Source organism: Gavia stellata, chromosome 2 (genome assembly GCF_030936135.1).
Source record: "Gavia stellata isolate bGavSte3 chromosome 2, bGavSte3.hap2, whole genome shotgun sequence".
In the NCBI taxonomy this organism is placed as follows: Eukaryota; Metazoa; Chordata; class Aves; order Gaviiformes; family Gaviidae; genus Gavia; species Gavia stellata.
The window spans coordinates 55563224-55635312 of NC_082595.1; the positions used below are offsets into that span (position 1 = coordinate 55563224).

At 41.4% G+C, this 72089-nt stretch overlaps 3 protein-coding genes across 3 annotated transcripts; all 3 read right to left on the reverse strand.

Annotated features, from left to right (window-relative positions):
- Positions 1-2808: 2808 nt before the first annotated feature.
- On the reverse strand, positions 2809-17724 carry SMPDL3A (sphingomyelin phosphodiesterase acid like 3A). Its single transcript, XM_059832948.1, has 8 exons — positions 17619-17724; positions 15796-16009; positions 14155-14299; positions 11062-11158; positions 9618-9796; positions 8205-8385; positions 6132-6256; positions 2809-4975 (listed from the first exon to the last, which is right to left on the reverse strand). Exons 1-8 carry the CDS (start codon positions 17722-17724, stop codon positions 4664-4666), a joined length of 1359 nt encoding a protein of 452 aa, XP_059688931.1. The 3' UTR covers positions 2809-4663.
- Positions 17725-20809: 3085 nt separating this feature from the next.
- On the reverse strand, positions 20810-24319 carry FABP7 (fatty acid binding protein 7). Its single transcript, XM_059831355.1, has 4 exons — positions 24230-24319; positions 23407-23579; positions 22668-22769; positions 20810-21159 (listed from the first exon to the last, which is right to left on the reverse strand). The coding sequence occupies exons 1-4, from the start codon at positions 24300-24302 to the stop codon at positions 21109-21111; spliced, it is 399 nt and encodes a 132-aa protein (XP_059687338.1). The 5' UTR covers positions 24303-24319; the 3' UTR covers positions 20810-21108.
- Positions 24320-38768: 14449 nt separating this feature from the next.
- On the reverse strand, positions 38769-43806 carry PKIB (cAMP-dependent protein kinase inhibitor beta). The gene is made up of 2 exons (XM_009818067.2): positions 43659-43806; positions 38769-39060 (listed from the first exon to the last, which is right to left on the reverse strand). The coding sequence occupies exons 1-2, from the start codon at positions 43804-43806 to the stop codon at positions 38975-38977; spliced, it is 234 nt and encodes a 77-aa protein (XP_009816369.1). The 3' UTR covers positions 38769-38974.
- Positions 43807-72089: the final 28283 nt, after the last annotated feature.

Consider the following 72089-nt stretch of genomic DNA (forward strand, 5'->3'; position numbering starts at 1 on the left):
TTATAGGGTATGAGAACAGTGTCCAATTCTCTTACCCAGTGCTAGCTGGAAGACATGATGGAGGAACATTTCAGTAATTAGCTGTAACACATTTGACAGGTAGATTCAGATCACAACTCAATAGAAATGCAAATAGAAGGAATTTTCCAGATAGCCTTTCAACATAGCTCTACCACTGAAGGCAACGTAAGTTGCACTTGAAAAGCTATAATTTGGCAGCATCTGTAAACGCATCAGTGTTCTTTCCACTGCTTCACTAAGTGCTTGGGGCTGGGGTTTGCCACATTTGCAGAAGTTTTGCTTTCAACATTTTTGGTTTTAAGCAATTCCCTTGTTATGACTTCAGTCATCCACCTACTGCATGTTCCGTCCTACTTGTGACCACTCTCCTGATACCTACTTTCACAGGAACTGATGTATGGCGTTCACTAGCACACTGGCAATGTTCATTCAGTATAGTGCCTTTGCCATTCCCACAACCATCAGAAACTAATTAAGCATACATATGATGGTTAACAGTTTTGGTAATTTTTTTCCTCTATGTGTTTTCTTTGAATTTCTACAGTTGTGGTATTTCACACACAGTATGAAAACAACACTCATTTTACACTAGGCTTCTTTGCAGACCAGCAAATAACAAAACTGGTAGAATTCCCAGGTAGGATGTCTTTCCAGCAGAACAAGAAAGCTGGGGCTGACAGATGACAAGTGAATGATCTAAAGCAATATTTTCTTGTTGAAAGCTGTAGTGGTAAGCAGATAAAAGCCAGTCTTCAGCTTTTGAAAAATACGGAAGAAAAGCAACTAATCTTGTTTAGACAGTTACAGTTCCTTTCTTCATTGACATTGTCATAGGTTCCTCTTGACTGGGCATGAGAGGGACTTCCAAGAGGTTTTATTCTTAGACCGATGTGACAACTCAGCTTCTTGAGATTGCTGTTTCCAGAAGGAACTTACATGACAGTTTTAAACTACATACTTATCCTTGGCTACGTGCTCATCATTTGTCCACACAGGAAATGGACCACAAGGGACTACATGTACTTTCATAACTATTTCTGTCTTTAGAATACTTATGTTCATCACTTCAATTTTACGAACAGTATCTTCACTCACTGCCCATCTCCTCCAGTCATTTCTTCAGGCTGGCAAGTGAAAAACAATAGAAATTATGATATCACATCCAGACACTACTGTGTGCCCCAATCTATAGCAATTAACGTTGGCCTCTGGGTGCACCTTCACTTTAGTTTGGATCAGGAGCACATCTTTGAACACAGTTTACTGATCATCCCCACTTACTGTGCTTTTATTCATGCTGCAGAGTGCTCTTGGAGAGTGCTCTTTCAGATGCAATGCAGTTGGCAGCTGCACTTCAAGGGTACATCAAAGGTCCTCCAACTGCTAATGAAATGTGCAGCAGTCACATTAGCTCCTCAACACCAACTCTCCTGTTAAAGCAGGCACTCCTCTTAGGCTGCAGTACCTGTTAATGTAGACATAAGCTCAGACAGTTAACTCCAGGAGAGAATTAAAGCACAGAAACTAATTGGAAACTAACTAACTAACTAACTAACCAGCCTGCTTAGGGACAGATCTTTGGTTTCTGTGGCATCCCTGTTCTGCTGGCTAGCTGAGCTGGACTCTGAGGATCCCTTCTGTAGGCTCCATTTCTTCCCTGGATGTGGGCTGAGACCTGCACCTATGGCAGGGTTCAGGATCCATCAAGTGACATGGCCTCTAGGAGCCAGCAACCATTTAATACCCAGAGAAAGTGAGCTACAAAGAAGTAGCAGTACTTCCTTCAAAAACTACTTACCTTCAAAAACGAGAAGTTAAATCCTAGAATATCTGAGAAATTACTCTCCTTGTTTATATGCCTCAAGTTTAATTGTAGATAAATGAAAAGCTTTTTACTCCACTAGGTGGTGTAATTTGTCCTTCTGTCAAATGTGGCCTTACAAATATTCCCCCTAATCCTTCATTCCAGATGGGGCCACAAAATATCATATGAAAAGTGAAACGGGAATCTGGTCTGCAGGAGTCAGCAACTTTATCAGGTCATGCTTCTTTCGCATTTTCTATGATTCCTTAAAAAAAGCTTCTGTCAGGAAAGGATAACTTACCTTTAGAACATTCCTAGATCCATGAGGAATAAAGTAGAAACCCGAAACAAAAATATCATTGTTGCCCTCTATTTCCCCTTACACCCAGGTGCCATCTAAGCTGCTCATGTGATTTATCTCATGTTTTTACAGTGTAACGTTCCTAGAAGCTCTCTCCTTGGTTTATGTCTGAGTTACAAGATGATGCATTCAGACATACTCTTGGATCTTTCTTGGCCAGTTATGCTTGCACTTCTGCGAGTATAGCTACATACAGGAGAAGCAGAGAATGCTAGCCTGCATAACAGGGAGTATCTTGGAGGATATACCCTGGCTAAATGTAACCCTGGTGGATATATCACTCTGGCTGAAACAAAAACAACCTCCTTGGCTGATGCCATCCAACTCTTGGCTTCAACTGAAGTCCAGATTAAAAAAAAGTTATGTCTGGATCATAGCTTGCTATTTAGACATTGCAGGCATTTATTTGTTCATGCTCACTAAATAACATCTACTGACACGCATCAAAAAAAAAAAAAGAAATCTAGGAAGCAAGATGCCCAACAGCCCATCAGCAGCATACCACTCTTCCTAGAGTTCTGTAGCTACTAATCTGCCATGGGATTCAGCTCTCCCTGAAGTTCAGCAATAAAGAAGTCCTTAATGGAATAACACAACTAGATAATTTTTATAGTGTTTCCAGGATGTCTTGTAGGTATTAAGCTTAAACAGAGGTCGCAGAACTCACAGAAACAAACCAGTATGAGAAAACAGATAGTTGTTCAAAGCACAAAGACTGAACTGAACAAAACCCATCTGGCAAAGTGGAGGAAGCTCAGCTATCCCATCAGTTGCAACTGCCCTTATGCTATCCGCCCACAACTTTGCTTGCTTGCCCTTGGAGAACAGATAGTGGTAACAGGCATTTTTTAATGAACAAACCCACGAGAAATGCAACCAAGAAACACATCCAACACAGAGGGAATCGTCAGCTTTCAGCGCTGAAACTTTCTGGTACTTCCTCACAGTCACAGTCTGTACAGAACCCACATTAATTCAGGCTATTTACATATCCAGATACATTCGAGATCGGCCAGAGCAGATAGCTCTAAAGAGTTTTCAGGCCCACCATACCCTCTCCAAACACAATATTTAACATACAGGACTGCCTACTGTGCATTATTAATGGCATTTCTAAACATTAGTGCCACCGGAGGATTTGTTTCCGAATGCAAATTTAACAAACCAACTATTTCCATTGTGGATGATTGATGCATGACAAATCTGAGGTATCTGCATCTACAGTTGTGAATACTACAGACTTAGAAAATTTGTCCGGAAACATTCTGCTAAATATTTCAAGCTTGAGTGGAAACAAAACCAGGAAGTTCCTCAACAGCTACAGTAAAGGCTTTGATCTCATGAAAACAAATAGTTAGCAATTGGATTTGTCTCATAACCACTTCTGCATCTCCAGTTACTCTGGAATAAAATTATCTAGAGTAGGGTCTGTACGGTATTATATTGACCAAATGTTCCAAAAGTATAGCTCTTGATGTGACAGAAAAATGGGTAAAGGTCCTTCTTGGTTATACACCCTAGATAAACGGCCTTCTTAATACTATCACCTTGTGCACACATTTAATCACAAGAGGAAGAAGTGGTCTATGCAATTGTAAATTCATACATGTAATAATCTTCACATTAAGTACTAGACTGCTCTATGAAACAAAGAAACCTGAGAAAAACCATGGCAACTGCATGTTTACCTGTGCTGCACAAAGAATGTATATGCTAATGTCTAATTAGTGATGCTGATCAATTTAAACCTGATTTATGGCCTACTGCAAAATCTCATACCAGTAGACTGCTTGATAGCAGTACCAATGTACATAGCTCTATCATAAGAAAAAAGCAGTTTGTGCTGGGCAAACACACACATTCTGAAAAAATGCATTAAGTATTCACAGGACGGAGGTTTGTGTTCCATTAAGTCACCTTCGTGCTGTTGTTAGAATATGCCCCTAAACAGAGGTAGGTTTAAGGGGTTAAGAAGGAAAAGGAAACTTGGCACAGGGAGATCCCTACTACTGGCATCGCAGCAACATAACTGCACTCCAGTCTCAGCAAATGCGGGTTTTGCAGACTTCAGTTTGCAAATTGTGACAGCAGATGGTTGAAACCTGCCCCCATACAAATCCCATGCCTGAAATGGCATTGCCTACGTTTACACGCCCTGAGAAAAGAGACTTGGATTTCCAAAGAACTGAGTGAGTAACTTCTGTTCCCACATACTGGGATGCCTGTTACAGAGGGTACAGGACACTTGAAACAACAGCAAAGTATCTGGCCACTATTACGTAGCCAATCAACTTTTACTTAGACATGGAAGGAAAACATGTTTACCAGAAGAAAGATCTAGGGAGATTTATTACTCCCCTGAAATTCAAAGAAGTCCCAGAGGCTCCCTGTCAGCATGTCAGTGCTTGAGCAAAAGGATGAGCAGGTTCTTTAAATCACAGGCTAAAGTAAGTATCAGCATAAATTGCACGGAGACTTCATCTCCATGTTGCTTCCCGATTGATACAATCTGTATATGAGGAGTAATCCAAATATTGGATTGCACATATTTGGCAGGTCTTGCACCCCTCTTCACAGACCATGGTTTTGTCATAACTCACAATAAAGTTACTGTAATATCGCTCAAACAGTGTGCTGTGTGGCACAGACAACTGCTTGGCCATTTCATATAGGTTTTCTGGCTTCAAGTCTTCAATGCCGTAAGCTTTAGTCAGGATGTATTCTAATTTCCAGTTCGATTCATTTTTCTTGTTGGCATCTCTGAGGTCCAAGTAAAACTGCCAAAGATCCTACAGTTAAAAAAAAAAGAAAGAAAAAATAGACACGCCTGTATTGCTTTCTTCGCTGCTTCATTAAGTCTCTACAGTGATATATTGATTAGGAAGCTGTCACTCCTCATTACTCACAACTGAATAGAAGGTCACGTCCCACCCCAAGAGCTGGGCTTACTCCCAAAGCTGGTACTTGCAGTGCAGTAATGGTGGGGGGATGGGGAGGAGAAGAAAAAGGAGCCACAAAAGGCAGCAGTGGCAGTGTTAGAGGTCTTTCCTGTTCAAACTGTAAACCAAACTCCACTATGCTCATGTCTGCTTTAGGAGCGGGGCAAAAGGGTGAGAACCAGCAGCTTCTTTTCTGCAAGCACTGCTTGATGGGCAGAATGGACAGAAAAAGAACAGCCCAGGGAGAATTTAAGGGAAAGGGAGAGATGGAGATGCAGGAGTGAAATCTGCACAAGAAAGGAGCAGCCTGTATTAGCATAGGTCTCCAGAGAGAAACCCCAGTCCCAGTCAAGCTGCAGGACTGCATTGTCACTGAACTCAGCAAGGTCAAGATTTTACCCTGAATTACAGAGAGAATATCTGATTCATTCAGAGCCAGAATAATTATACAGGATTCACTTTATCTCAAAAAATCACGAGACTACAGAATAGAAGTATTCTACTTTTTTCTTTCTAAATGTATCTATAATTTCCTATAAAAAGCATGAACTCTGTATAGGAAGGTGCATGACTACAAAAGACATCACATGGTTAAAAATGCTTTTCTTCCTCTGCTCTTCTACACCCTTTAGAAGCATTTCATGGACTGCACCCCAAAGCTCAGGCTATCATGGGCAAACAACATTGGTATGTAAACAAGCCCAGGATTTACTGAACCTTTTTCACCGTTGCAAATAGTTTTAGGATTCTGCCCAGAAAATTTGTCTTTGATTCTACATCGTAAGAATATTCCATGGAGAACAGGAAGTACTGGTTAGTCCTGCAGGCACAGAAAGACCGACCAAGTTCTCTTTCAGATTTCCTTTCCTTTGCCCAGGAAGAAAAATAAAGAGTAAGCACTAAAGTTCCACCAATAGCCATAACAGTACAAAGGCTGACATCTCGCTGTAATTTTTAATGACACTATATTTAAAGTCTTAAACAACGCTTTAAAATCTTTACTTACCAGCAAGCTATAGTCAAGAAGATCATATTGATACAATCTGACACCAGGGTTATTGGACTCCATTTGCCATACATTCTTCACTGGGGTTACAGCAGGTGCCACAAACAAGGAATTTACTGGCTTTTCTGCAGGAAGAGGGAAAGTGAGGAACAGTTTCCTTTCAATCATTTATTTCTCAAACAAATGTTTTTGTAGAGAACCAACATAGCAAGAACCAGCATGACTGGCTTAGGTACATTAGCATTTTTTTTCCCCTGGATTAGCTCTATCACTGTGAACTCCTTCTACACTTCCACTGGATAGACCAAAATCTGTGTAAAATACCACAGTACACATTCGTGTGTACCAGTTAAGTTTGTCTGTAGTAGAGGCTTCCCACCAGTTCAACTACCTGTGCAAAATGGTCTTGCCTATATGTAAGGTCTCTGTATTTTGCATTATTTCTACTGCAGAAATATTCAAAACTTTTAGTTGCTGTCTCCATGCTATATTTTACATGTTGCTTTATGTATTTTTCACTTTATGTATTTATGATGTTATTAGAAATACCAGGGTATCATCACCTGACCCTGACTTCACTCATCTAGACTAGCCCAGCACCTAGTATGTTAACACCGATCTTTACAGCAACTGAAACATGAGGATGTACATAGGTTTAATTAGAATATGCAGGTAAGTATTTTGAGAAGTTCTCTGTGGAACAAAAAAGAAGACCTAACTATTCCTTTCTCTGACAACATCACAGCAGTGAAATCACAAGGTCAGTCTCCACGTATGAGCAGAAGCTTTGAAAGCTTGGAAATCAGTAGATTCTTCTGGAGGAGATAAAACTGAGCTCTGTATCTCAGTACACTGATGTTGGCTACAATATTGCATTTATCTTGAATTGTCTGGAATTTTGTGAAGAGGAAAATGGCAGGAATAGAAGACAGCCTAAAACTGTACAGATAAGCACAAACTGTATTTAGCTACATGCAATTTCACTGTTTAAATTTTGTCAAAAGATGCAAAATTATTAAAATAATTTGGAAGCAGTTACTTGCACATGCAAACTGTAATGACAAGGCACCAAGATCAGTCTGTCCTCAGTGAAATTTGCAGTAGAGGTGATGATTTCATGCACAAATGGGACAAGGTACAAAAATATGTAGGTATAAGACTGCCTTGAATACCATTTAAAAATATAAAAAGCCAGTTCTTTCACTAGGGCTGTATTCCTTTTTACTGGAGATTAATTCCATGACAATGCCATGTAAAAACATAAATGATATAGAATACTGTTGTTACCCCGGTCAGCATTTTAGGCATTGCTTTTATGAGTTCATATAAAACACAGATAAAGAGCCAATTAATATTTGGGTATTTTACATAAACCAAAGCAATGGACCTCTCACTGTTCTATGGTACAGACACAAATATTTAAACAGTTACTTGCTAGAGATCTTCTCTTAGAGATGTTAGAGTGCTCCATATAGCCATACTCATGCTTAAAACTAAGGGATTTCAAAGCAATAAACAAAATTTTCAAACCTGGGTGCTTTTCTTGAAGGGAAATTAGCTGATCTAAGAGATGCAACAGGCAGACTTTCTTTCCCCTGCCTCCTGCTTACCCTTATCTTAATTAACTTTGAAGCAGCAGGGAACTCAGCAGAGAGGCACAGTAATGATGCAGGAAACATAAGAACATAGAGCATGTCTAGCTGGCCTGAGAACATTCCCTTTGACACATTACACAATAGCAACTGGCTAGTATAATTTGCCTGTGTCACTGAGAGAGCGGATAGGAAAGACTAGAAATTCTTGTCTAGGCATAAGCATTCATTAAAAAAAAATAGGAAGCTTGGGGAGTCTCTTCTGACTTCAACAAAAAAAAGACAGTGTGCCCTGCAAGGTTCTCTTTGGAAAAAAATTGGGAGTGTGTGAAGCTTGAACTCTTGCAGATCAATAGCAGTATTTCCCAATTTCCTTTTTCAATTATTTATAAGAGAGACTGACTAGTAAAAACATGCAAGAAAGTATTAATTTGCTTTTAATCAAGAAGAAAAAGATGAAGGATTCAACAAGCGTCTTTACCTTCTTCATCCAGGAGGACCATGATACTATCTCTATGTGTATGTCCAAAAAACTGCCCCGCAATAACACTACTGTATCTGCGAAAAATCTTTACCAGTCTCTCATTGTAATACTCTCTGATAGCTGTAGTGTTCCTTGCATATGGTAAGTATCCTATTGGTACATGTCCTATTATATATACCTAAGGAATTAGATACAGAAAGCACAATTAGCACCTTCATTTGAAACTTATACTTTCAGCTGTAACTTGGAAATGGTTACCACAATTTCAAAATGCTATCTTAGAAATGGCATTCTGAAAGCTATAAATCACGACAGTGTTGTTGTACGAAGTACAAACAGTAAGAATGTTTAAATTCACACAACAGTTTTGTTATACAAAATACAAACAGTAAGAATGTTTAAATTAATACCAAAAAAATTTTTTTTTTTTTTGTGAATTCATTATATACTTGGGAAAAAAGTTCCGATAAATCTATGTGTGATTTTAGGCCAAAGGAAAATTTGATCAATTATTTCAAATGAAATAACAAGTTACTAGGGCAAGACTTAGGATTTGGCATCTCAAGGGGATTCTAAGAAAAACTTATGTTAGAATATTACAGAGCCTGAATGGTCAGAGTCACCAGAAACACAGAAGAACTGGTTAAAACCTCTCTGTCTCAGGTCAAGACTTGATTCCAAATGCACACACCAACTAATATGCTGCAGGGTTTTATGAGGAAGGGAAATCTCTCCTTTCTCCCGACTGTAACATAATATTTTTAAAATTACAACATTGTAGCAAAATGTAAGCATGTTTCAAATTAAACACTTTTTCTAGTCAGATGATGATCCAATCCCCACACCAATCAATCAAACACAAGCCAACAATCTATAACCTCACTTCAAAATCTCAGTATTATAGAACAATTTATTACAACATGCAAATCATAGCAATCGCTGCAGCTTGGCTGAGTTTTGTGGTGGACAAACTTCTTTCTATTTTCTATTTTTAATATTTGTAATTACATAAAAATGTAAAGGAAATATGCTAGCTTTTGTCTCAGGCCAAGGGTGCACATTTTAAAAATAAAAGGCTGTAAGTAAAAAGAATCAGGAACAAAAGTGAAAGTATCAAGTATTCTCATCCTGGCTTCTACAGTATTTTACATAGTAGGAAAGAAAAGGTATTTTACTGTATAATTTGGGAAACTGCATTCAACTATTTTATTAATTGTTGTAGTATAATGTGCATAATTCATGGAATAATTACTAAAAAAAAGAAATTTTGATTTTGCAGTATCTTTGGCAACATTAATATTCTTCTAGAATCATGTTTATATTTTCATTGTCTCCACTTCTTTCTTCTTTTTTTTTTTCTTTTCAATGTTTAAACAAATAATGCTGATGGGTTCTGTTCACAGCCCCTACCTTTTCCTTCTTTTGTAAAGAGGTTTCTAGTATTCCCTCCAGCCAGGCAAACTGGTTGGCTGGGTCAGTGATATTCACAGTTACACTGTTGGGGCTGTAATATAAATTTGTGTTCAGACTGATTATCCTGAGTGGTTGAGAGCTATTGCTGGATTCAAACAGCTGTGTGTAGAAGCCACCTGTGAAAATAAGACCAACATCATCTGAAAAATTAAAGGCTTCAAAGCACAACTTTAGAATGAAAGTACAGCACTGACAAAATACCCAGCCTTACTCTTTCTAATAAAATAAAATACGGCGTGTTTATTCAAGCCATGCATCACCTTATCACAACAGAACATCTTAAGAATCTGATTTTAGCAACATTTTAGTAGAAGTTGACACTGAATTTTTTATTAATTCTTGCCTGTAATTGCTTTTGTGTTTATTTGACAGTTTTCAGATGCAATTATCCAACTGACACACAAGAAGTGCCCTGTAACATTTCTTCCACACTAAGAGATGCAGTAATTGTTAAAAAGTCCGTATTTCTTGAAATACTGCAAACATATAGGTTCCTCCAGGAAAAACTGTTTGAGTTTAGTAGCCTTGTACTTTGAAAGTCATTTAACTTCAAACTGGAATATGATGAAAAGTAAAGATCATGTTTTTCAATCCACACTCCTAAAACTCTCCATGACATACAGAGCTTCTTCAGTGAGTGCAATTTCACAGTTCATGGAGTTCAGTGGAGCCATGGCAACAGAGATATAACAATACACCTTAACTTAAGGTCTGCCCCTTTGAGTTTTATTTTTCCTAGCAGAGTTTCTACTTCCACTCTTACCCAGAGTTCCTTCTCATTCAGGACACAAAAACACATATTAAACTTCCAAATCCCTAATGTTTGAGTGGATTGGAAATTGGGTTGAACTTTTCAGTCCTTTGCTAAAAAGAAAAATCATAATTAGGATATCAATATTCTCCCAGTTTAGTAAGTTGGACACAAATATGATGCAATTAACAATATAATCACCAAGACTATGTGCTATAATAACTTAAACAAATATATGCCTTTCACTATGCTCTGAAATACATACAGTATCAAAACAGAAACAACATTTTATCTCTTTTTTTACAACCAAATTTAAGTCTTCTTGTGCATCATACGCCTTTATCTAAAGAGGTCTTGAAGGCAGTAAGATATTTCACATGCATTGGTACAAAGCAAATAATACTGTACATGTTACAAGCAGCAATAATTATTGCATCAGAAGAGAATAAATGTACCGTGAAGATAAGCATTGCTATTCAAAAAGACAAGTAACTTCTTCCAGCAGAAGCATTACAGATAATCCATTGTGCCGATTCATCCTATGAGACTTAGCTAAACAAACAGGACAAATCTATAGAAACATTAGTTCCCTAAGCCCTAGCTTTACAATGCATTACTGGCATATTTTACCTTTTCTGAAGGTACCAACTGCTTCATCAGTTAGCCAAGGTTTCCAGAAATCTGCTACAGCATTGTAAACTTCACTGGTAGTTACAGGAAGCTGATCCTGTGAGAGAGCAAAACCTGCCTAAGTCTTAGCATTCAGACACATAGACACAAGGGAAAAAAAAAAAAAAAAATCACTAAATTATCCCACCTGACCTCTCTCATAGCACTTAAGTGTATCCAGTCATCACCAGGAGGAGCTCAAGAAAGGAAAAAAAAGCCTTCTGAACATCCAGTATTGCTGATCAAGAACAAATGTCTGAACTTAATCAGAACTGACTGCATGGCCTTGTTAATGCATTGATAAACTAATGCTGGAAATATTTCAAGCCTTAGGAGCACAGCAGAATGGAAAACCATACATTCTGCAAAATTAATAAATACATAAACTGAAGATTCAAAGTCTAAAAATAAAGTCTCTTGGAGCAAAAGCTTGAACATAAGCTTCTTTTACAGGTGAATTTTTCAAGCAACTTGGGGTTCATAGCAGCTCCCCAAAACTCCACTATGGCCCTCAGAAACATTCTGGTGAAACTCACAAATTTTTCCATTATATCCTACAGTTCTAGTAACAAAGCATTTAAAACATAAAAGAAAAGTTTTGTCAATCCTTTCTCCCACCAGCTCTAATTAGGACTATAGCACTCTTCAGTCTGAGCCAAGCAATGCCCAAGCGCCACAGCCTGTTAAGAGCCATGCTCTCATCTAACCCTGATACGAAGATCCCAGCCTGTCCTTGCCTATCCTAAAATATCTGCTTGGATTCTTGGTGCTATTAAAAAAAAAAACAGAGGCCAAAAAATAGGAACAGTATTACAGCACATGTTTTCTTAAACATAAAATTTGACCTTTCTAAGATCTCTGAAACTAAACCTACGTTGTTAGAGGCTTAGGCACTAAGTCTCTGTCTAGGAGTAGTGCAATCAGAAGTCTGTTCAGACATTTGTTGCTTGCAGTGCACAGATACCAGTTATTAAGAAAGCTTTGAGCCATACCAGTCAAACCAGAGCTAGCAGTCACTAACAGAGCAAAACCTGATCTCAGATAAGAGGCCATTTTATGGACTGAAGGCGGTTTGGACCCAGGCAATTCAGTGCTCTGTGAACTTGTGGATTAGACAGCAGTTCAGGAATTTGTTTTAAGCAGGGACAAGGATGTGAAACAAGAAAGACTATGCACAAAACTGAGGTCACAATATACGATCTGAAAGGTACCCCAATGCTTGATTAACCTGAGTAGTATTTTTAATAGGCTCTGCAAGAAACATCACCCAAGACTGTTTAATTGTTAAGACAGACAGGTCAGAACACAATAGAGAGCAATAAAATTCGTTGGTGCGTGGTGAGCACGCGGCTTTCACGCTTGCTCTGGAACAGCCTACAGTGTGTGGCTTGCTCCACATCGCTTCCAGTCTACAGGACATTTGCCAAGCATGTCCACATGAAAAACAGAAATGTCATCAACAGCAAAAAAAAAAAAAAAAAAAAAAAAAAAAAAAAATCCAACAACCTGAAATGACCCCACAGCAGGGAATTTCTGATCCCATGGTCTTTTTTCAAACAGTAACAGAAAAGTATGTCAGTTCTGCACTTCTGTGTGGCTTTGTGCAAGGAGAACTACAACAGTTATTCCAATCAACAGCCTGCTTCAAAATACTATTTGCTGCCCGTCTGCCCCTCCTGACTATCTTTTTTCCTATGTTCAGAATGAATTTCACAAACAAAACTCGTATTTGTTGGAAAAGTCACTACATTCTCTGTCTACAAGGTTATTGTATACATTTTTCTTTTGTATCAAAGGAGACTGCTGAATGACAACTATTCTCTCTTAAGACTTCTTAAAAAACAAAACAAAATGAAACAAAACACTGAGTGAGATGTCAGTTAAAGTGTTATTTATCAAAATACTTTACCAGTGGTTTCTGGTGAACCAACCTGGCCCCCTGTCAGTGCATATGACAAGCTGAAGCTATGCTACCAGAGTAAGAACACAAGAGACTGAAGTCCCAGCTTGGTTTGTGCACTTGCATTTCCAAGATATGTTTAGCTCTTATTTTGTCTCTCACATTTCCCCTTCCCCTCTCTGAGGACCTCTGTTACTCCCTGATTTGGGAATCACTAACTCCAGCAATGATACAGGCAATGATACAATCATCTACTACACCAAGATATACCCTGATAGGCCTAATGAATAACAGAGAAAGCTGGAATAAAAGTCTTTGGGGGTGTGAAGGGGTGTTACTGAATTCCCATTAGGCATTTCAAATGAAATATTTCAGCTGACCTGCTCCACATCCCTTCCGATCCCCTCAGATCCAATGACAGAATTTGCTGCTCAGTCCTGTGTGCTGCCAGATCAACCCGCAATATGTTTTAAAGGACACATGAAGCAACTGTTTACTTTTGAGCTATGCCAAGAACAATATTCACAGAACACTGAAAGTAAAAAAGCACTGTCCTCAGCTGCAGTGGCACACATGTCCAGTAAATCATCAATGTGAATATTTATAAGTGTCCAATACGGAAAGAAAAAAGACATATTTTTAATAATAGTGCCAAAACTACGGGAACATTACAAAAATTCTGCCATGAGTCTGAAAAATACCCAGTGATGCCAGCAGACAGATTTCTAGTAGGCCTTTCAGAAGGCCTTGAATCTTACCACAGGCTCACAGAGCCATTAAGGATGTAATTTCTGTTAGATTAAGTTATTGTACACACACGCATGACTTACACAGCAAGAAAAAAATAAGTGTATTAACTATGATGACAGCTGGTGGTTCTAAGCCATGAGGAATGATTAGCAGTAAATTTGCATGGCAATGTACAGATTTTACCTGGCATCAACGTTTGCTTGGGTAAATTAACACACACGGAGAAATGTACTTTCTGTTCTTGATTGGAACTATTTATAATTTTAAATGCTAACTGGAGAACTGTAGAATGCTGTTTCCAGAATAATAGTTACACAAATTTACTCTTATTTTTCACACCTGCTTTCTGAGGGATTAGGAATACACTCAATAAGATACATAAACAAATTTCTAACTTGTTTTACCTGTGGCCAGTAGTCATGATTGCCCAAGGCCGGGAAAACCTGAAGATCTGGAAAGAAATTACGAATTGTAGAACTCATATTGCCAATGATGCTAATAACCAACTTTGTGGAGAGTTCTTTTACAGGAACATGAGGAGGGCTATCTCTAAAAAAGAAAAAGGCTTTATTAACAAAGGTTTATTAGCAACATAAGGAAAGGCGAAAAATTCTGCAAACACATCTACATTCTAGCATGTAATACTACTATTGGCTCTTTAATTAAAATCATAGAATTGCCTGAAAGGCTTTCTGCAAAGGCTTCTTTTAAAAAAAACCCAAACAAGTAGACTAATGTTTATCCTATGATTCACATTTATCGTAACTAAGATTTCTCAGAAATTAAATTAATTCATCTGTATCATTTTGAGCTACTGTGCAGTTTGGGTTATATATCTACCGCCATCTACACAACCTTGTAAGTTTATTTTTCCCATTTTAACAACATCCTGTTGAAGTACAATAAAGTAAGTGAAATAAATTAACCGCTTGTCTTTACATATTCGTATTTCTTAACACCGTTCCCCCAGCAAAATTAAGTGACATAACATATATAAGCTTTCCAGCAAAAAAGACCCCATTGATAAACAAACTAGTTCTCACAAATGGTCAAAGATACTAATCTCTTTGATAAATTATCCACTGATGTATACCATAAAAATTATGTAATGGTAGAATGGAGAATTTTGCTATGGCAGAGAGGTAAATTAATGCTATCTTTTATGAATACCTAGAAAGTAACAGGGCACAGTACTATTGAGCTACTCATATGCCTCCTTTTCACACTTCTTTCTCCAGTCTCACTGCTAAGGCACACAAAGCCTCACAGATAACACCTCTGTGAGAGAGAATTATTATGCCCATTCTCTAATAAGGAAGATCAGCACAGAAAAGGCAAGCGTTTTACTCAACAGGGGATTGCACACATCCAAAATATCGCAATGAGGGACTGTGAAACCACACTTTCTTTAGAAGCACATGCAGCTATGAGGGATAGTAATGGAGAGAGAGACAGCATCTACGACACTGTTACCCTCCCCCCTGCTAGCCCCGATCTAGAATTCATACAGGCACCGAACCTGAATGGTAACTTTATACACTTTAAAAAAAAAAACAAAACCACATAAGCTATAGTATTGCTTGATTCTAGTCACCTGTTACAGAACCAGATAACATACAGTTAAAGGGTATCTTCTAAAAAGGGATGCACCTAATTTAATGACCTTAAGACTTACAAAATCTAATACCTCCCATAATAATTCATTCCAGCCAGTTATTCCTCTGACCTTTCTTTTTCCACTTCCCACCCTGCCGGCACCAATTCTATTAACTTACACTAATACAGCCATGTAGTAAATGTCTCAATGAACAGTCCAACAATATCCAGAAATTATTACAGAGATCGAAACCTGTTCCTGAGGCCTTATATTGTCACTCAGTCTCCCACTTATTAGTCATTCAGACAACTAAAGGAACTATTTAAAAGTAGCATTTGTGAGATACTAACCTCAGATCTGTTGGTGCAAATATGAACTTGTGAATTACTGCACTATATAGTTATCCAGCTGCTAAAAGCTTTAACTGCAGAGTGACTTGAACACTTACCCTGTCCAAATCATGAATGAAACCTGCTGTTTTGAATCCTTCATGAATGCAAATGCTGACAAAATAAGTTGATATGGAGAATCACACAAAAAGTCTCCAAAAGGGCCTGGGTTGGAGGCATTGGCTCCTTTGGAAGAAGAACAAACTTTGGTGCGATCAGGGGTAATGTGGTAAGTCGGATCTAAATGTAGGTCAGATACATGCCAGAACTGCCCTGTTTTCAGAAAACAAAGATTAAAGAAGATGCATTATTTGCAGTTGAACTGGATATACATGGGTAACGCCAAGTTTGCTTCAGTTTGTCTACCACTAGTCCTCTTTCAAGTTTTGAAAAGGACAATAAATTTAACAAATTGTTGATTAGCCTGTCTGATAAGTGTGGGCGAGTTCTGCATTCCTGACAAGAGTCCTTCACGTAATCTGCTTAGAAAAACTGAAAACAGAAGCAGAGGCATAGGTTTAAGCTACTCAGCAGAAAAAAAATGGAGGCTGGGAGGGACTGGAAAATCAGCTCCTTTTCATTAATAGCAATCTGGAAACTGGAGAGTAGAGGAGGCGACAGAAGGACTTCTCCACTCCACCACCTGAAAAGAGAGGGAGTTGCTTTTAATTATTTTTCCAGACCTTCTCTGGCTGGAAGCTACCATAAAAGATCACAGTCTAGAAAGAAAGGCAAGAAACAGCATGTGTGCAAAAATTTCAAAGCTCTTCTCCCCAGCAGCTGCAGCAGCAAAGAGACTAGGCTTCTCACTGGAGAGAGGTTGTGTCAGCCTTACCTACTCACTACTTTCCAGGCTGACACATTCTCAGCCACTGCTACTTACCACTGCATAGAAAAAGGAGCTGAGAAGTATAGGAATATGGTGAACAAGATGAATTAAGCTTGTATTAGACTACCAGCCTTCAAGTTTCATGTAAAGCTAGAGTAATTTCTTATGTCAGTTTCAAAGTACTTGGGAAAGGGACATGTGTAACTGGGGTAGTGGTTATGAAACCAGGACAGATATAAATTGATTTTTCCCAAGGTCACATGCTCACTCTATGGCAGAGCAGGTACCACGCGACTGGACCCTGTGGAGTTTTCTTTCAGGAAGCAAAGACCAGCATTGATCTTCGAAATCTGCAACACCGCGACGCCTACTAACAGGAGACAGAGAAATGCCTGGACGCTGCTGCATGTTTGGTCCAAGGCACTTATGAGTCACAGGGAATGAAAATCCTGTGGAAGCCATTTCGGAGCACTCACCCGTGTACACTACTGTACCGCTGATCATGCCAGGCAGAGCATGCGTGTGTTTGCTGACAGCACAGAAACCAAATTTAATGTTTGCAGTGTGTGCCTCAGGACACTGCGCCAAAGGCGGGGCAGGGCTCACCTTACCTGCCACCGTCCGGAGCGCCAGCCTGCCCTGGCTCACTAAATATAAACCCCATTTAACCCCCCCGCACCTGAATAGCAACGTATTTACTTATCTAGAAGTCACATGAAGTGGAAGCCAGTTGGGACAGGGAATACCACTGCAGCAGTCTATGTGCGGGCAACAGTGACAAGGGGAGGGAAAGAAGGCGCAAGAGGGGAGCACGTACCCCGGGCCTCCCCCGCCGAAGGGCCCCCGCGCTGGCAGCACGGAGGGGCGCCCGGCGGCCCCCAGCCGGGCCTCTCTCAGCTGGGGCGGCACCGCGGGCCGCGACTGCCGCCCGGGGCCGGGCAGCCCCTCACCCGCCTCCCCCGTCCTCCACGGGCGGCCCCAGCCGGGCCCCTGCCCACCGTCACCCCGTGCGGGGGCGGCCCCGCTCAGGCGCTGCCCCCCCGGCGGACTCACCCACAGCGGAGCGGGGCTGCGGGCCGGCCGGCGCCGCCTCCAGCGCGGAGCAGAGCAGCGCCAGGCCGAGGGCCAAGCGGGCGGCGCGTCCGCCCCGCAGCTCCATGTTGGCCGTGCCGGGAGCGCCCTGCCCGCCGACCGCTGCTCATATGACTGCCCCGGCGCAGAGGAAGGGGGCGAGCCCGGGGCAGCTCGTGCAAGCTCCAGCCCTTCGCTGCCTCTCTGGGGCTGCCGGAAGCCGCACCGCGCCCCGCCCGCACGACCGGGGGCCAAAAGCCGCCCTTGGCCGGGGCCCCCCGCTCGTTGTCGGGCGGCGGGGGCAGCTGCGGTCGCCTCAACCGGCCGTGCCGGGGGTCGGGGTGGCCTTCAGGAGGTGCCAGGTCAAGTGCTTCAGGTCAGCACTGAGGCGCTGAGGACCTCGTAGGAGCCAGCCTGGCAGCGGGCAGGGCTCAATTCACGGCACCGGCAGACCTGAGGCGGCCTCGAGGGAAGGTGAGGCAGGCAGCGGGAAGGCGGGAGTCCCTTCCCGGCTCGGCCGGTGGCCTGTGGCGCTCGGCGGGCCGTCCCTTCGAGCCCTAGACTCCCAGGAAGGGCTTACGGCTCTCCGAAGTGGCTGGGACCTGTGGCTGAAAGTCCTCCCCTCCACCACGCCCCGAGCGTGCCGTGGCCCCGCCGGTGCTGCCGACCGGCAGAGCGGGGGCGTGAAACGCCTCTGAGGGCCCGCGGTGCTGCCGTGCCGTGCCGTGACCTGCTCTGCCGTGCCGTGCCGTGCCGTGCCGTGCCGTGCCGTGCCGGTAGCCCTGGGGCACAGCCTGCCCCTGCCCCGAGCAGGCTGCACTCGGACACCGGGCAGGAGTCTCAAGCATCTTCTGAAAGGAAGGTTTCTCACAGTACACATGTAAAGATGGATCCTGGTTACTTAGCACGCTTTAAAATTAAAAAAGCCGATGACATACCATCAAGTACACCTTTAATACAGCTTAAGGAAAATGCTGAGGTGTATTGTAAATACGAGTCTCCATTGCCAAGGCTTTATGGTAGCGGAGCAGCTGTTTATTGCTGAAGTCAAAAGTACTTTTCTAGTGAAGGAAGAAGACTCGGTGTCAGTTTTAGGAGCAGACCAGAATAATGATGTCATGGATCCCATAGCTACCCCCAAACATCCCGCTGCTTACTGTGCTGTTCTGTTAAGATCTGCTTTCCAGGGCTTTGCAAAGCTGTTTTACCAGCAGCTGGAAGTCCCATGTGTTGCTATTTTCCTCACTTTTCCGCTCCTCTGAACAGCGCCACAGGCGCTTTGCAGGTACCACTTCTCCACTTTTCTCTCCCTTATTTAATTTGACATTAGTATTGTTCATCTTTAGAATAGCAAAAGACTTCCGCAATAAGCTTCGTGATTGTTTTGTGTGGCTTATAGAACATACGTATGTAGGGAAAAGTAACCTTTGTTTAAAAGTGACGGTAATGTAAAATACTGTTCAGGGTTTAGTTGTAAACCAAGTCTTAACAATGTCTCTGCATTCCTTTTCTCCTATTCAATAAAAACCTTATTATTTTTTTAATTCATGACCCCACAAATCACTTGTCATGAAGATGAATGCCAGTACGGGGGACCCAAGTCTGTTTTCCCCAGTGATGAAGGAAAAGCAGCTGCTCCCACCTTTCTGAGAAGGGCTGGCTGGGAAGGACAGTCATGTGGCAAATGCACCCGCGGGCAAACAGGCAGCAACGGAGAAGAGACAGATGAAAGCTGTATTAGGTACTGAAGCTGAAGATTAAATGAGGTAATAAAACCGAAGGGTAAAAGATGCTGTTTAATTGTAACTTGCACTATAGCAGCTGAAGCAGCCCAAAACAGAGACTGCAGCTCCCCATGCCACTGGAACAAGTTCTGCTTTTCATTTCTCTGATGAAAAAAGCTCCTAGATTTTTAAAACAATCAACATCCACCAAATAAAACATATTTATAACGGTTCATAATTAAGGACTCAGTGTTCCCCACAAGATAAAACAGACTTGGATGTTCCTTTCAGGCAGCCTCTTCGTGAAAAAGTAAAGCTAACAACATTGAATTTTGTATTTGTATTAGTTAGGTGCCATAGTTGCATCTGAACTTCTGTGAGGTAAGTGAGATGAGCTACCCATGTTATCCTAGCTGTCCAGGGAAGCAAGAAGCTACTTCCCATGATACCATGTAGCAGATCCGAAGGATGGCACAGTGCAGTATTAGGCCTGGGATGTGGGGCAGGATGCCCCTCTTGCGCCACCCTCTGCAGCCACACACCCCGGGAGTGCTGCCTGGGAGCAAAACACCACAGCTCAGCTCTGCTTGTGTTTGAGAGGATGTAGGTAGCTGCATCTCCATGTGGTCCACTGAGTCAGTGTGTCAGAAAACACAGATTTTCCGAACAATCTGTTGAATGCTGCCAGCAACCTCTTTCAATTTTCCTAATAATCTGAAGTGTGAGGCAGTTTTTCCCACCCCCATCTTTTACAGAATATTCTTCAGGAATAAGGTTTTAATTTCCTTCTTTTAAGCAGCATTTGAAATTGCTCACAGTACGAATTGTTACCTCCTGTATATATTAGCTATGAAACTACAGCTCAAGGAAGGGCATCTCGGAAGGTTTGTCTTTCACTGTTTTCCCTTTGTTTTCCTTCCACCCCGTGGAGATTGATGGAAGATAAGCTTTGTACTTTAGGTTCCCCCAGTCCTGCCTTTTTTAATGTTGGTCCTTTCCTCCCATCCTGTGAAACACTTCAATCTTTGCACTTTGGTTTACTTCAATGTTTTGTATATTAGCAAAAAAGCCCACCAAAACAAATAAAAAACTCTTATAACTATTAAAACCAAACCAACAGGATCCCCTCTGACATCAAAGGCTGTCTATCCATTGGCCTTAGCATGCACTGGATAACACATTCCCAGTGAAGGGACGAGCTGAAACTGGCTTGCACCTCTCACTTCTCTGCCTACTTATATAAAGACAGGGGCTTTAGATTCCTCCAGCAGAAAGAAGCCGTTGAAGTGGAGTGAAGGCAATGTTTTTGTTCCTGTATTCTCTACATCAGAGAAGCTGCTGCAGCATTTTGTACCACATGCTTTTCTGTTGTTTTAATTCAGAAAAATGAACTTTCAACAACTCCCTCCAAAACACTGGAATATTAGCCAATTAAATGCAAAAGGAGCACAGGTTTAAAAAACTTTTTAATTTCTGTTTGATCTGCATTCCAAAACAATTCAAATATGTTCCATTTACTGTAAAAAAGAGAGGCAACTGTTTCAGAAATTTAATGCCAAGTTTAACCTGTTTCACTATATAGCACAAGCTTGCCAATTTGATGGCATAAAGTTTTTTTAAAAAAACACACACTCCAAAACTCTCTATTAACTTTTCATGCAGAAATGTGCATTTTAGCTATGTTCGATTATGGACAGTACATTAATCCATCCAGCAGAAGTAACATCTGGACAGAGGTCGGGTAAACTCTATGCTTTCTCATAGTGGCGAACAGCAACCACATCACCAAAGGTGAGAGTCTGCAAGTCCAAGGAAAAGACAGACACGTTAGATGCTGGACCATTTTCTGTAATGACTTAACACATATTCAGAAGTCCATATTTGAGCAAGGTTGTTTTACATCATGTAATTTACAGAAAAACAAGTTGGTCTTGATTATTGGTATTTTAAATGAACAAGAGGCAAAACCTCAAAGTTTGGATCCCATAATAAACATAACTTTCTCCTTGCTACTTTCAAACCCAAGAAGCACATAATGCCCATGTACAAGGCAACAGAGACTAGAAATTACTGTTTTTTCTAATTTTTCTAATTTCATTAATGTAATTTCATAATTACAACATTGTTCTAATAAAGATTTAACGCTTACTTTCCCAAAGCTGATCACATTGCACAATGTGCAATCTGAAATCCAAGTCCTCTATGCCTATATTCTATACTATTATGCATAGGCACATACTTAAGGAGAACCTTGTATTAAAATAAATGCATTCTGTGCACTTATGTAGCTATAACTACCAAATATTTTAGTTACTGCAGTCGTGCAGAACACTAACTACAGTGTGTGAGCTTTGGAGGTATTTCCTGAAGTGGAACAGGACAACTCACCATGTTCAAATTCCAAAGGAAAAGGTGTTCTGTATAAGCGTGTAGCTGTTTCCAAAAACAAAGCACGTATTTTCCCTCGAATCACTTGTCACATTGTGTTGCACTGACCGTATGCTTTAAGGTTTTAATTATTTGGAAGTCTCCACCCACATAGATACTCTCTGAAGTATTTAGAAAACAAGCTAACCGGTTTTCTCCAACAGCCAAGTCACATAGATTAGTATAGCTGAAGGGGTTTTATTTTTGAAAGTTACATCTCTGTGCCAAAAATAAGCAGGAGATGTACCACCCTGGACATTAGATATAGTAACTTCCACCATTTATTCACCCCATACTCCTGTTCTGAAAAGTCAGGAGAAGAATGTGAATTTAAAACAACACTTGTCTTCACACAATTCCTGTTTATTGTAGTTTTTAACAAGATAGGAGGAATAAACCCTTTATTATTAAATATAAAAATGCTGTTACCTCCAGCAATATTGTACTTTTATTTTCCTAGGGAAATATTTGTTCTGTGTAATTAGGTATTATTTATTTGTGCATCCTTAAAACAAGTTTTTAAAGAAATCTAAATTAGCACTGGCAACAATTGCCTCTATATCAATAATCAATAACTTTGTATCTTTTTCCAGCTCACCAGGACTTTTTTTTGTGTTTGGGCATTTACACAAACTGTAGAAAGAACATATACTCTCTGGAAATACACAGGCTGGCCTGCCTAAAACCACTAGCAATTTTTTAATTGTCAGTAAAACAAGACACAAAACAAATAAATATTTGAAAAATCTCTGCTACCTTTCCCCACCAATTAGTTTAAGGGTTTGTGTATAAGTAACACTATCTGTTCATAAAGCTTGAGATAAATGTAAGTGAAGAGTGTTAGTGGTGTATGTGACTGCTCAGTGAGCTTTATACTTACCATTACCATTTTGCCATCCTTTATCTCTCTCACAAAGTTTGTCTCTTTGCCATCCCATTTCTGTACGTGCACTAGCTTGTCTCCGTCCAGGGTCACAACTGACTGTGAGATACCAAGAAACGCAAAGACATTCATTTATTTGGGGCGTTTGGGATTCTGCTCACACATTCAGCGTGCACTATTCTATTGAATTCTCTTCAATAGATGGATGCGGATCTAGAATGATAAAGTAGTCGCAGCCATTTTAAAGCCAAGCCCATGAATCATCCTCATTTTAAGCGTGAACTCTATACAATTCTTGTTTGTGTCAAAGGATGAGAAAAAGTTGTTTTCTTTGAGTTCCAGTCTCACAAGGACCACTGTTTCAGATGTGCTTTGGGATAATGTTTATGGTAAGCCCCCAAAGATGCAGGGAAGAAGGCACTTCCCCATTTCGACTGGAAAAAGTTATGCCAAATGATATTTGGATTGAAAGAAAAGGGGACAGCTAACACAGTTCTTCGACACTGGAAGGCAGACAGGGGGCTGGCAACATAACACATTGCTTCAGACAAGACATGGTGTAAGCAGGCAAGTAAGATGCCATGTCATCTTTTTTGCCTGTCCTTCACAGTGCTACAACTGGCAGTAGCAGAAGTTACATTTTTTTCCTTTGACCCTACCAAAGATACAGCCTCGGGGCGGGGGTGGGGAGGAAGAAGAGAAAAAAGAAGCCACTGCGGCCCGAGAGTTCACTTACTTTGCAGTTTCTGTCATCGGGGGTAGTTTCATCAAATTCCTCTCCAAGTTTAAAGCTGATTTCTGTGTTTTTGAAAGTGCTCTGAGTCCTGATCACTACTTTGTCCCCCTCGCTGCTGATAATCACAGTGGGTTTAGTCACATTCCCCACCTGCCGTGTTGCAAACCCCACTCCTAGACCATCAAAGGAAAAGAGACATCCATCAGACATTCGGTTTTTCACGTCTTTTTTTCTACACATCGAGGTACAGAAACCCCTCAGCTTTCAACAGCTTTCAGCTATCATGGTGAAATACTACTTTCTGCTTCGCTTCTGCCCTTATACCCAAAGTGTCCATCGGTACTTCCCCCCCCCCGCCATGTAGCTCTTATCCTCCCTCGCTCCTCCGAGCGCCGTGACAAGGAACCTAATTTAGCAGCGCGGCGTGCCCAAGCAGCGCCGCGGAACGGGTGACGATCGCTTCTGCTGCTGTGGATTTCAGTTCCTTATCACTCCCGCATAATTTCTTTTTTGTTTGTTTGTTTCCAGTTTCTCTGCAGGCGGCATTTACCTTTCTTTCATACGCTTTCCCTAACCTGGGGGCATCTCCGGGAGCCTCTCCCCAGCAGGACGGCTCTCACGCAAACACACCCCGGCCCCCCCGGCTGAATGACCCGCCTCTATTGCCAGAGGCAGAGCCGCCCAAATCTCCCCCGCCTCTACGAATGCCTTACCTACACCTCTGGCAGTGGGGGGCTTTTTAAATTCTTACATAATTTTTTTTTAAGGCTGGTGCAGAATTCCAGATCTCCGACACACGCCGCTGCCGCCCGGCCGTACCTACCCAGCGCCTTCATGTACTCGTCGAAGTTGTGGCTGTCCACCAGCTTCCAGGTGGCGCAGAAAGCCTCGACCATGGCGGCCGGCTGCAGGTGCCGACAGCGCTGGCGGGGAGTGGCAGAGAGCGCCGGTGCCGCCGCGCCGCCCCACATTTAAAGCCGGCGCCCGGCGGGGGGCCGGGAGGCGGGGGGCAGCCGCGGTCCGCCCCCGCCGGCCGGGCCCGCAGCGGCGGGCCGGCGACTCCCCGCCCCGCCGGGGGAGGGCGCGCCCCGCCGCCGCCGGGGAAGGGACGCGGGGTGGCCCCCGGCCAGGGCCGCTCCCCCGGCCGGGGCGCCCAGCGGGGCGTTGAGGGGGAATGGAGAGGGCTGCCTCCCCCTCCGGCACGGCAGCGTGTGCGGCACCTCTCCTCACCCGAGCCCTCCCAGGGGCTCCCGCCGCCCGCCCGCGGCGTGTTCCCCGTTAAAGCAACAGGGGCAAAAAGGGAAGCGGGCACCGAACGAGAAATACTCTGCTGAATAAAGATACAGGATCGCACCGCTACTGCAGAACACCACCTCTAAAAGCTTTCCCATGAAGATTTCCAAGCCCGGTTTGGTATTGGCCGAGTACAGATCCCTTTCCCCCACCATCACATGGCATCTATACAGATGCTGTCTGAAATTGGCATTTGCTGTTGCTGGCTGGAAACAGCACCTTGCCTCCACAGCTGGCAGCTTTTGGAAACTAGGAATGAAGAAAGAAGGAAAAGAGCTTAAAACTGTTTCATCTAACACGATTTTTTTCTGCCAGAGAGGGAATGTTTTCCTTCTTCTAGTTGTTCCTTGAAATTCATTGAAGGCTCTAGGCAGTCATCTTGTCTCTTGAGTGTTTTTCAGAAAGCAGCCTGTCCCCGTGGGACAAGCCACCGTGTCAGCTTTTCAAGACCTATGGCTTGGATGGATTCCAGAGTCGTGAATCTAGCTCTTCAGCTCTCGTAACAAAACTTGGGGACTAAGTGAAAGAGACTTTCTGTGATTTAGGAGCAAAGCCTCAACAATTTTCTACCTGGTCCAGCCATATGAAATACAAATAATTATGAATATTTTCCTAATATTTTAAAATTAGTTTTTGACTGTCATTTGCATTTCTTTCAGGCTCTCGTAGTATGGCACATTCTTTGGGCGTAGGGCAAGTGATGCTTCTGATGGGATTTTAATTTAATTTGCCACTTTTTGACTTGTCCTCAGAAAGAATTAACCCCTCTCTGAATTAACCCCAGTAATATAAACCTAATTCCTTTTACCACACAACACAATTTTCATTACTTTTGATAACCTAAGGGTATGAACTAGTGCATCTGTTTCTCTTTAACCTTCCGTCCACTTACTTTGAAGCACAGAGAGACACACAACGTGTGCTCAGCTGCTCAGCTTACGCCTGATTTCCTCTTCTGAGGACCTGCACTTCCGAGACTTTTCAGCTAGTGCTCAGAAAGCCAGGGAGAGTAAGAGCACTGCCTGAAATAACAGACCGCCAATTGTTGTTCATGAGGCTGAAAGGAATCAAGTTCCTTTTTTTTTGCCGAAGTTGAATAATGCTGTGTCTCCAAAGTTTGCACAGAGTACCAGCCTTGCTGGTGCATCTCATATGGATGTCCACTAACCTAATGTCTGCAGTCAGTCAAACCCTCCCTAGTGAATGAGGAATATGCTTTGTGATTGGCACTGTCATGGCATGAGGCACATGGGGTTGATACTGTGCATGGGTATCATCCGTGACTCCAGTTCACTTTGGGAATTGTGTTTCCTCAATACAGTAACATTATCAAGTATTTAGTAGTGTTCACCACCCGTAGCCAAACGCTGCAGCCATGGTCTCACAGAGCTTCACCGCTGGCACCCAGGCAGCTGGCATGCAAGTAACATGCAAACTGACCTCACCGTTCACCTACTTCATCTGAGATGCGTCATATTAAATCCTATATGATTTTACCAATATCCTCACGAACTGACAGTATCTCCTCTCCCAGTACTGACAAGATGGAGTTATCTGCTCATATAGCTTCTGTTTGCAGAAGCCCTGAAGCCTCTGCAGATCCTTCTGGTGCATATGTGTGCACAGAACCCTGGGAGAGCTCTTTCCTCTCTATGCTCTCCGGGGCTTGTTGTGTAGAACCACCCTCATGGATTTTGTGTGATATAAAACTCATGACAGTGATTCTGTGCCACTGCTGGTAGCTGGACTTTTCAAGGACACTTCTGCCTTGCACCTTCTTCCACACAGTGTTGCAACCAGGCCTTTGAGAGGTAACCACTTCAGGATCCTTCATAATTTAAGCAATCATTCCTACACAGAAGGTTCAGTTCTACTAGGATTTCTCAACACACTTAGCTAACACAAGTACCTAGTCTTAAGAAAAAACATATTCTTTAACACTTTGCACCATGCTTCGGATGTAAAACAGGGTCTGCTAAAATGTTCATGTTCCTTCTGCTGCTTAGATAGATTGCCAAAGTCATCACACCAGGTTTTATGATGGTGAGATCCCACCCGTCTGTGTTAGTGATGATTGGGAGCAGGATAAATCAACAGTAGGAAATGTTACATTATTGACACCTTGTGGGGTGATGAGCCACAGCCAAAAATGTTTTCCATAGCACCTTATGCCCTATATTTGCTTGTGGATCCTTACGCGAGAGTTGTACTAATATCAACAGCTAGTACAAGTCATCCTGATATATAAAAATGCTTTGCTATGGCTGGAACAGAGATAGCAGTGTGAAGTTAACACTGACCTGGTGTTCATTTTAGGTTGCTGCACAAGAGACCAGCTTGGAGTTTCTTTTACGCTGTCAGCAGAGTTGGAAGGTTTTAACAGACTGCGTACCCCCCTGTAAAAAGCCTGTGTGACGAAAGATGTCTCTGGAGATTTCTCTCTGAACACCCAGGGACTCATGCTCGTTTACACTAAACTCTTTACACAACCTGAGCAGTGTAAGTAGGCACATTTGCATTCTCTGTTCAAGGCCTGCTTGAAAGATGAAAATGCTGTGGCAAGACATCCCTGTGTAATAAGTAATCTTTGCTTCCAAAGGCCACCCAGGGTAAATGTGGGACTGCTCTAAACTTCAGCCTTTGAATACAGGACACAAAACCTGCTTTGGGCTACCTTTCTCCCACTGTTATATCCCTGCTTCACATGCCCTCAGGCATTCAGAGAATCCAGCTCTCAGACTCATTCAGCCTTCATTCAGTCCTTGAAAAAAATAATTCACTTGTTAAGAAAAAAATAAATAAAAGGGCACCACAGGATGGATGGCCACCAGGCTCCTGTGGTAGAAAAGTCTGACCAAGAGGTTCTCTCATGTGTGGATTCCTCATCATCGTCAGGAACTGCTGAGCATCTAATCACTGCAGCCAGTCACTAAGGGCTTAGTACTCTGGTTATAGAAATGTAGTGAAATGGGTGCAGCTCATGTTTGAAGTCAGGTTTATCTATCCTTCTGCTATGTCCCTCTGTGGATCTAACACAGGAGGGGCACACTTGCTACACCAATGCAGTTAAACCTATCCTTTCACCATCCTTGCAGAACAACAGTGAGGAATAACGTATTACTCTGTAGAGTTTGTTCAGTAGTTAAGGGGATACTACGTTACAAGACCTTCAGACACTTTAGCGACAACTGCATTATTCAAACATTTCTGTGTTCGGGGCAATGAAGACCCTGGAACTACAGAGCATCTTGTACCCATGTGTGCAACAAAGGGCAGCAGTGACACCAGGGCCTAACTCCCCTGGTATGAAAGCAGATGTAGGCTCTCAAAGGCCTTTTAGGTATTGAATCCCATTGAAAGCCAACATGATTCAGGGTCCTAACTCACTTAAGCATTTTGGTAATCTCTTAGCATTCTGAAACATATAGAGGGCTACTTTTGAATTAAGGAAATTTAAAATAATGTCTAGCTGAAAGTAGAAGAGATTTTCTCCATTTATTGTCAGCAGACTAGGGTATTCTCAGCACATTTTAACCTTGTTTGAAGCTCGGCTGTGAATCTCAGTGCAGCTTTGATCTCAGTGTAATACAGAAATGACCGGATTTTAGTAGCTATTGTGTCAGATGGGATATGTTGCTTCAGGGCTGAGAGTGATTTGATTTTTGGTGCTGCAGAAAAATCTAATGTCAAACAGGGCAGTAGAATGTCCTTAACTAAAATTATCTCATGTGTCCTCTAGCTGTCGAAGAGATTTGCTGATCCCCCTAATAAAAATAAACTATCTCAGTGCTGTTGGTGAGTCACAGAAAATCACTAGGTTTATTCTATTGATGGGCAGTTCTTCAGAAATCCCTGTTTAAACAAGAGAGATATATACCTTATGGAGAAGACGCACAATTATGCAGCTGCACCAGCAAGTGGTCACAGAATGGTCCCAGGTACAAAGCATCTGTATGGATCCAGCCTTGTGCTGCATAAATGCCATGGGAAGGGCTTTGCTGGAACTGATGACCAGATGATAGGCAAGGTGCAAGGTAATGCAGGCAGGAGCAGGAAAGACGTGTTTATGTTGTATTCCTTCTAAGAGCACGGCATGCCTTAGGCAAAGCTTAGAAGCATGTTCAGCAGGCTTCCTGCCACTGTAAAAGCTCAACAAAAATAATGCCAGGACAGGCTAGCATTAGAGCACAAGTCATGCTAAGGTCTAATTCTGGTGTCTCTTGCTAATTGGTGAAAACGAAGTGGTCTGTGATCATGCATTTCATTCTTGTAGACTCTCTCTTAGGTTACAAATTGGTGTGACATGAGATTAGGAGAGTCCTGGAAAGTAAATACCCGCTAATACCTCATTATGAACTATTAGACATTTATTCGGATTGGTTTAAGCTGAGAGGACAGCTGGTCTACAAGGGTTTAAAGAAGGAAGCAAATACTACTAAATATCTCCAGGGTCTTCTCTGCTTCTTAAAGGCATTTGGGGGGTTGTTATCTGTTATCTAATATTACTATATCTACCATTTAGAGGACTCAAGTTAGAGGCTCTCCTCAAAGCATTAGCCTGCACTGAAGCCAGCCACCTTCCTGGCTCCCAGTTCTATTTATTGAAGATGCAGTTATTTTAACTTTGTACCATTAGGCCTTTGGTTATTTTAATATTTGTTTTTGCTTTCTTTTGTGTTTAAGAGTAGAAAAAATATTTGAAAGCCTCTAAAATGTAACAGAAATGTTTGATACTGCATGTTACTTACAATAGCTGTCTAGTTTTTGTAAAATCAATGCAAGAAATCAGCCTTCCAGACTTACAATTTCAGCATGGCCAAATGTAAGGTCATACACAGACAAAGAAAGAAATACAGTCTTATAAATAAGCAACTGGCTATTTCAGGGGTAATAATGACTCAGAGAAATTTAGAAGACGTGAATAAGCTGAACACACTAAGTTAAAATAATCCCTATGTGCATAAATGGCAAAATAGCACATAGGTTTAAGGAGATTAGATGACTTGCATTTGACTTGTTGCAACTGATTCTGGAGGACTTGTGTAGATTTCGTGTTCAGAGCAGCCCAGTGAGAATATTAGTGGAGCAGAAACACACCCTGGATTAAGGTCCATGGATTCTGTATTATAACAAATGTAGGGAACTATTTTTATCATCATCAATACAAATTTTACAGTATTAAAGGTACAGGTGATCTCTAAATGTCATATTCTCTTTCTGTAGCCCTAGTATACACCATGGAGGCTGTCTATCACTTAATATTTGGAATTCAGTATAATCGATCTCAAGCTAGATCCTTGCAGCATAACCAAAGACAACTTTGCAGTCTGCAGGGCTGGATTTAAGAAACTTTTGGAACAGCTCAATGTACCTTCGTCCTGTTTGTCCATACTGAAGCACTCCATTTGCTGTGATATCCTGAAATCACTCTCAATACCAGCTGAGATTTAGACAAAAAGTAAAATCAGTTTTATTTGACTGAATTACAAATTTAAGAAAATAACTACTGAATTTGGAAAACAGACGCAAAGTAATAACTCAGCTCATTAACTACCTGCATTTGGATATTCCCAGGGTCCTCCTTTGTTCCACTCAGCTATGGACTGACAGGACAGAGTCGCAGCCTGCTGGAGCCAGAAGTGATCCCTCAGATGCAGCTGAAGCCACACTCCTCTGTGTTTGTCTCCTCTAAATCAGAATTTCTCACCTGGAACAAGCCATTTCCTCCAAAATTCTAAATGAGCAGTGGGTTACATGGAGTGTTAATGCACCCCTGAGAAATGTCTGAATTCCACAGTCTTGATAAATAATTTAATTAGGTTATCAATTTATGGGCCTGTTGTTGATGAAAAAATGCCTGACACAGACCAGGCAGAGGTGCTTTCCAAACGGAACCTCATGCTCAGTGACCTAGTTAGAATTATGCACCTAAATTGATTCATTCAAGAGTGCAACTATATCCCTGCTTTACATATTGGTTTGTGACCAAGCGGTGAATCATTTCTGAGTTTTCATGAGTCTAAATATGTAAACTTCCTGGAACACAAAATTCTAGAGCAACTTGAAGCACTGCAGGATTAAGATAGCTCATTACTAGCTTTAACAAGGGACTAGTAGCAAGACAAACTTGGGAAGAACTTTGGTCATCCCGGCTGTTTGGAGACAATCCCAGAGAAACAGAAAGAAGAGTGGTCTCTTCAGTCTGGTATACAAAACTCCAGTCACTGGGAGTTAAACCTGGAGAAAGTTATATTAAAAATGAAGTGCATATTAGCTGTGAGGAGACTTAACCCCTTGACCAACTTTCAAACTGCCTTACTAGACTTTTCAGCCCTGCAAGTTGTAAACTATGCTAACAACCACAGCTATTAGACAGGATGCAGGAAGTAATTCAGAGAAGTTCCATATCCTGGATTATGCAAGAAATCACATGAGATGGTCACAATAGACAAGTCTAAACCAGGAAACTTAAAAAACACATCCCACTTGCTGAGTGTGGGTTCGTACCTTGCCAAAACCAGAGTCTACTATGGGAAAAGAGGCAGATATGCACAGAAAGGAAAATAGGCATGTAGTCCCTGCCTGGATAATCACAGGACTCACTTTCTGGACTGTACTGCAGCAAGTGCCAGTGGGGAAGTATGGATACATCCACTATGCCTTTAATTCTATATATCCATGTGTACATGTTTCAAAAGATTTCCCCCACAGTGTGGTGGTGGTAAACATAACCCAGACCCTCTATGTATCACAAAATCCTTAACTAATCTTGTAATAGTTAAACAAGGCTTCTAATGGCATCTTCCTCCAGACCTTTGAAACTTTCTTGAGCGGTTGATCAGTGCTGCAACCAGAACTCAGAACATCCAGAGTCCAGAGCTAGCGGAGGGTGCAGGAGCCACAACTGGCTCAGCTCTTCTGCTAAAAGAAGAGCTACGGAGAGGAAACATGGCACAACTTTCATGCCTTTAACTCCATCTCATTGTCCTTTGTCTCCCGTGCCCTTAAATATACTCCTTCTTAATGTCAGCATTTCATTTTATCCTTTATAAATTTACCTAGAAGTTTCCACTCAAGACAGCCCACATTAAAAAAAAAAAAAAAAAAGATGCAAAGTCAAGAGTTCAAAGGCTGTCTGAAAGAACATGCCTGAAAGAAACTTATTTCAGCACTTTCTTATATTGCAACACCAGCTGTATTTGCATAATCACATGCTATTTTTTTTCTAGAGAAGCTTTCCCTCTCTCAGTGCTCAAGACAAAGACTATTCAGGGACTGGCTCAAGGCTCTTTAATGAGTCTGTCAGATATATAAGATCTCTACCCAGTACTTGCTGGGAAGAATAGCAATGAGTTGTCCTTCTACCATCTCATTTTACTGAATATGGAAGCAATTAAAGAGATTAGTTTTTTATATCAGGTGTTTAAAGCACTAACAGTTGATGTTGGGCATAAGGAGGTGTAAGTGAGCAAAGCAAGGGGTGAGCACTGAAGAAAGGAAGTGAGTAGATGGATGCGAGCTTTGAACAGCGTTAGATGAGAAATTCAGAGGGATGGAAGGAATGGGATGGGATTGCTGAGCAACTAAAATGGAAGATGGGTGCAAAATTGGTTGGAGGAACAAGCAGGGTCAAAGCCTGTAGTTGTGCCACGAATGCATGTATGGCAGTTTTCCTGTTTTTCACTTGAAGGGCACTTTTTGTCCGTGGTGCGCTGGATACCATCACTCAGCCGCTGCTGTCTGCTGGAAACTGGAGGCGGCCTGGGTGGCTGTGGGGAGAGCCCGGCTCCTTGGCACACTGGGCGGCTGCGTGCGGGTGGCTGTTGGGCCGCTGGAGAGCGGGAGGCGTGCAGGAGAGACAGATATACTGGACAGCAAGAAGTACTGGTTACCGTCAATAAGCCGCTTATTTAGCTGACCAGACGCTGGTGTGGTCTGTGTGGAAGGCGCCTCTGAGGGGAGTTCACCTGCCCCCCGCCGGCTGCTGCAGCTCAGCAGGAGCTGCCCGATGGGGTGTGGTGGCGGAAAAGGGCGGCACACTCCAAACCCCTTTCCCCCATGCTTTTGAAGACGTGGGGACTTCTGGCGACTACGAGCCGTTTGGAGGATGAGTCGCCGGGACAGTTCGAGGGGCAGCGTCCGGGCGGGAAAGGCTGAACGCAGCCGCAGAAGCCGAGGTCTGCCGAGGGCGGGCGCACGGGGGGGGGCGCCCTCTGCTGGCGCCGCCCGGTGTCCCGGGGAGCCCCGTCCTTCGTCCCACCGGCGCAGGGCGGCCGGGATGTTGCCACAATTCCCCCTCTTTTTCACGTTACGGTTCACACCGAAGGAGGCCCCAAATCTGCCATTTCCGAGGCGCTGCGAGCCTGAGGGCGGAGGGGCGCACGGCTGTGAGGAAGGCGAAGGCTCCGCCGTGTGCCTGGCGCGGGCTCGGGCGCCATCTTGCGCCCGCTCGGCGGGAAGTGCCCGGCTGCCGCCCTGTCAGCCTGATGCCTGTGGAGCCCTCGGGCAACCGGTGCTCCTGTTCCTTTAGAAAACTAGGTGCATTATCAAAAAACTACTTCTGGAATACTGCTGGGGGTTACAGCAGTTTACGTGCTCCTTCGTTTTGTTTACCCTGTTGATGTATCATTTACAAACGTGCCCAAGGGATCTGGAAAAAAATAAACATGTAAGAAGGTTAAACCAGTCTCTCACAGATTAGCTTTTCTGTACATTATATGATAAGCACTGGATTTACAGCATCAGTCACTGCACAGCAGAGTCCCAGGAATAAAGCACTGGTAAAGGATTGTGTAAATTCTCACATCAGGACACTTTACATTGCAGGCAATTGCTGAATATATTTTTAATCCAGAAAAGCCCACAGCACCCAGGCTTTGTATCAACAGCCAAAAAACCCCATTTTCCTTCAAACATAAGTCTTGCATTAAAACCCAGAGATCTGGTGTTAGGACGTGGCACAGGACATAGTGGAGCGATGGCCTTCAGGCCTCCTGTCACGCCCAGCCATCTTGGGGTATTAACCAGACCCCACTGGGCTGAACAGGGAAATAAACCAAAATAGTAAAATAAAATAACACCTCTCAGCATTTATTCCTGATTACTATCCAAAGTAGAACAGCTTCAGGTGGGAAAGGTGAAACTGAGTTTCCCATAAAAAAGGTCAAAACCAGTCATCTACGGCGGTAATTGGTACTCTAGACCAAATCGCAGAGCAGGCATCTAAACCTGGGTAGGCTGCAAGCTGGACTTAGACACCTGTTTTATGATAGCGTTTACAGGCTGAAAATGCTTTTGGATCGTTCACGCCTTGGTGCCCAAGCCCAGCGTCTTTCCTTTGCCCAGGCAGCGTGTGTGAGTTTCCACCAAGAGGTCTGGGACTCCGAACTGGAGGCGACACGCTCCTGCTGACTGGGCAAGGAAGGAAGCTACACGGGGCAGCGGGAAGGAGTGCTGCGTATCTCCAAATGGCAGCCCTGTGTAGCAGGGACGCTTCAGCTGGCATTGTTTTCCCAAGGTTACATAAGCCATTGGAGCTGTGTTCTCAGCAATGATGCGAGACACCTCCTGTTTGCGATCACCCAACTTTCTGAATACACAGAGACACCAAGGTACTGGACCCTTAGTGAAACCTTTGAAGTTAATGTCTTAGACTAGCTGGAGACAGCCTACCTCTCACCAGGCCAGCTTGCACCCTTTGCACTTTCACTCTCAAGCAGCTGCCTTCCAGCTGGTTTTGAGGTCTCTTAAACTGTCTCCCTCCACTTATTTGTACAAACTACCTGGCAGGCTGAGGATCCCACTAGATGGCAGGACAGTTTAAGCCCTTGCTATTTCTACCCAAACCAATTCAGAGCAAGTGCCCTGGGACCCCAGTGGGCTCAGCCCCAAGGGCCTGTGCTGTGAGGACCCTGCGGAATCCACACACACCACGGTGGGTCTGGGGCTTATGCTCGCTGAGGCGGTGCCAAACTGGTGGAGAAATCCATGCAGAAATCCCTGTTCAATTCCTTTTAATGGGCTTTATCACTCATATAGAGCACCAGCAGACAGAAGAGAGGAATATGAACTAGTCCTCAGTAATTTACTAAATCTTGAAGTACTCCTCTTTGTATGTGTGATACATAAAGGGTATTTGGAATGCTGATGGAAAAGTGTAGTCTAAACCTCTTCTAGCCACTGCTCTGTTGTCTAATGCAAGTGCAGTTACATTATTTTGTTTGATCACCATTGTATGAAAGCTGCACAACAGAGAAGTAGCCACTGTGGGTCAGATCATAGGTCCATATAACTAAATACGATGTCTTGGATAATGCAAACATATATGATGTTTCCACTGACTAGCCTCCTTGCCTCCAAGGATTTATGTTCATGGACTTTCTGAGTTGGGAGAAATTTTCTGTATGATTAGTAACTCATTACTTACTTACTTAAAACTAAAGTTAGATGTAATTCACAGTGTAGTTAGTATAAAACCAATCTTTGTCTTCAGTGACAACTAGATCTGGCCTGTACATTGCTGTACTATCAATGATTTGGAAATTTCTTTTTTAATACACCACTTTGCGAACTGCTTGGGCACTCATTTCATCATCCAAGCTCAGCCTATGCAGTCTATACCGGAGTGATGGTATATGGCACAGGTGGAGATAGCTGTATGAGGAATCATAGCAAATTAGCTTCATTTTAAAAAAAAAATGCTTAATTACTCCTCTTAATCGCTCTATATGAGAACATTCTAATAATCAGTCCCCTACCTCAAAACCTATTTAGTCCTTTATTGCCTTCCAGATAACAAATTGAACTTTCCTGTTTTATAGCAACAAAAGATGCGCTTCAGCATGTTCATCCACTTCCTACATGAAGCTTCTGACGAAGGGCTGACCCAAGGAAAATTACCTTCTTAATGACATCTGAATAAGACTGAGGCAAATTTTCTGTATATTCAAAGTACCTAAATAGTTTTATATATGCACAACGAAGTTACAAGGATATTTCCTGCCTTTTTTTCTTTTTTGTTTTTAGTATGCAGAGAGTGGCTAAGAATGAATAATTGCTTCATTAAGTTCTAAAATTTGGAGACAACAAAGTTACCTTTTTTGCTTGGTACTAAAATTAATTTCTTTGCTCTATAAAAGCCTAGGATAGTACAGTAAGCCGATGAAAAAGATGCTGTTACCTGTGCCACACTTGCTGGAATGGAAATTGGGATTAATACGTTATAATACGAGATTAGCCTTAATAGAAGTTTGCCACTGTAATTTATCAAGGTAATTAAGTATGTACCTAATTTTAGGCGCTAAGTAGTTCTATTGATTTCTGTGAGGCTAGCCTGCATTTAAAGTTAAACCTGTTTTAAAATAGCCTGCTGATTCAGGGCCGTAACTTTGTTACCCTGTGGATTAAGAGAATGCACTGTCATCAGTTACCCATTAGCTGAGCTAATGGGAGGGTGGTATAGCCTGGATAATGGTTGAAACTGGATAAACTGGCTCACTGAGAGATATATTCAGAAGCACTTAATTTGCTCTTTACAGGCTCAGCCAAAGTTTAGTAGGACTATTACCTATCTTCAAGATACTAACAAGAAAATGAACCAGAGCTTTCCCAACTTTAGCAGTGCTTAAGATAGTAACCCTGCCTAAACCCCAGACTACTGGACAGCATGGCATAGAGACCCCCAAACAGCTCTGAAGGGGCTAGCTCCTGCCTGGCTGAGTCAAGCGTAATACAGAACTAATAAATTCTTCTGGACCAAAGTTTATATGGCTCAATGTGTCCCACACCAACCAGTGTTTGTGGTTCAGTGTATACTGGTCAGAAATATGCAGCTGGCTCAGAACTGGAAAAGTTTATTTGACAAAATCCAGGGCATAACTAGATATTCATCTTCCATATCCGAACTGACTACAAAAGAGCTCTCTGATGCAGCCTAGACTACTAATTGTTTAGACACAAACTGTACATGCATGTGGCAGAGAAGTATTTCTGTATCTGTAACTTGGTTAATCTGCAAGTAGATAATATACAGGCAAATGAGGACTGTATAATATGTGAACTAGATATTATAGATCAAATATGTTCATCTGGCTTTTAATTGAGTTTCGTTTTAAATCTTCCTGTTAGTCTTTACTTCTAATGCAGTTTTTCTAATTTTCTGTTAAAACTCTTCTTTCTGTGCAGTGTTTTCTCAATGGCAGGTTCATACAGCTCAAGTACAAAGTAAGCACCAATTTTCCGGTGTTGAGCACTCTGACTAGTTATGAGCTGTACGTCTGGGAGCAGTTAACTCCATGTATGTGTACAGCTGTGGAATGTTTTTTATACAGTTTAGCACATGAATAATTTGCTAAATTCAGCTGGTTCACAATTGGCGCTTTAATAGTAAAAAACCGTCTTAGGCTAGCAAAATACTTATTTTAAGTATCTATTCCTGTAACATAAATTTCAGTGTCTGTATTCGGTAAGAGAAGAATCTATATATATCCAGTGCTGCAACTGTGAAAGAAGAGGGCAACTCAATATAGGCCATGACCCAGAAGAGCACTTTAGCATATGCTCCACTTAAAGCATGTAAGGAATTCTGTTTCAGTAATACTCAGGTACTTGATTTCCATGGGATCATTTTAACTTCTTAAAATTAAATCTATTTGATGTACCACGATGCTATAAAGGAGGGTGGTATATGAGAATGGGACTGCAACCCAGAACAAGCGTGTACCACAAATATAGTTAGCTCTGAGTCCCTCTCCACTGCAGTTTTCAACTGGTCCTCCAGTGTCAGCCAGTTCAGTCTCTCAGACTTTCTTAAGCCACCTGTTTTGCTCCAGTGGAGTAAGTTACTTTACCTTTCCAACCCTGAAAGTAATTCTGGGATGTTGTACTTGTTAAATGAATACAGATAAATGGAGGGAACTAAGTGTCAGTTCAGTTGGATGGAAATGAATCCTTTACTGAATGATCCCCCAAAGATAGCACGTGAGTAAATGCACACTAGGAATGGTAGGTGTGGAGAGGCCTCTTACAAGCTCTCTGCCAGCTCTAAAATACAAAATATTTTATAGAGGGAATACCAGTCAAATGTGGAATGTACCCATCAGAGATGCTTCCTCCATCTGGCTACAGCCCAGCACACAGATTGTGTGGGCAAATAAAAGCATTCAATTGTCAGTGTTAGTTAGGTTTCAAGAAGTACATAAATGGCTGCTGCCCTAGGCTACAGTGAAGGTGCATGCCTGTACTTGAATCTTAAGTCTCCTACAATAAGGGAATGAATGCTAAGTATTTTCAGGAGCATGACCTCCATAACGAAACAATGCCTTTCAGTAGAGAAAAACCTTTGCTTAAAAATCTTTGTAAAAATCACAATGATTGGAACATCTGCATTATGAGCAAACAATACAGCAAAAAACCAGATTGAATAAAAAAACTATGCATTATGGGGTTTTGAGTCTTGTCATACAGGAGAAACATCAAGGAATCAACAGATGACAGAAAAGATGATAGCTATTTAATTTCCACAGTTAGCTTAAACAATTTTAACCACTTACAAACATGGCTACTTTATTTTAGATAGACATGAACAGCTACAATATTCAGCCTGAAAACAGAAATGACAGAAGTAGCAAGATTGCTAAGAGTGGGAGAACTGAGATGATCTGCCATAACTGAACAGAGTTTTATGAGAGTTTGAAAACAAACACTGATGTTTAAGTAGTATACAAAATCTTTTGGAGACAGGAGGAGGAGAGAAAAATTGTTTCTTTTTTTATTTCTCGCACCCATCTACATATGCCTAATGAAAACAAAGATCTCAGGAAATAAATTACAGATAATGTTTGTAATCTAATATATACTTAATATAATCCTAAGGTGACAAGAGTGAATACACTTCTGTGTCAGAGAGAAAGCAGCTATTTTGGGAAATTAAGAAACAGGATTTTTATTTTGAAGCAATCGTTAGTTGGTGGTACCTCTGCTAGGTATATTAATCAAAACTGTCAAAGAAGATTAGTTAGGATGAATACTATAACAATGAGAAAACCCAAAATAAAAGCTACATTCTTTAGTTCTCTTCCCATTTGGATGTGTAGAACATTGGTTTTGAAGGACGGCAGTATAAGAAACAGTAGTTCCACTTTAATGTCATGTAGGTACAAGCATGATGCAAAATCTTGTCTGTGCTGCTAAAGTTGCTACCACACTTCAGAAGAGGTGACACAGGAAAACTGGAAAGTCTGTCGATGGGTTTCATTAATCCAGCAGTCGTTAGGTGTTAGGAATCATTGCTTTTCCCTTCCGCCTCTTGACTTTCCAGCAAGGCTTTGGATGATGGCACTTCTCCACTCTCTGCTCCTTCATCTAAAAAAAAGACAGAATCAAACATTTATACACCACACACATTCTCACAGCTTTTTTAATGCAGCCAAATATTTGGATTCACGGATCATCTCTGGATTGGGTTTTTTATTACCACACTGACAGCTGCTTTAGAAAGAGAGCTTAACTCAAAAGATAAAGAACTTGCAGAGCCATCTTCCAAAAGCAATTGCCTATTGGCGTGGATTTGCCTGCTTCTTGCACATGCTGATCAATGTGCATTTGGTTTTAAGAAAGAGATTGGAGATAACTTTTTATTATTGTTCTTTTTTTCTGGGTCATTTCCAAAGTCAAGTTAGAATATTGCATTCCTGTGAGCATTGCTTGGCTTCAGGTAGATAACATTACAGTTTATGAACATGCTAGTTATCTGGCTGACCTTCTGTGCCAAGAAATACCTAGGAGAATCCACCCTGTCTTCACAAGATGATGGGAGTTTTTGTTACTGTGATTTGGAAATTCACTCTTCCATGGGTTAGAGTTGAACGCTTACATGACTAGTATAAGTAGAAGCTCGCCAGCGTGCGTGGTCATTAGATGAAGAGTTCCACCCTGTCGCTTTTGATGCTCAAATTCTCTCACTGAGAAACAGGAACTCTTCTTGCCTCGATTACCTTGCAAAGCATAATCATTTTCACACTATCTTCAAGTCCCACATAGCATTACCAGTGCTAACAGAACAGTTTGTATACCCAAATCTAAGACAGCTCATAGCATAGCTTTTGGGGGCAAGGAGAGGTCTGCTCAGCATATCTGGCTGTACCGTCTTCCACTTTAACAGTCGTAACCGAAGGGGTACATTTTCAGCTATTTGCCCCGGAGACTTGCTGTAAAATATCATGGACAGCCAAAAGAGTTATATATCTTGGTCTCTACAGATCACAGCAAATATATACTGCTGTACACAATTCATCAGCTAAAGCTCTTGGCAGAAACCGCTTGATGTTATATGTCTGCTCAGAGGTTTGGAGGCTGCAGAGTTTTATACTGGTAAATTAAGAACTGAATTACTTGACACCCGTCAGCATTATGTAGCACAGCACTGCTGAGGAAAGGGAGACAAAGCAATCTCCTCTATTGGCTGTTTCTGTTTGGGGTTAGATGTCTAATATTAGTGGAGTCTTGCAGACAGGGTAGAGGAAAACAGTTTGTTAGAAGAAATCTAATCTCATAGTTGGTAGCACTTAGGTGTACAACAGATGCTAAGCTGCTGCGTGTATCAAGATAGCTATACACAGTCACCTAGAAAAAATGCAGCAAACAGTAAAGGTTATTGGCAGAATCGTGCCCTAACACAGATTACCAAATGTGGGAAACCAGTATAGCCTCTTTGCTCTCAAACTTCCTGCACACTCCTCTTCAACCTTTGGATCACCAGTGACACAAATCACCTGTTTAACATGGTTCCAGTATGGCCTCCCACCAGACCACCTGTGGAAAGTCTCAGCCCTCCAAAACTTACACATCATCAGAGGATGATCAGACAGGATACAGATGGTCCTCATTTCACGGTTAGGCTCTGGGATAAACAGCTGGTGCCAAAATCTCTCCTGTCCATCTCATGAGAACATTAATTTGGTGTGGCTTACAGAGTACATGGAAATTTGTATCACACAGCTACGATCCTTGTATATTCATAAAGAATAAAGCAAAGTCTTTTTTCTCATTTCCTAATACCTAAGCCAGACCAAAGGTATTACCACATACTGCTCCTGACCTTTCAGTATGACAGCAGCTGACAGCATTTTAGAAAGAGAGGGAATGTATGATCCAATGTGCATTAGTTAAACTTGAAGGAAGAAGGAGAGAGTCCTCCTCAACATTTCCCATAATCTTCACTGAATCTTTAAGAGTAGGAAAAAAATAGGGCATGCTTTCTATAGCCATGTTCTATCTTCTCCACTTTTCTAATTTATCCAATTTCTTTGTTCTGAGTTGGAAATGGCTTTCATTTTTTTAACAACTTATTGTTAAAGCCACAAACAGGCAAAAAGAGATGCCTGTTAGAGCCCCAAACATTACACAAACAAACTCTTTCCCTCTCACAGCATTTGAACTTCCAAACTTTCTTTCCATTTTGACAGGTTGTCCTCATTTTGCTTGCTGTCTCATCAGAAGTTTAACTTACAACACAATGAGGCTGTAATTCCTATCTGATACTTGTGGAATTCCCAAGCCCAAAAAGCATCCAAGCAGTCAGAGTGGACCTAACTGTATCCTGTATTCATTTCCTATTGTCACTACTCCAAACTGCTGATAACAGAAACTGCTCCTTCCAGGCATGCTCTGGCACAGCTATATGCCAATGACAAAAGCAAAGGATAATTCCATGCTCTTAATTGTTCTTCAAATCCTGGCAGTGCTGGTTCTTGTATTTGTAAGAAAGCATCAGTACATTTTGCTAAAACTAATGTAGCTGTGTTTCATTTCTTCTTCTTAATGCATTGGATGGGCACCAGGAGAGGAGGATTATTCTGTCTGGAGGGCTAAGTACTTATTTTATGCTGTGCTGTAACATTTCTTTTAACAAGACTTTCACTCTTTCATGTTTATTTTTATCTGGGGGGGAAAAAAAACCAAGATCGAAGAGAGAAATTTTGCATACTTTAAAAAGTATATTCTTTCCAACTACTAAACTTTCCAGAGGCCAAAATGAAACAAACATCAGGAACTTATCTACAGCTGTTGTATTCTTTTGTGCTTTGTTTAACATGGTTTTGTGCATCTCCCTTAAGGTTCACTGCTCTAAACAATACAAAGGTTAGTTACACATAATGCAGCAATGAATATTTCAGTGGGTTGGACTGGTGACTTCACTTCCACAACTCTTGACACTAATAACAATATAAATTCCCATCTACTTCCCCTTTGGTAACGGAAACAGTTCTTTTCTTCTGGACCCTGACCCCTGGTCATGATGCACGAACCGTGCCAGGCGGAAGAGCTATTTGGAATTAAAAAACCCATAATATTTGAAAACCAAAGCATTAAATATTAAGTGACTGTCTGTACTTTGGAATGGATTTCCAGTGCTCCAGTCGCACACACCAGAAGGAGAAAATCTGCAGGGACATACTTTTCATATTGCTAGGGAAAAATCTCTCCTCAAAACAAAGGAGTTTTAACTGGGTCTTATCTGCTGTCATTGCCCTTGGAATCACAAGGCTCTCAACATTAGCTTGAATGTACTCTGACACAGCGCCTGCTGTCCTACCCACTTGCTCTTTCAGATTCCCCCAGTTCCCCTCACTACTGCCCCGCAGCCTGAGGGTGTCTGACCTTGTTGTCTTTCCCTTTTTTCTTTATGTCCACGCTGTCTCCTTCATAAATCTTTGCCCTTTCCTTTTGCAAAAGTAATGCCTCCTTCCAGCTCCCATTCAGATTCTTATTTTCCTCTCTTTCTCAGGTTCAAGCCAGGATGTGGTCATTCAGTCCCTTCTCACTCCTCCTGGAAGTGCTGTTTCTACCTGCCCTCTTCTTCACCAGCAGTCCTTCAATGCATCCATGCTGGGTTTGGATTACAGAACCCCAAATACATTAATATAAATTAAATCATCAAAGCAAGAACAGCTTGTAATCGATGGAATCTTACCCCCCTGCCCTCCCAACCTTTATGGTGCTTTAGGAGGCTGTAAACTCAACATCCTGTAATTGCTACGGGCAACATACAAGCAGGACATGCATCCTCGGAGCCTGGGAATCTCTCCTATAATCTACTTCCCTTCAGTTTCATGGGCCCTCCATGCCTCAGCACACGCCTGCCTCCCCCTGTGCTGCTCCCACACTATCGCTGCTGCTGGAAGTGGGACCACTAGTTGCAGTAGCATTTGTCACCACATGGTGATGGGCAAGAGGAGAAAGTTACTTCCAAATCAGAACCTAAAAAAGTAGGGGCAATCCATGCTCAGGGCCAACCTATAATTCTCACTTCATTGGCATTAGAAACCAGATTTTTTCGAACCTGAAAATCCCCCTGAAATCCCGCTGAAAGTAAAAAGAACTCAAATGTAAAGCTGGTGTTGATTAGATAGACCTGTGCTAAATCAACAGACCATCTTATCAAACTAAAGGATAGGGCAAAATATGGCACTGATCTCAGATAGCAAAGTTGAAAGCCTAATAGCAGGAGTAAATCACTGTAAACCCTACTCTTAATGTATATGCCTGTGTTAGGATGATAGCTGTAATCGTATTAACAGCACAGCTTGCTGTCTTGTGCTAAGTTATCTCAGCACAGGAGTAAACCCTAATTTATAGCTGGAGTGCTGGTTTTCCAAGCTGCCCAGCAATGCAACTGTGTTTGCTATTCCTCAGGGGAACAGGAATTCAGCTCCCAGCACCCTTCCCCAGGCTGCTGAATACTGAATCTGTGGGTGGACATGGCAGACTTAGTCTGGGTTAAAATTAATTTGTCTCATCATGAGGTACAAGTGGTAACTGCTTTGGAAGGTTGACTTTAATCCTAAATGAAGAAAGAAATACTAGTATTGACATGAAAATTGCATGGTGGCAGAAGTCTTAAGGAGAAAGCAAAGGATGACTGCATAAAACTGTCCGTTTCTTGAATGTGCAGGCATTACCTTCTGAAATGGAGAGCTCAGCCAGTTTGTGCGGCAGGTCTGAAGTCCCAGCACCAGCGGGAGAGCCCAGAATATCCGGTAAGGCGTTCCGGCGGCCTGCCCGTCCTGATGCTGCAAAATCTGTGACCACAGGCTCCACATCAGTCATTGCTGACTCCTCTCCTCATAGCAACATCTGCATATGAAACAAACGTAAGACGTAAACAGCTGTAGCCCCGATGGATGCTAATCACCTGCTCAACAATGCAATAGCCATAGGCTTTGCCCAATGGGTCTTTTGTTATTGAAAGCTATATATTTCAATACTGAGTGCTTAAGCTTTATTTGTGACCCAGAAGAAGATAAAAGAATCTCTGTGCATTTCCTTACCTTGCCATTTGCACATCAGACTAGCACAATGAACAGCTCTATGCCTATAAGAAACCTGTGGACAGGGTCAGCAACAGCCCTTTCTTGCCAGCCACTTGTATGTCTTTTTATGACCTGATCCCTCTTTTTAAGTGGTTTTGCTATACAACCATTCGGAAGGGAACTGAAACTCTATTTTGTCACACTCTCTCTATGAAGCAAAGCACGTTTTCTTTATTATGAATCTTGTTTAGATTCTTATTTAGAATCTTGTTGGAACAAATTCCTTTCACAGAGGAGCAAATTATACAAAAAAGACCTCTAAAAAAACCCTAAAACTCTTCATAAAATTTCTTTATCCTGAAGATATCAAAGCATTTGTTTTCCTCTGGTCCTTGTCAGCTTGTGCATGTGACTTTTACCTAATAAATAATTGAATCCTGGAAATAATAGAATGAACAGTGCTCTGCTCCCTCGATTCCTGTCTCAAAGCCCATTGAATCGAATGAGAAAACTCCTGCTGACCAAAATGGGCTTTGGATCAGGCATAGATGTGTTTGCAGGATCACGCCCCAGGGCACCAGCTTAAGTGAGAACACCTGGAGCAGAAGGCGGTGATACTTAGCTGCAAGTGGCACACAGGGATAGTTTGTGAAAACAGCCATTAGCAACTGTATTATTAAGAATCACAAACGATTATCATACTAGAATTGTACACAATAATTTCCGATAATTAACAGTAATGTCTAATAATTAGACATGAATCATTCAATTAAAACCAATATTTACTTGTTCTAATTTGGGAACAGGAACATTGTCTCTCTGCGTGAATATGGTCAGTGCTTTGTGTGGGAAGGGATACAGATGGGGCTGAAGACCAATATGATGGAAGACTGTCAGCTTTTCATTGACAACTGGCTGTATTTAGAATAAGAATTGGATAAGGAAAGTCTCAATCATTTTAGTGTTATTCATATAAAATTCTGCTAAGGCTGGGAAATATCAGTGCTCTTATTTCATGTATAGAAAATCCGAGGCAGATAGAGATCAATCATGACTTTCTCTGACATGCAGGAAGAGAGGGGCAGAAATATGATTACTGATGCTGACCTGGTGTTTCCACCACAAAGAACATTTTCCTTTTCTCCCTCAAAGTGCCTTTCAGCTCTGTCACTCCAACAACAAGAATAAATGTTCTTAATCTTTTTTGTATCTCTAAATACTTTGTAATAAAATAAATTAATCCTTCTTGGCAAGAAACGAAGGAATGAGTACAATCTGCAAACCTGAAAGACAACTTGAACATGCAAATAAATTTTAACCAAAGTCAGTAACTGTAAGTTCTGACCTGGAGATTTAGCAGAAAGTTCCTGTCTTGCATGAAAACAGTCAGGTCAAGTCCAAATGAATCTTTTCCGTAAGTAGCAAAAATACAAAAACTGTACATGGGACATTCAAGAATGCAACTTTGCAAAAATATACAATGTATGTGTATCAACATTCTCGGTTAGATACAGGATTATACTATGTATTCATTAAAATGGGTGAGGTCAGCACTTGACAAGACATGTCAAAACAAGGAGAATTAATCCATATTTACAAGCAGTAAATTTACATTACAGTCTCATGGCTTTTTGTGGTGTTCATATTTACCTAACTGTAGGTGTCCTAAATATATTTCTCCACATGCTCACCAGAGCAAGCAAAGAGACTAAATTACACTTCAGAACAGAAAATACCCAAGATCTCCTTTTGCTTGGTAAAGCTGTTAAAATTTGTTCCCAATGGCAAAATACTAGTGTTACTGCAGTTCCTGCTCGTTTCAGTTCAGCCATTTAGGTGGTGAGACAATAATACTTTTGTGAGCTGTTCACATAAAGATCTACATAATGATACTAACATCAAAACACACCAAAGACTTACTCAAACCTGTCTTGTGGACTTTTTTCTCTTTTCTCTCCTGCATGGATGTTTTGGTCCCTAAATGGTTACTTTTTAAATGGAGAAAATCTACTCTACAACTCATGCTACATGAAACTACTCTCTTCTGTAGTAGAGTTTCATTTTACCCACCTTGGGCACTTATTTCAAATCCCTCTTTCCTCTCCAGCTCATCTCTTTCTCCCCTGATATAATCTCCCTTCATTGCATAATACTAGACAACCCAGGAAGATGAAGTGTGACACGCTTTCATGTACGTCAATTTAGATTTATGCACTTGATTAAAAAAGTGTGCAGAGACAAATCTAGAACATCTGTCAGACAGAAAATCAGCTGATCATCATCCATCAGTCTGGTGGCCATAAATCAAACGTAGCTATCTAAAAATAATAAAAGTACACCTTTTATATACACATCCTTTATATATGTAGCAGTTACCATTATGTTCTCACCTTTGTTTTTTCTATACTACACTTAAGGTATTAGAGGCTGAGAAGACTGAGCTCAAAAGTCAAGACCAACCCACTGTGCTAGCACAGGATGTTTTCTAAGTATATTTGAAAGACGAGGGACTACCCCAGCAGGCTTAGAAGTGACATTACAAATAAAAACTTAAGTCCATTTAGGTCCATATAAATCAAAACTTAAGTCCACCTCCAAACATATGACAGACCATATTCAAAATAGCTTGCTGCTGTACTTTAGATAAATGGTATTTCATTCTTTAATGTTCTAAGGAATTTCTTCAATTTCATTCTGATGCTCTCTTGTAATAGTATTTCCTAAGGCCAACATCCAAGTAAGGATGTAGAGTTTGTCCACTCTTTATCTGTTTTTACCTTTAATTTTTTTTAACATTTCCATCAGGAAATAACTATCTTTTTGGCATCTTCTTGCATCTGTTATGTGTAGTATTTTTCATGCTTCCTCACAGGGCAAATAATAATCACAGTGTACGTAGCATCTATTTTCCCAATTCTACTCCTCCTGCTGGCAACATTTCCTTCAGCTTCACTGAACTCATTTTGCTGTAGCTTTATCCAAGTTAAAGATACCTACACATCTTGGCAATGCCTGCACGCAGTTGCTTCTCTCAGCTTCCAAATTACTGTTGTCATTTTCCTCCCATGTCACTGCTCACCAGACTAATGGTGCCCATCTCTAAAAGAATAGTGACAGATTTCTGGAGCAAAAGGTTCCCTACTTCCCCGGCTCCCTTTTTTCCATAGCAAAAACCAGGGCATCCAAAAGCAGAAGGGGACTGGGTGGGAAACAGAGTCAAGCAGGGAAGCAGGCTGTTAGCAGAGTGTCAACAGTAGGAAGGCAGGTGGACCTCCCAGAAAGCTCTCCTGCTAAAACTGGAGTCCAAAGACTTTGACTGGCATGACAAATAATTAAAAAGTATCCCAACTAGTACTCCATCAGTACTTCATGGCACCAGAAGTTCCAGGCCATGACACAGTGCTAAGGGGTTTTTGGGAGTCGTAGTTAATCTTCTCACATACAGCTCTGAAATCCCTGCAGGACCACACAGAATGCACAACAGACTACTCAGGTGTGTAAGGGGGAAGGAAATGCTCTACTCGGTCAAACGGGCTACAACCAAAAGTAAAACTCAATTACTGTATCTATCAGACATTCAAGTAATGTCCTCGAACAAAGCAATGGCTTTGTGGGTTTTTCTATCAGCGAGACAGCTAGTTTGTTAATCTTTGAATCTTCTTCTGTTGTCAGCATAGCCAGTCCCTTGGGGGGAAATGAGTCACAGAAGCTGTGGAGAATTTATTCAAATAAGTAACAAAGGAAAAGAACAAGTAAGTCTCCTGAAACAACTTGTGTTGAGGATCAAGGGAAAAAATGCTTTGCAGTGCTCAGTTGTAAGCAGGTGTCCACATTAAATGTCAGTGCTGTCTCTTCCTCACCCTATCTGTTAGGAAGTAGATGAATCACCTCCATACGTATTTGTGAAAGCTCTTTTTTCTTCTGATCTTTTTACTGTGTTACACAGAAGGAAAATACTGGTTTTGTTCTGCTTGGAAGGACAAACTATTCCTCAGGAAATGTCAAAAGGTTCCCAACATTGATACTGTTGTGACTCCACTCAGGAGACTGAAAAACCAAACACATCACTCCTTGCCACTCAGGCACTCTCCTCTCCTCTCCTCTCAAAAACTTCTCTCTTAGGTCTTACGAATAGTCTCTGTTTGCACTATCAGAGAAAGCTACAGCTTTCAAACACTGTTCCTTTCGAATGCCCCTTAGTAGGAACAAAATGGAAAGTGTGAAATACTTTCACAAACACCTGAAAAATACAATAGCCAAGTAGGACTTTTTGAGCCAGATTGACTGAATTTGTGTTTTGATGGTCTCTTACTGCAAGATGCATTTCAGCATCTTACTTTACTCAGAAAGAACTTTAGTCCTTTTAGTTGTGTTTAGTTGGTTTTTATTTGCTTCTAAGTAATGAGCGTTCTCCAAGCACCTTTACCACAAAAGCCTATAGGTTCAAAAGTTTCTAAGTAAGGAGAACAGAAAACTTATTGAATGAAGTGCTTCCCACTGTGCAGCTGAGATAAAAACCACATCTCCTTGCTATGCAGTTGCCATGCTTTCATATCCTCTTCTGCTGCAGCTGCATCCTGATGTCTTTGCCTCCTCTTCCCAAAGATCTCAGAGTAGGAACATTCTCATTATACGTGCTCATAGCATTACTGGACCACAGGGAAGGAAAAAAGCCAGGAACATTAATGCGTTTAAGGAAGACAGTCCAGAGATTATGAAGATGACTAACAGAAACCTGGGTAGCCGCATAACAATTTTTGTGAGAAAAATTTCTGTTACGTATTTTTTCACATCAATAACATTTGTAACACACTCGTAAGCCTACTGCTGGGAAGCACACAGAAAGATAAGCAAGTGGTCTTTACCATATCTATATGGAACACAGGAGTCTCGATTCTCTTTGGGGCTTAGGACAAGAGACCACACATTTCTTAATACACAAAAGCAATATAGCTAACTATACGAAAGTTAGAAGTGAATCACTCAGGAAAAAAAGTATATTTGTTAGCTTTCAGGTTTTTTAATACATCACTGAAGTTGAAACAAGAGTTCCTTTTATTATTTCATGTTAGAATGATGATTTGGATTTCCTGTACCAACGGAGATGGCCTCTCTAGTGCATGTTCTCTGAAGAATTCATGAGTTGTTTTCCCATACAGGGAAACCAAATAATACCCCATCTCAGTAAATCTACAGTGCAGAAGCATGTCTGAGTCCTTCTACGTCTTCTGCCTCAGTCTGGATGTTGCAGTCCATATAACACACGATATTTTTGGGATGATATTTGAAAGTTTGGTATATTGTGTAACAGGTTTCCACTTTTGGTTCTTTGCAGTGTACACAGCTGGACAGACATTTAACACAAATGTCTTGTGTGTTTCTTCTGCTCTAGATATGTGACCTACTCTACATTCTTGCACCAGGGGCAACACCCTTACTGATAAAGTGCAAAAATGGCTTCCATACATGATTTTCCTAGTTCCAAACTGGTCAGCCTAGGATACTAAGATTACACCATTCCCCCATTTCCTGCCTTGGTGCTCTCAGAAGCACTGAATGAAGGTCCAAGATCTTGATCATGTTGTTTAGATACTCATCAGTTTGGGGTACAGAATCTGAAAACCTTGGCCAAAGCTGTAGGATAAAGACAAGAGCTGATGAATTTTGCCCCTTGGTGAGTCCAATTTCTAGATAAATCTTTTCTATGCTTTCATGAGGAATGGTTGAAGATAGAGAATTAGTTTTATTAAGTATTAAGGACCATCACAAATCTCACCAATCTTCAGCTCAAAATATAACATATATCTTAACTTTTGCTGTCTCCTGTATACAGTACCTAAAAAGCATATGTGTGCACTTGTATAGATACTGCAGCTGAAAGGACTGCTGTAAGCCAGTATGCCACACCAGCATTACAAGGTATGTATGGCATGAAACCACTTTCTATACAAATGAAATGGGATAGACTTTTTTCTTCCTCAGACTGGTACTTCAAAACTTTCAGTTGAATTTTCTGATCACTTCCATATTATACTCACAGAAAAGACAAGAGAAAAAAAGCCATGTAACTTATTAGTCAAGCTGTTTTTACGCTTCTGGAGAACACACAGGTACCATGGTGCGGTTCACCCTCTACAAACCTGTAGAGAGTAGAACAGTTTTACTGTGAGCTGTGTTTGACCTTGAGTATGCACAGTGCTCTGATGCACGGAAGAACACATTACAAAGCTAATAGCAGTTCTAAGTAATGGTACAATTTTCCCATTGTGAAAGAAAATAGGGAAGACAGGGGAAGGGGTCATGATACTGACAACTGAATCAGAAGCTATCTGCAGCAAGTAATAAATTAAGTGACATTAGCTGAAGGCAGTCAATACCAAGCAAGGGAGCAACTCACTTTCCAAATGTCTCTGAGTGACCAAAAGCAATGAAACACAAGCTTTAGTCGACTTCACAGGAAACACAGTTCAACAGGGAAGAAACTCTAATGCATCAGCTATGCTGGAAAGAAATCAAACACATCCCCTACTATGGAATAAGAAATGAAGCTCAATGGAAACAAACCAACCAACCAACCTAATTCTTCCTCTTGTATTTTGGCCATTCATCTTCACAGAGTTTTCATTTCCTATTGCAAAATGTGTAAATATCACCTGTCCCACATATACACTTTGTGAGTTCAGCCACAGAGCTCCACTCTTCCAAATCCTTTCTTAAGATTTGCATCTGGCCTGAAATCCAAGAAAAGTTTGCCCACTCGCAGGAACATACCTGAGGAGTAATTTAGGAATTACTTAGACATTGTTTTTAAGGCTAATTTTGCAGACGCCCTGCAACTACAACATTTCAGTTAACTTGTATTTATGATTTTTCACATTGCCAATGGCAAACAAGGAAATGAGTATCCTTACCGTACTACTTAGTTTGGTTACTAGTCATACGTGCACCACACCTTTCCTCCAACCTCTCCGATCTCCTTTTCCCTCAGCCTTTGAACTGGCAATTCCTTAGGGAAGAATCAAAGGACTTTTTCCCTCTACTTTGATACCTGCTGCCCCAGCATCCCATGAACGCTTGCTGCAACACAGACAAGTCAACAGCTACGTAAGCCAGCATATGCGTATGTCCATACTGTATTCTTCATTAGAAGCAGCGAGGGATTTGGTTCTCTGCTTGCCAGCTCTGTGGAAGAAAACTAGTCTGACAAAACCACTGGGAAAGGCTGAGGCAGCAAACAGCTTGTTGCATACTGGTGTCCACTTACACAACACACTCTAGTAAAGCAAATAGCACAGTGCAACATAAAATGCAATTGAGAGCAGATGAATTTACAAGTTAGCAGATACATGAGAATGGGACAATCCTATGCGTATAACCAACACACCTACGTACCCAAATTCTCTTACTGGAGAAGGCCCAAGTCTCCTTGAGATCTTACTGTCATGAATGAGAAACATTTCCATCCAGTTCAGAGTGAATCAAAGGGTACTGGTATGGACAGGAGGTTCCCAGAATGGAGATCCTTGTGGAAGTGCTGAGAGAAGAGAAGGAGTTGCAAAGAAAGGGGAGGAGTTGCCTGGTAGCAACATGTTGGCACAAAGGGCTGAAAGTCAGGAGAACAAGGATGACAGAGAAGTAAGAGGCATAGGGAGCCTGTAACAGTGTGCTTCTACATAGAGAGAAGGGAAGATTAACTGAGGGTCTATCTGAGAAATGACACAGCAAAGTAAAGCAACACAGGAAGATAGCAGAGGTCTGGAACTGTACCGAGGAAGACGAATGAAACCAGTAATGAGGAACTTCTCGGGAGGGCAAGCGGGATGGAGGCAGGGAGGAGGCAGGGAGGCTTGGTAAAGTTTGGGGAGCATTTCAGGAGACCAGGTCTGCTGGATGATGTGTGCAGAGATGGCCGCTACAGAGAACCTACAGATTAGCAGCAAACTTGCTAGGTAGCAGTAAAACAGGCTTCTTTTTTTTTGCTTAAAAAATTATGTGTGCAGTTATCCTAATATGCCCATATGTAGAAAACCTGAAGAGTCTGCACAAGAAATACAAGGACAATTTACTACACTAAGGAATTATTTTTTTTGAGAGGGATAAATTATTTTGTTAACATGACATGACATGTGCCGCAATGCCTAGTTAACTGAATACATAGTATTTGTGATGACCTTTACAGACTGATGTTGTGCAGACCCCTCAAAAGAATAAGCAGCTGCAGTGTGAGCTTCCACACAGACATGCCTCTTTTTTGGCTTGCCAGCAGCTCCCTTCCAGGGAGGAGTGTCCCTGTTCATTTCATATTGAGACCTCCAGAGGGTCTCCCAGAGGCAGAAGTGGGTTTGGTGAAAAGATGCAACCCAGTGCTTCTCCCCACCTATCCATTAGGTGGTAACAGTCTGGCAGTGAGCAGGAACTACGTATGAACAGCAGCAGGCACCTTGCTAAGTCCCCAAGCCTTCAAAGCATGAGACTATTTCCGTTAAAAAGCAAGGACGTGCTCTCAGAAGCACTTTATTGGTTTAGTTATGCAAATGAAAGCTGACCTTTGATTTTATTATCTTTGTCACGGCCAGATAACATTCCATAATTATATCTAAAAACCGATTAATCATATCTTACTTGTATGATTCGTCCTCCTTCAAACCTACAAGCTGTATTTTTTATGGCCTGGATCAGACCTGGACAGCATCCCACCCTCTGCGTGGACTTCTTCCCTGGGCAGCTTCAGTTGCACCTCACTGATGTGGAAATACTTGTGATTAGCCAGTTTTGCAGTCACACCCCTCAGTGCTTCTTCACCTCAAGATAGGAGAGGATACTCTCTCTCTTGTAATGATATAATTTATGTCTGATAAACACTTTGGAAAAGCTAAACTGTAAACCAAATCCAAGCACAATTCTTCTCCTTAAGTTGTAGTAAAACTTTCCTATTTAATTTTTTTTTCATTTCTTCATTCTGGTTTCATAGTGCCGAACACACACAAAGAGGTGTCACTATTTCCAGACCAAATTACTCATAGCAGTCTGGTCTAATTAAAAAAAAAACCAAAACAACCAAAAACAACACAAACCAAACAAAACAGAAAAAAAAACCCCTAAAGTAAAACTTAGTCAGCTTAACCTTCAACTCTTTATTGGGCAATCAAAGTACTAATATACTACTAAAAGCTAATTTTATTTTCTTTAGGACAGCAAGCTGCAACAAAGCCTGCTTGTCTTTGTCTTAAGTGAGTTTGTAAATCTAACACTCCCAAGTTTTTATCATCCGACTAGCTTCTTTAAGCACCAGCGTGAAAGGTAAAGCAGCTGACAGCTACAGCTATTTCACTAGTGTTTATTGTTGATGTCAGCATCTCTTCCACCTTATTCACAAAAATCAAATAACAGCTTGAGAGCTGCTAAGGTATCTTGTAGACATCACCCCAACACTTCACTCAAACATGGTTCTGAGGGACTCAGCAGTCTTTGCTTTCACCATGAGGCTCTGCATAGCTATTTCCCTCCATAATTATTTACTTTGTCTCTCGATTCAGTCGCTTCTTTTACTCCACAAACGATTTGGGTTTCCTGAACTATTCTGCTGGCTCATCCACGAATGATTCTGGAAATCCAATCCAGAATACTTCATTTGGCATTGTTCAATGGATAGGATGTTGGAAAGAAAATCATGTTTGCACAACTCAATAAATGTTTAGTTACTTAATAAAATATTATTTTATTAACTCAATTCAAGGGTAGTAAAAGGTCTTTGATTTTGCAAATACAAGTGAACTACTGTAGAACAATTGTATAAAGCCATCTCTGCTTGAAGGAGAGCTGGTCTACCCAAAAGTTTTTCCAATTACATTTTTCTAACTAATCAAATGTATTTTCTCTCCCTAAAAACTTTGTCTCAACTATGTCCTTGGGCCACCACAGGTGCTGGAAAGTTCCACAAAATCATTTTGGTTCAGTTTGCCCTCAGGGGAAGATGAACCAACAGAGATCACTGTGCTTTTCACAGTCATCTGATAACTTTAAGTGAGCTCGGGCAGAAAACCACCATTTGGGATGCAAAATCTAACACAAACTAAATGGAGCTAATCCCCCGCTGCAAGTCACCCTGGTGCACTGCAGTACCCTTTAATGAGTTACTGAAGTTTCCTACTGCAGTGCTTGACATGACAGTGACTTTAACATTCACGAAGATGAAAAATCAATAGGACATAAGGCTATATTTTGAGAAGTTATGTTAAACAACTTCTCAGCACCATCTTCTAAAACTGCATTTTAAATCTGGTCCCTCAGTTCCCTGCTCTGATGTTCCATTTATATTTTATTTAGCATACATTTTTGCTTCAGATACAATATTTCTTAAACATTAATTTAATAATTTTTCATTTTCATTTCATTCTCCAACATACATCATGCTTACTCTAATACAATTCCACTCAGGTCATATCCTCTAAAGCATACCTGTTTAACCTTAGTAGTAGTCCTGTTTACTGATTTTAATAGAATTACAGGTAGAAAAATCTGCACCATCCCATGGTGACTTACCAAGAAAACAGACTGAGATTTGAGAAATGTATCTTCCTTTAGCCTTATAATTTAAGTTAAATAATGACCTTGATTTACAAGACTTCCCAATTATATTTACAATAGACTTTAACTTACAAATAAAAAAATAAATTCAATCAACTACTATTCACTGAAACATATCCTGATAGTATAGGTTTACATTTTGATCCTGCAGTTACGCATGTACTTAACTTTATCTAACTGAAAGGCTTCTGTTTCTTCCATTGAATTTTGGTAATACAGACAGGAGACAGCACTAGGAATTTGTTCTTTAATGTTCTGGAGCAGATCATTGGGATTGGATTTGTCCCACTCAGATCTGGAGATAAGAGTCGTCTCCAGTGGATCAGAGATGTGCCAATACAGTCCCTGGTTATTTGTCTGCACCAGAAAGTCTGTGACTGCACCTTAAAGGTCACACAGGGTATTTACATGCATGCACAGGCACAAACGATCAGAACAAGGCAAGTCTCATGCTCTTCCAGAAAATTTGGAGACTGGGGGAAAACTTAGCAAAATTTTCCACAGAATAGGGAATATGGGGGCAGAAATATTTAAGAGCATCTTGTCCTTAAATTTTCTGGGAATGAGCCACTACACCCTGCTCCACTGAATAGCACTAATGAAACATAATTTCAGATAAATGAAAAAATAACCCCAAATGCACAATCTCTTGAGGACTAATGATGGAAACAAAATAGGCTCTATGATGAGCCACAGCACACACTAAGAACTTTTTCCTTGCAACTTATTTTGGATTAATTTTACGGTTCAAGTGAAGGGTTTATCTGCTGTATTACACTTGCTCCTGCCTTCCTATTTTTAGATGACTCCATTTGTTTCCTCCACATCTCTGCTGAAAGGATACAATTGATCACAGCAATTTATGAACCTCCCTGACTTTCATGCTCTTTCAGAGTGCTTCTTTTTCCTATGAGAATAGGCCTAATAGGTGAAATTCATACTAGTTATAAGCCTAAACAAGCCAGGAATATTACACCTGGGATTCATTTGGTTTAATTTCTTTAGCCTTTCAATATACTTCTATTTTATGAAAGTATGAATCATCTCTATTACCCTCCAATGCCCTTAGCCTAGGACATTAAAACAGCCTTCCTATCTTAGAGCTTCACGGTTATAGACTGGTTTGGTAAAACAGACATATTTTTATCAAAATTTGAGTAAAATAAACTAAGGAAATTATTTTATGGTCTCCCTGAGCTTACTCAGCAATTGAGGAAAATTATTGTCTCTCAAAAAAGTAAGCCCTAAAAGCAAATCCCTACCTCCGACTATTATAGCCTATCTGTTGTTCAAGAACAAACACCAAACAGACATTTCCAAGGCATGAACTGAGCTGGCAATCAGATAATTTCCACAGTTGAATTAACGTATTTTAAATTAATTCAATTAAAATGATCTCTAATTAAGACAGATGGCTTTAAAAGAGTCTTTTCCATGTTGGTAAATGATCCTTCAGTAAACACGCCCTGCTATCAAAACACCTGGATAAAGTGCTTCAAATAAGGACCAAAAAAAGTGTATTTATATCCCAAATGATAATGAGGCTGTGAAAACAGCCAGTACATATAGGATCATTTAAAAGATCACAGAGTAGAAAGTTAAAGTGTGCTTTTTATAAATGACTTGAATGAAGTACGGCTGGAACCTTAAGCTATTTTAGCTGGAATACCACCAGGCACAGAACTTTTAACTTTGTTAATCTACATGGGCCATTGGCGCTTAAGGAAAAGTGGAGGGATGGAAACCAAAATATAAGAAAGCCATCAAGTCTTGTTCCTATTTGTCATACAAACAACATTAGTTAGGAGGTCCACATACTGAATCTTTTGGTTTTAAAAGTTTAATAACCAGCCTTCTCTTTCCTCATCTTTATTGTTTTTAATTTAACATTTAGTCTGCTATATTCTGAGTGAGAGGTGGGCTTACTTTTGACATGTCAGACCAGAGCCATCCTCCCACAAGAAGTAGCAAAAGCAACAAGCAAGATCTGTCTCAGCAAATGTTTTTACTTTGGAGCAGAATTGGATAGGATTTTCCTACTGAAAACTGTTTTCCATTGTAAAGGAACCTGCACTTCTACTGCACAGGGGTCTGTTGGAACCATGCTGTTCCTGAATCACATCAATTTTAACAAAACTTTTTTACTAGGTCCAGGCAAGAGAGAGCCCCCTGACTGCTGCCAAAGAGTTGCTTGCCTGTAGTCAGGGACTGGCACAGGGTGGGAGGCCAGTCAGCTTGAGCTACTGTGGATTAGGTGAACGCTTTAATTGCTAGGCTTTTCATTACCTCTGAAGTTCTCACTTGCTGGTTTCATCCCCGCAAGGACGTGAACATGACCTCACTGGGTTTCCTCACCCTGGAAAGAGCCTGTGTACAGCCCCGGTGGTACAGGACATTTCCTAAAATTTTAGAAGGCCAGGACAGCCCAGACCTTGCTCGGCTTTATCACAGGAGAGTGGTTCCTTTGTGCTCTCGTATGGCACTGAGACCAAAATGGTCAAACCCTGGCAGCCACACAGGCCATGTAGGAGATTGGGCATCACCTCAACTCCTCCCTCCCTCACCCTGAAAGATGCAGCACCTGCCTGTCTCCCCTCTTCCTACCCTCCCACGACAGCAAACGCCTGCCCTCCTCTTTCTCTGCCCTTCTACAGCAGCAAATTCACCACCTGCACACACAGCTCCCGCAAGACACTCTCACTCGAGATAGAAAGTCCCAGTGCCTCCTTCCCCATCCAGCCTCTCCCACCGTGCCCCACAGGACCACAGCAAGAGCCTACCCTGTCCCGGCAGAGGCTCTTCCCTGGGCAGCACCACAGGTGAACCTCCCTGTGGAAATACAGGAAGAAAGAGCAATGCAACGCAGAGAGCGGGAGTTCATCACATCTGCCATTTCACTCGCTCACTGAAGGCACTCTGATGCCAAAGAACAAGGCACCCAAAAGAACCCATTTCCAGTTGGTTAAAGATTACTGTTTAGCACTGACATTTTACAGCCTTCAGATTTGATGTTAAATTGGAAATACCACCCTCGCAAGCTCCTCTGAGGATTTTGCAGCCTCCACTGCATTTGGCCAGTGTGTATACATACCTGTGTTACATGTTGCTTCAGTTCAGGAACTGCTGAATCCTCAGAAGCAAATTTTTCCATCCGCTGACTAAAATGTCTATGAGCTCTGAACATTTCCCTTTTTAGCTTTGCCAGCATAATCATATTACAGCCTGACACCCAGCAGCGTAAATTAATCTCTCTTCTTTTTTTTTTTCCCCCATGTAAATTCCTCAGAAGTGGATTTTTTCACCCATTTTGTCTTATTAAGCACAGACAGGGAGAGAGGGAGGAAAACAGATAGGCATCACTGAGTCAATCCTTTTGCAAACTGATACTTCTGTTTCTAGACAGATTGAAACCAACACCAAGACTGTTTTGGAAGACACATTCTACAAAGATGCATCTTTCCCAGAAACACACAGACCTAATTGCATTGCTTAATGGAAACTCCACAGGAGTTTTGTTTGTGGAAATACAGAGTTGAGCTTTTCCAAACAAAAACCTGGAAACAATACTGACTGACAAGTGCAGAACTTTGGGGGGTTACGCTGATGTTGTAGTACTCAAAACATTTACTCCTTGTGTTTTATGTACTGACATTTACTTCTGCATTAAGACCTATATCTTCGAAAGGTCAAAAATAAGAAGGATGCTTGCTGTGCTTTCCTGATGAGCAGATATCCTTAGAGCTGGTGGATTCCCTTTTTCTAAACTCCACTCAACACTGGAGATGAGAAGAGCCTACACCTCCTCCCTGGAGTCTTGCATAAATCCAGGTGGAGAACTGCAGATGGTGTGATTTCCAGGGACTTTTTTTCTGCAGATGAACTCTTGTACTTGAAGAGCTACAAAAGACTACAGGCACCATGGGAAACATTTTTCTCTGGTATTCTCTGCTACGTTTTTATGGCTTACTTTAAAATGAGCAGTTGAAAGGTTTGTTTTATTTGTATCTTGCGTTTCTCTTAAAGAAAAAAAAAGCAGAAATAACTCTGAATTGTCTTCATTGCAGAGGAAAAGACATGACCTTTCACCATATAGACCTGTATGCTACACTCATTTTGAAACTATGGATCACATTCTGTTCTTTATCAACCAAACTACTACAGATTTGTTCAATGAAACAGAGGTTTAGGAGAGCTGACAGCAAATAAGTCTCTGCAGATATCCCTCCGCAAAAGCCTGCTCATTTATTCTGATGGAGGGCGGGGGAAAAAGAAAGATTTGTTCCTGCCTTAAGAAGTTTTGGCACTCCTCCCTAAACTGTAAAGAGTTCCTCAAATTTGTGAGGACTGTGTGAAGGCCAGGTCCAAGCACAAGCAGATATTTGCGCTCAGTTCAGAGCTGTTCATGGTCCGTGCTCCATCTGAGACTCCTCCTGGTCAGTCAGCTCCAGAAACCTGGCTGTGATATGGATGTGTCCACAGGACTGACTTGAACATCTGCGTTTGAAGGGCCACATGAATGATTTCATATGATGAATCCCTCTTCCTCTCTGAAGAAGGAAGAGATGCAGCCACAAAGAAACTGAATCCATTTCTGTACATCTCAGCAGGGAAGTCCCTAAAGCACTGACAGTCACAGCCAAAGAACAAAATTCTAACATATAACCTAGAGTATTTTTTTTTTTTTAATCTAATCACATTTATTATACCAAACAAGATTCTTACTCTATTGTTTCAATGGACAGCCTAGAAAGACTCCGAGGTGTGTAAAGCCCAGCGAGCAGAAGAACACCGGCAAGGATATGAATACTTAAATAAAAGGGAACATTTCTGTTTGCTTAGTTTGTTCAAAGCAGTATGGAGACAAGCACAGCTCTTTAACTAAAGTTTATTAGGAAACCTTGTCAAAATAGTTTAAAAACAGCCTAAAAGAGGTAGAGAACACAAATGGTAGAATACAGCAAATGAGAGCATAAGAAAAAAACTATTTACAGGACAGCAAAAAGCGGTTGATGAACACCAGAGACACCCAGAAACAACTCGAATATGATCTCAATGTCTGGCTTTCAGCTGACTACAGCAAAACGCCAAGGGAAAGCTGAACTGTTGCCAAGAGGGAAATGAAACTTGAATACATTCAAAAGAAATAAATAGATACAATTTCACATACAGGAGCACATGCCTTAGAGGTAGACTACTGGGCTTCAGCCTCTTCATTCAGGGCATTTCTGGTACAAAAATTAGTCCTTAACAACCATGTCGTAGAACAAATTCTCCATCCTCCCATAAAAGTGGGCAAATCTCTCTGCACCAGCAGTGCTGCTACATTCACCCCAAAGGTGGCAACTGCTGCCTGGATGCCGTGTAAGAAAGCAAGCCATGTCTGTTCAATGGCATTTGGCTATCCGAAGCGATAACATGTATGTCACAATGACACTATGGCATAAAAATTGCTTTCACTCTGTTAGGAGATAAATAACACTTTCCCACCCCTTTTTTAGCACATGTCTACAACAGAGTTAATATTTCAGCATTTACACACAGAGAGTTTCACAGCAGCCAAGCAAGCTACCTTGAAATAACCAAACTGCTTCATTTTGTATTAGCTGTCAGCTGATTTGCATGAAGAACCGACCAGCCTGCAGGGAAAAGGGTCATCTAGTATGGTTTCTTGGCAATCTGCCCAATTCTGCCCCCCAAAACGCTAAGTACCTTAAAGTTCATGGTTCAGGTATGCCTTCAGCCCCACAGCGTGGTCTTTCTTGAAGAGGGGCTGGGTGTGAGCTACAGAAGAAAGCCACCACTCGAGCTGTGGGCAATCACAGAGAGGAACATCCAGGAAGGTGCCAGCAGCTCTGGCTTCCACGATCTCCTCAAAAATAACCTGCCGTCACACAACTCCCAGAGAAGCAAATCAACACTGGAAAAGCCTCCCTGCTTTTAAAAATCACAAAGGCTGAAACAATTTGAAGCTATACAAATAAAAAAAGCTTCTGTGTGCTGAGCACGTCAGCAGGGGAAAAAAAGGAAAGGAACACTGAAGAAAAATTAACTTCTCAGTTGAGGAAATGACTCAACGTTCTGTACAAAGTCAAGATAGTCTCCACCTGACATTTTTCAAGGGTCAGTCACCCACAGGAGAGGGACTGGGGGGAACGTTTTATTTACCACTGGATAGGTTTCTTCCAATACAGAGGACCCAAGCTGAGTAATACTCAACTGCTGCAAATCTAGAGCAATCCCACAGGAGTTATGTTCCTCTGGATGTACACCAGGGCACTTGACATCGGGGTCTTCCCACAAACTGTTCACATCAGCCAATTACTTAGTTACTAAAGTGAAAATGGGACATTTCAGTGAATGTCAGTGGGATCATAAAGTCAGGTAGCAGAAATAGAAATTAATTTGCCTAGATACATATTCCTTTTTTGTACAGTGTCATCTCTATTTCAAATGTTTAACCTAGACATAAAAAGAAGAGAAAAAAGGAAACAATTTGTTTAAATGGTTATATTAAACTAGCTTTCAAATCACTTGTGTATTTATTTGGGCACAGTATGAAACCACAATAAAGTCTACACCAATCTATTCAACAATTCAGCACTTGCCAAGTATAACCTTTTCTTACCCATATTCTCTCTTGGATGAACATTATTCCCTCTGCACTTTCATATTAAGTGATAATACTACATGAACCCAGTACAAACTTTGCGAAGGGCTCAGAGAACCCCTGCCTTTTCCACAGGTACTAGTTATAAAAAATGTCGCTCCAGAAAGTTATTAGAATAATAATACAAAAATCAGCATTTTGAAGTAGATAGGGGTTCATTATGGAGAGATTACTGGATTTCACAATACCACAAAATAAATTGTACCAGTTCTTAACTTCCACCTCAACATTTCTGCAACAGTAACTGATACAATAAAGAGAGCATAAATTTACGTGAAAAACTGCAATCTTCCCTGAAGCTTTTAGCACTCTGTAAAATTAGTTTTCTTGTGCTTGTCGATTATGCCTATTTAATAGGTTTTGCTTAATTGACACTATCCAGAAGAAACTTCAACGACATAACTGTCCTTGGGCAGTGGTTATGAGATATGCTTCATGTATTTTACAAGTATAGTTGGCAAGGCAAAGCAAGAATGGGTTTCTAATTAAGAATCAGGCTCTGAAGAGACTAGTGTGAATAAAGGAAGACAGAAAATGTTATCAGGGTCACACTTACTAGTGCTGCAGTAGCAGAAAGGAAGTATATGGTTGCCACCATGCTGATGCACACATACAACCCAGCTGGGGTAATGCAGTGACTAGAGCCCCATTAGCCCCCTTTCCAACCTATTTTCTTTCCTTCTATTCCTCCTCCCTTCGATAAATCATGCCTGGTATCAGCAGGGAAGCACAAAGATGCGACGGTTATCTCAAGTCAAAATGCTCTCTTGTTCCAAATCTGTTGCTCACCTGAAGACCAAAAACCAGGCTTTGACTTCAGCTGATATATTCCTGGACAAACCATTGGTACAATCAGTTCTCTGAACCACATCTTTAGCCTGAAATGCTTTCTTTGCACACATGCCCTTTCAAACCTGACATTTTATGTGTTGATTTTAGCTGCTTTATAGTTACCCAAGTGCTGAGGAGAGGAAGAAAACAACATGCACATACAAAAGGTCTGTTGATGGGTGCTTGCTTTTCTATTTTAAAGTTCAAAAGCGTATATATTATACATCTTTGCAGCTCTCCAGGGTTTCTACCAGCTAAAGGATAGATTTTTCTGAACTCTTACTGCAGCTTCCAAAGCTGTGACTCAGCAACCACACTTTCACACTTAGAAGTTTGGCAAGTGGCTTGTTGCCAGATAAACTAATGATCTAACAGCTTCCTAATATGCAGCAGGATGGTTTAATGAAAGTATGCCCATTACATATGTAAGGACAGATTATTTGCTGTGGACTCAGATAAACTTTGTCAGTCTTGCAGTGCTGCGAGCATTCAGAATCTCTGGAAAAACATAATGTTTGGGTTGTGGAAAGGCTATTCTGGCATGTCATCATTCATTAAGAAACAACTTTTGCATTTCTCATTTCAAGAAATTTATTTTCCAAATAATATTGCTGAGACCTTTACTTGCTGACTTCTTCTACAATAAGAAGTTCTATTTATTCATTTTTTAACAGATGAAGAAAGTTTTCTCAACTTGAGTTCAGCATACTTGAGAAGCTCAGTTAAGTCTGAACCATTCTTTTTATAGATCAACTAAGTTACCTTGTATAAAGTTTTTAAAGATAAAAAAAATAGACCATGAGATACATTATTGGCTTGATGTCCAGAATGTTCTTAGGTTTATCAATAAAAAGTTTACCTATGCATATAAAAGCATTTCAGGTTATTTGTAATTTGCATTTATTTTGTATCATTAGGTATGGATACCTCCACACCTCCTACACTGAAGTCTAAAGGACATATGTCATCCAAATTCTTTTTTCTCTAAATGCTGTTGCTATAGCCATTAAGGTGAGATGACTTCACTGGAGATGGAACTGTTCAGGCTCACACCACAGCTGAGGGAAAAACCCCTTCTCTCTAAAGTGAATAAAGGTGGAGTCAAGCCTACTGCAAGCAGCCATATGCAAAGTCAATCTTTTTGTGGACTGTCATGATGAAGGCTGTCTACTGTCCCTGGACCTCGTATTGCCTCTTTTCTTGTTCCACATACTACTATCCTTCATAGCACCTGGGAGTGGATTTTTCTTCATTCTTCAGCCAAGAGCATGTGTCTGTATAAGACAGGTGCCACGACACCTTTGCTTGACGTACCAGACCCGCAAAGTAGAAAGAAGCCAAACTGCAGAACTAGATGCCAAAGTTTTCTCTACCAAGTTGGATGCTTCAGAAAACTGCTTCAACCTACAAATCTCATACATGAAAGGAGAGCCACCTGGAACTAACCAACAGGTAATACCTGGGAGAAGGGCATGCCTAGGGATCCCACCCATCGGAGACTTTGCCTTGCTCTGGGTTGCCAGGAAGCACCCGCATCTACTCACCGCTCACTTCAGCTGATGAAGAAATCATCACCTCTGCAATGACTCCTTCAAATCACCAGGCAGGGTTCATTCCTCCTTTTGAAAACATGGCCAGAGGAGAATACCTAGTGATTTGAAGAAAAACTGCCTTGAGCGTCTGTCTCCTAGGTGAATGCTTTGATCCCTAGGGAAGAGATTAAGTTGAGCAATAGCACTTTCCACTGTGCAGAAGTATTGTAACTGAAATTCTGCTCTTTTGATGTCATTAAGTTTTGCCCTAGTCTTTACACTTTAACCTCTAATACAATGCTTTCTTTGAGGGGGGAAAAAAGTATGTCACAGAAGTTGGTGGTCAGGACTGGCATTCATCAGGCTACTACTTGAAACACAGAGGAAAAATATTATGCTTGAAACCTAAAGACTGCTTTGTAATTTATGCAGTGACTATTTCTTATACAAGAAGAAAGAGGCCTTGGAGTCAGTCCAACATTCATAACTTCCACGTTTCCAGCTGAGTACCGTAATGACTGTGCTCATTTTGTCCCCACAAACCATGAATTCTTACCTGTCCTCTTCTCTAATTAGCTCCCATCTGGCTGGATAAAAAGTGTCCGCAGCACTGAGCTGTTAGAAAGGGGTTAAACCAAACACGAGTAAAATGAAAACAAAATTAAACCAAAACACTGCACGATTATTTAAGTAAGACTTGACACTAAAAACATTGACCATGCTGCTAGGAACTGCTGAGTATTTCTCTGAAATGGTATTTTCCTTGCATTGCCAGTATTACATTAGCAAAATACTGATAAAGAAAGCACTAAAGAAGACCCCAACAAGACGCTGTTCTCTTGGAGACAACAGTTGCAAAACATCTTAGGACATTTACGTGCTTCTTGTAACTGAAAGTAAATGAGATCAATCACAACACAGATCTGCTAATCTGATGATAGGAAAGTTGTAATTACCTCTGTTGCTATAAGCTATGTTGACTCACTGCAACTAATAGTTTGACTTTTCTTATCTCCCTAGGGGAATGGTTATTAGAATTTGTCCCTGATAGAGAGGAGTTACCACACCTACAAAGAAAGGATTAAAAGAAAGTTGCAGAGTCAGTTTTCACTTACATGTATTACTTGCATGTACCAAACTCAAACAGTGATTACTTACTCTGGAAAGAGTTTTTAGACAGTTTTAACACAACTAACCTCAGGAAAAAAATTATGCCTCTTGCCAGCCTTTGGTGAAGTTTAAATGCATCGCATACATTAGTTTGTCACAGAATACTGGAGTTAGAGTCCTGAAAAATGTAAAGGAGGTCAGCGTAAGCTGCTAGACACACAGTACTTGAGAAAAACTGACCACTAACATGTCCAAAATAAATAGAAGATAATTATGCGATTATTTTGGAAACTCTGAGCATCAATTTCTGTGTTTATCATTTCTACCTCACCTGTGTGTCTCCTACTACTACCTCAATCCCCAAACACTGACAAGCCATACTGACTTCAAGAGCTGGATCATCACAGTGAAATTTGAACTGATGCCAACACATACGTCATCATACATCAGAAAAAGCCCCTTGTTTTGTTCCTCTCATCACACAAAAAGCTTATTTACCCAAGCTCTGCAAAGGCTTGTTCGCGTTCCTTTTTTTGGAGGGAAGTTCTCAGGCACATCCCAAGTTAATCACTAAATCTGAAGTTGGTGAACTCTTAGCAACTGCTAAGAAAACAGTGAAGACCAGTAGTTGTCAAGGCTGACATAACTGGATGAAATGAAGTAACTTTTGATAGACAACCTAATGAACCTACCTCACTGTCAACTCGAGGCCTTGTGTTTTCTGGGAGAGACTCTTTGCTCTCCTCATTGTCAGCCAATCTAGCAAATTTCAGCTCCAACAGTAACATTTTTGGGAAAAGATGCAATACCAAACATTCAACAGCGGCCCAAGAAGAAAGTGTCTTTATTATATACTTTACCACAATTTTAGAAGCTTTACATGTCACTAATCCACGTGAGAAATCTGACCTTTGAGTTCCTTTAGTTTTAGGAAAGAAAATAAATTCTGCAATTTTCCCAACTTTATTTCACATTTATTATTAAATCATTATTTCAGGCTATTCACAGGTACTTTTTAGATGATGTCTTTGTATCTCCCCATTCTGTATGGATTCTAACTCTCCTGCTGAAGAAAAGCGTGAGCTTTCTGAGTTTTTCTCAAAGTCAGCTGAGGAGGGGAAGGGAAGAAGTAACATAGTTAGGAAAAATACAACTAGTTCAACTTTATCCTGTTTAGTCTTCTAAAAAAGAGTTCTGCATGCAAAAATGAATTAGGGTCACTGCTTCTGGGACAACTCAAAAACCTAATTAAATCAAAGCAAGGAATCCTACTTGACTTTGCCGAATACTTTACAAACAGATGGGGTGAACGAGACATGAAGAAAGGCCTGGAGGGAAGCAGACTCTGGTGGCTTCCTGGAGGCCACAGTCCATTGATGCTTCCTTCAGAATATCAAACACAAATAAATTTAGGGATATCCTAAAATGTCAGTCTCCTGAAAAAAAAGGGGCAATCACCTCTTTCACAGTGAAAACAAGTTAACAAAACAAAGTTCTTCTGTTCAGATGGGAGTAAATGGCTGAGGCAGCCAGGTGGACATCAGTAATTTACACTTCTAGCATTGGTCTGTCTAACCAAGCAGATTTACAAGGCCGCAAGGACAGACTGGCGTAGGTTCGAACTCCAGTACAGAATCAGTCAAGGTGATGACTGGGTGTGAAACACATTTTACACTTCCCTGAAGCTGGAAGTCACTAAATCTCTTGCCAGTGACTACTGTTCGGTTGTACGCGGCTTAATTATTTTTTCCATCTGTCTTTTTCCCTAAATGAACATGTATCCACTGTCTTCAGCTCATTTCCCGCTATTGCTCCCAGAAATTGCTCCACTTTATTTTGGACCCTGAATACAAGTTCTTTGAACTTATTTGAGGCTAGAACACTAGACAATATTATTTCTTCATTTGTTGAAGCAGAAATAAAACTTCATTTTTGTTTTACTAAACTATCTCAGCTAGGTGTTTGTTGGAAAGCAGTTCTGCTTTCCTGCTAATTATTGCAATGGCTTCTTGCCAGCCATCATTTTGAGAAGTTAAATACTAGATTCTAGATGAATAGCAATGCTAAAGACAACAGAACATCATTCTAAAGAAAACAGGTGGCAGCATGAAAGCGAAGCAAAGATTTTCCTGTTTGGACAGTTGCCTACAAGTCCTGGCTAAGCAAATCCCTTATGAAGACAAGGTAGGGTTTTGTCAAAATAGAAGTTTGTCAACATCTCAAAACCAGCATACTTTTCATCATGTCAAGACTCACTTGGTGGAGAACAGCAGTGATATTTTGCATTACTTGTACGCCTCTGAGAGTGGGACAGAATATGCAGACAGGAAGAGGTGTCTGGGACAGAGCCAGAAGTAGAGGATAAAGCAAGGCTGAAAACTTGGTGGTATAAAATCATAGAGTAATTCAGGTTGGAAGTGACCTCAGGAGGTCATCTCCGCCAACGTCCTGCTCAAAGCAGCATCAATACTTAATTCAGACTACATTGCTCAGGGATTTGTCCACTCAGCTTTTTAATATCTCCAAGGATGGAGACTCCGCAACCTCTCTGGTCAACCTGTGCCAGGATTTGTCTGTCCTCATGAAGAAAAAGCTTTTCCTTACCTGAAGTCTGAATCTGCCCTGTTCTAGTTCATGACCATAGTCTCTTGTTCTCCTGCTGTGCCACTCTGTAAAGAGCGTGGCTCCATCTTCTCAGTAACACCTTATAGGTATGGGAAGGCTGCTCTTAGGTCTCCCAAAGTCTTCTCCAAGCTGAACAAGCCCCAGTCCCTCAGCCTCTCCTCACAGGGCAAGTGTTCCTTCCCCGACCAACTTGATGGTCTCCTGTTCCAGCTTATCAACATCCTTCTGGTAAGGCAGGGGCAAAACTGGACACAGTCTTGCAGGCATGGTCTAATGAGCACACCTTCCTTGGTGAGTAATGTTGAATAATGGTGAATTTGTTGCAGGCAATGCACAAAGCAGGATAAGATGGTCACAGTTACCATGAGTTTTCAGATTGAGCTGCTCACCCCAACAGGTGTGCAAAAGATGGGGAACTATCAACTGATCCAGCAGGACTTTGTATTCTCAGAGACTCCATCTTTTGGAAACTGGGCATGGTGACAGATTTCCAGTTCGGCTGTGAGACATGTAGAGCAGAGCATGTGGTACTCCAAATCAGGCATCAAAACCCAGCTTTTTTATGCTGAATGGGGCTGGCACTGGGTCTGGTCTCCAGATGGTTTTCTGTTGCGTGTTTCTGTTGCTTAGAGGAACACAGCAAAATCAAAAGGGAAAGCCCTTGCCCACAGAGGAGCAAGAAATCAGGGAAACAGAAGTAAAAACGCGAAGAATAAGGCCTAATTAGTAAGTTAAGTCACTTCCTGTGCCACAGTTTTCTTAAGTAAGGAACCAGCTGTGGAAGCTCTCACTTTTATGCCAAACAATTCAGTGTTTGACTCTCCTGTCTGTAGTGGCTTTGGCTGGCATTTTTCAGTCTTATTTATACAGTTAGATGCAAAGCAGCTAATTAACATGCTTGTTATTTCTTTATTAACAAACATGGTCTCTGAAAGGACAGATGCTCTTGTTTACCATCCCCTCAGATTTCAATCAGTCTCCATATCGGTGTTTTAGCACTATGCTATACAAAGTCTGACTTCTTTTGCTCTTTATCTGCTTTTGATACTTAATTTTTCAAACTGCTTGATGCCTGTATTATGGTCTGGTTTAATTTTTTCCATATTTGGAAATGTTCCTTACAGCTCATTGATCTCAAATTCATTCATGAGTATCATTAAAAGTCAATGGGAAAATTCAGTTTAACAATTTGACTCCTGGAGTAACTCTGGCTTCTAACAGACTCCCAGCACAGCTGAAGGGCAGGTACTTAATGCAGTGGGGACCTGACAAAGTTGACTTAAGGGACTGCTAACTGCACTCATCTTTAACTATGTTCCATTTATTTATTGTATCAGAGCCCACTTATTACCTAGCAAAAGACAACTCAAATACAATAGGGGATAATGTCAAATCAATAAGCTGAAGTGCAATATACAATCAAATGCCACTTTAACTCCAAGTTGTAGCACTAGAGACCATTGTACTTCATAGCTCCAGTACACAGGAGCACTCAATCAAGTGTTTAATTTACGTAGTTGCATGCTTAAAAACACATACTTAAGCACTCTGTACAACTGGGGCCATAATCGCTTATTCTATCTTATTTTCTAATTTCATCTTTCAAAATAGCAGTTGCAGGCTTAAGAAAGAGACCACCAGGACACAAGATGTCCAAATATTCAACTTTCTAGTCTTAACTCTGAAGAGTGCTGAGTATTGTTGACTTCTGCAGATATTGGGGAGAGCTGAAGTTATTTAGCAACTTAAAGGATCAAGCCCTATCAAAATTGCAGGAATGTGCAAGACTTCATCAGAAAGGTTTCTTTCATCAGGGAAATCTTCTTTTCTAACAGAAGACCTTTCCCTGACAACTGATCTCCTGTTAACAACAGTCTGATACACAGACACACATTCTTGTAGGTCTCTTGTGCTGCCGTGGCCTTCAGTCCAGGCCCTCTGAGGAGACCAACAGAGCAAAGATGCAGCAAGTCACGGAAAACAAGATTCCCTTTGCTGCTCATACCATCCTCATACTAGCCAGGTGTTCAAGGAACGTGTGGACGTGGCATTGTGGGACATGGTTTAATAGCATGGTGGTGTTGGTTGATGGTTGGACTTGATGATCTTACAGGTCTTTTCCAACCGTTGTGATTCTGTGATCCTGCCTAAGGGCAACCACAGGAGGCTGAGCCTGGAGCTCCTTGCTGCTGCTGAGAAGCAGTAGCTGGGATAGAGGAACTGGGCCAGGAAGGCACATTGTCCTCTAACTGTACTGCTCCTTCAGCCCTTGCCTCTTGACCTTGAACCCATGTTATAGTTTCCTCACTCCTTACCCACTTTTCTCTTTTCCTTCCATCTTACTGATGCAGAATTCAAGCTAATGAACTTTGTGAGCTTATTACTTGTCATGTCTGCTACAACTTACTTGGCTTGAAGCAGAAACCCAGGAATCTACAGGCAGTGGTAGCCAAAAGGTCAAACTACCTTTATATGGACATAAACAGTGTATGGACAGAGGGGCCAATTAACCTGTGTCCCTAACCCTGCAGAAGTTAATGAACAAGTGTAACATTACTTCCAGCTGCACTGTAAAATGGCAAATGTGTGGTTGCAGTGTTAGGACCCATGAAATACAAAGGGTGAGCAAGCAGCATTTTGAGGGGTAGTTTGATTGGAATCACTGGTCAGAGATTTGCAGAAGGCAGAGAAGGGGTTTCGGGCTTGCCACTGTCCACAGTACAACCACACAGATGCCAGTATGGCAGTAAAACACCTTTTTTCACACGCCCTAGCACAAGGTGGACACAAGTGGAGCCACATGGACATCAGCAGAGCACCGACCAGGCGTATCTGCGAGCCTGAGATGCAGAAAGAGCCATAGACTCAAAAGGGGCTGGGGAGGGATGGTGGTCAAAAGGATTTAATCTTTCCTCCTATACTGTAGAGCCAATCCTGCCTGTTTGTCACACAGGAAGGGGGAGGGCAGAGAAATCTCCCCTAAACATCAGTATGCAATCTTCAGTGGCTTGCAGTCGCGAATCAGCAAATTCACGCAGATAAGACTTCGGCCTGAGTGAGGCTACAGCTTATTTCCGTGCAGGTCATCATACCATGCACAGGATTTTGTAAGCACAATTATAGTCTCTGACATCTTATCTAAAAAGAGTGGTCACCATAGTAACGCCTGAACCACGTGGCACTGCACACCTGATACCAATCAATCTTGAAAACATCTTTGTAAAGAAACAGACTCCTGGGAAACTGCAGATGGAGGTTTCTTGTTGAGACTAAGAACACGCTCTCTTATAACACAAATGGAAATTGTACCTTATAGTCTTCTCATTTGACTCTCCTTCCGTACAATCCCATTCTCTATGAGCTTACAAAAGTGCAACGGTTCTGTGCTGAAAAGAGTGGCAAACAATGAAGTACAGCTGGCATGTAAATGATACGTTGCATTTTTCCCCCAGAGTATTAACTGTGACTTCTGAGAATAAAGCCGTGCTCTGGTTGCTGAAACAAAACATAAACATGCCCACCATAGTGCCTCCCCACTGTCCCAGGACACCAGATTTCCCCTCAAATGTTAAAACCCAGAAATTTCATCAGCTTCTTTCTCCCTTTTTGCTTTCCCAGTCTGCAATTTAATTTAGTTAGAGTTGTGTTCCTCTGTGTGGGTAAAAGAAGAAGAGCATGTTTAAGGAAATGATATTTGCATTTAGCTTGGCACCGTGGCTTTCAGAAGTGCATTCTGCCACCAGCCCTCCAGACACATCCAGCAGCCAAACAGCTGATGAAGTTGCTGATGTCTCTGGGGGGTTTTGATGAGTTGCCTTTTTTTTACAGCTCAGCTTCACCCTAGCAGCCTTTGGGCTACCTGTGCTGTGCCTGCTCCTCTACCTGTTTCAACAGCCTGCTGCCCCTCATCATCCTAGCAAGGACACTGCTTGATGAAAATAATCCCAGTAAATAACTCATGCACAAAGTTCAATCAGCCTCAGCAGTATTTCCAAGATAGTCTTGATATTTCCTATTTGATTCTATGCCAAATTATTGCTACTTTCATTATCTGAAAGTCTACCAGTACTTAATTTTCCTTTGAAAAAGACTTTCTGTTCAAATGGCTTCCGTCTTTGTCATCTTCCATTCCATCTGTATTTTATTTTTCAAATAAGTCACAGCTAGTGTCATTTATTCTGACAGTGCCTCTCCTTTATTTGATGTGATTTCAGAACAGGAGAGCCACTGAATTTGCAAATGCTGTTGACTGACAAAAGTTGGATATCCAACTGCCATGACGGTAGTAACAAATTTGCTTAGAAATTCTTTTAGCATCCTGGAGATGAGTGTAAAAACAACAGGAGTAGACACTGTATGAGTCTAAGGAGGTAATGAGACATCCTTTACTAAACTTGCTTAAATCACTAGAACCTGCTCAACCCCTCTTGCCATTCCTTCATTGCTGACCCACCAGGACAGATTACGTGCATGTGAACTGCTACCACAGGTTGTACTGTCTGTAACGCTTTAAAAGTCAGCGCTAGTGATCATGAAGTCCTATTATACATAAGGAAGTCGGGCTTTAAATCTACTTTCATAGAGTGTGGAAGTTAAATTTATTCAGCTGCGCATCTGACGTGTCTCACAGTAAATAGCATTATTGTTCGACAGGGGCAACAGACCCCCACAACAGAAATATAAAATAAAATTCCAAAATAAAATTCCAAAATAAAAATTAAGACGTCA

Excerpts from the sequence above, each read along its gene's own strand:
- FABP7 (XM_059831355.1), bottom strand. The coding sequence starts at position 24,302 with ATGGTCGAGGCTTTCTGCGCCACCTGGAAGCTGGTGGACAGCCACAAC. Across the intron at positions 22,770-23,406 it reads CCGATGACAGAAACTGCAAA|TCAGTTGTGACCCTGGACGG; the intron begins GTAAGTGAACTC and ends GGTATCTCACAG. Across the intron at positions 21,160-22,667 it reads AGGATGGCAAAATGGTAATG|ACTCTCACCTTTGGTGATGT; the intron begins GTAAGTATAAAG and ends TTGGACTTGCAG.
- PKIB (XM_009818067.2), bottom strand. The coding sequence starts at position 43,806 with ATGACTGATGTGGAGCCTGTGGTCACAGATTTTGCAGCATCAGGACGG. Across the intron at positions 39,061-43,658 it reads TGAGCTCTCCATTTCAGAAG|ATGAAGGAGCAGAGAGTGGA; the intron begins GTAATGCCTGCA and ends TCTTTTTTTTAG.
- SMPDL3A (XM_059832948.1), bottom strand. The coding sequence starts at position 17,724 with ATGGAGCTGCGGGGCGGACGCGCCGCCCGCTTGGCCCTCGGCCTGGCG. Across the intron at positions 11,159-14,154 it reads ATCATGACTACTGGCCACAG|GATCAGCTTCCTGTAACTAC; the intron begins GTAAAACAAGTT and ends GCTCTCTCACAG. Across the intron at positions 9,797-11,061 it reads AGTTGGTACCTTCAGAAAAG|GTGGCTTCTACACACAGCTG; the intron begins GTAAAATATGCC and ends TTATTTTCACAG.